Genomic DNA, 72,089 nt, shown 5'->3' with positions numbered 1-72,089 from the left:
TGAATTTAACTTGCTGAGTTATTTCCCTAGATAGAGTCTCCAGTCACAGGCTGGCAGATGCCTCAAAAACTGCCAGAAAAGTTGTACCACTTTATTAGCAGAACTAATGCCACTGAAGAGGATCTGCTGATATGGAAATCATTCAGCTTCATTTGAAATTTCAACAGTGTGTCATTTAAACACTACAGCCCGCAGCACTTCAGAGAATGGCTACCTGCAGCAGCTGTCCTCTCAGATCCAAGGAGGGCAGTAAAACGAACCCCCAGATCACTCTATGCCTCCTTATGGTCACTGTTCATCACATTTTAAGACAAACAGAAACAAGAATGCAAAATGGCTGGATTTGCTTCCAAGGCCAAAAGAAAGCAAAAAACACAGACCAGAATGATGTCTGATAAACTGCTCATCAAAGTCAAAAGGAACAGTGCTAGAAAGATGTCTCAACTTTTAAGGTGTTCTGCTAGATCAGCAATAGCCATGTAGTAGAATAGAATTCCTAAAAGTTTGTGCTTGTCATCTGCATTTTTTTCTGCAACTGAGTTAGATTAGTGGCATCAACTGTATTGGAGCAGAACATAGGAGCTTACCATATCTCATCAGATCAGTAGGTCACCCAGACTGGTAACCTCTCTTCAACAGCAGCTAATGTCAGACACTGCAGAGGAAAGTTTAGAGCTCTCAGAATAATCCTAATTGTGATAGATTGGGGTGTTCCTGACCCCAGCTACTAATCAGTTTATGCCCTGAAGCATGAGGATACACTGTGCTTGTTATTGTTATCCCAGCTAGCACAACTGCAGATGCTCTTATTATTCATTCTGAAACATGCTAAGCCTCCCTCATTCGATCTGCAGATGCTTTATGCTGATACCTTGGGCAGAGAGTGTTTGCATTTCCAAGGGGGCATAGTACAGAGAGAAAGAGAGAGAGATCCAAATCAATGGATGCAGTCTCAGTTTGCAAGGAGCCATAGCTTCAAAGTTTCACTTACAGTAACAAGCACATTCATTTCTTTCTGGATAATAAGGCAGTGGTTTAAACAGACAAGCAAGCAGTCAAAAAATCCCAGACAGTAATGAGGTCTGTGAGGGGTTCTCAATTAAGTGATAATACATGTTTTAAATTGAGCTATTTGCTGCTAGGTTGTAGCATGTTTCATTTCCAGAGTGGCAACAATTCCATCCACTTGATCAGGCCAGCAACCCAAGTAGAATCCCATAGTGGGAAAAATAGTGCATTTGCCTTCATGGGCTCAGTCCCATGTCAGTTACTTGCTTCCATTTTTATTTCTCTGACATCTCTTCATGCAGAGCCTGCTTGTTTGTTTTAATCAGCATGAAAGTGTTAAGGATTCTCTTTATCTTCATCGTTCACACATGCTAGTGCTTTTATTCTTCTGGGCCACCCTTTGGGATGACTCACCAGAACGCCAATACCTACATTTAATCTGAGGAACTCAGGAACTCATTGCCATAGAATATTAGGCCACAAGTTCAGCAGAACTTTAAGAAGTATGGGATGTTTATATGGAAAAGGTGAATTTAAAATAAATAGATTGGAAAGGTATAAGGCAACCTCTATCAGATGGGGTTCCAGAGGGGTTGGTGAGTCCATAATTGCCTGCTTCAGATTTTCTTGCACCTTCTTCTGAAGTATCTGGTAATAACCACTGTCCGAAACAGAATCGTGGATGAGATAGACCACAGGTTTGACCTGATATGACAATACTTCTGCTTCTAGCTATTGACTGTGGCAGTTCTCCACCAGCTGCCCCATTACTTCCTCATTTATTTGGGGATTGGTCCTGCTCTGAGCAGGGGGTTGGACCAGATGACCCCCTGAAGTCCCTTCCAAACCTGATATTCTATGATTCTATTATTCTCATGCTTCCTCCCCATGATTGTTGCTACTAGTAGTAAATGCCCAGGCCAAGCAAGACATATAGGGACATTGTTAGAAGAGTTTTATAAAGTTTATTTCCTGTCTGTCACATTAACTCTGTTAACACCCTTGGTGGAGCTGCCCCACCTGCTTGATACTCTGCTAACTTGTTTGTGAGAGGTTTGGTGAGGTGTTTGTATCTAGCTGGAAAAGGGAAGCCAGGAGTGGCTCCTTTCAATAATGCTGCAGATGAAAAAGTTTTAAATCCGAGCAGCTAAGAAATTAAAGACATTTAAGTCAACTTTTCCATTTCCCTGCCTATACAGGATCGTTTTCTACAGTATATTTTGTTCAATCTCACGTGACCTGAGTGATGGCTGTTCTATCCCTTCTCTTGGGAGGCCTCGACATGTGTCTCTTCAGCTCACCACTCATACCACTTAGGTTTGGTTGCTAATTTTAAAGACATAAGAACATAAGAATGGCCATACTAAGTCAGACCAAAGGTCCATCTAGCCCAATATCCTGTCTTCCAACAGTGGCCAATGCCAGGTGTTTCAAAGGGAATGAACAGAACAAGCAATCATTGAGTGATCCATCCTCTGTCATCCACTGCCAGCTTCTGGCAATCAGAGGCTACGACACCAAAAGCATAAGGCTATGTCTCTGACCATCTTGGCTAACAGTCGTTGATTAATCTAGCCTTCATGAACTTATCTAATTTCTTTTTGAATCCCGTTATGCTTTTGGCCTTCAGAGCATCGCTTGGCAATAAGTTTCACAGGTTGATAGTGTGATGTGTGAAGAAGTACTTTCTTTTATTTATTTTACACCTCCTGCCTATTAATTTTATTGGATGACTCGTGGTTCTTGTGTTGTGCGAAGGAGTAAATAATACTTCCTTATTCACTTTTTCCACACCATTCATGATTTTATACACCTCTATCTTATCTCCCTTCTCCCCTCTTGCCTTGAGTCATCTCTTTTCCATGCTGAAAAGTCTCAGTCTTTTTTATCTTTCCGCATATGGAAGCTGTTCCATACCCCTAATCATTTTTTGTTGAATTTCATCTGCCATTTTGTTGCCCACTCACCCAGTTTTTCCAATTCTAACATATCTTTTTTTGAGATTTGGTGACCAGTACTGCACACAGTATTCAACGTTTGGACCTACCATGACTTTATATCGAGGCATGATATTTTCTGTCTTATTATCTATCTCTTTCCTAGTGGTTCTTAACATGTTTAGCTTTTTTTGACTGTACATTGAGTGGATATTTTCAAAGAACTACCCACAATGACTCCAAGATCTCTTTCTAGAGTTGTAACAGGTAATTTAGATTCCATCATTTTGTATGTATAGTCGGGATTATGTTTTCCAATGTGCAGTAATTAGCATTTAGCAACACTGAATTTCATCTGCCATTTTGTTGCCCAGTAACCCTGTTTTGTGACATCCCTTTGTAGCTCTTCACAGTCAGCTTTGGACTTAACTATCTTGAGAAATTTTAGATCATCTGCAAATTTTGTCATCTCACTGTTTACCCCTTTTTCCAGCTAATTTACGAATATTGAATAGGATTGGTCCCAGTAAAGACCCCTGAGGGCACACCTTTATTTACCTCTCTCCATTCTGAAAACTGACTGTTTATTCTTACCCTTTGTTTCCTATCTTTTAACCAGTTGCTGATCCATGACAGGACCTTCCTTCTTATCCCATGACAGCTTACTTTCGTTAAGAGCCTTTGGTGAGGGACTTTGTCAAAGGCTTTCTGAAAATCTAAGTACACTATATCCACGAGATTACCCTTGTCCACATGCTTGTTGAGCCCCCTCAAATAATTCTAATAGATTGGTGAAACATGATTTCCCTTTACAAAGCCATGTTGACACTTCCCCAACAAATCATGTTCATCTATGTGTCTGATAATTCAGTTCTTTACTATAGTTTCAACCAATTTGACTGGCACCTATGTTGGACTTACTGGTCTGTAATTGCCAGGATCACCTCTGGATCCAGTCATGTGGTACAGACATAGATTTAGGGGATAGGTTACATACAATAGTTAGCAGTTCTGCAATTCCATATTTGAGTTATTTCAGAACTCTTTGGGTGAATACCACCTGGTCTTGGTGACTTATTACTGGTTCACCAGGACCAGATGGTATTTACCCAAGAGTTCTTCATGCCCAGATTTTAAAAAGTAGCCTCTGATCTTGGCTTCCAAGTTAGTGCTGGTGCTCAGCGACTCAAAATGCCACGTCCTATGAGTACGTGTCTGAAGAAAGGGCATCAAAAATGTGAGATTTTTTTGCAAATTTGGCCCTTATTCTTTATTAAAATATTGCAACCACAAACCATAAAGAATAGAGCTGCCCAAACTCTTGAATTATGAATTATTGTAGTCACAAAGGGCAAAAAGCAACTTTACAATATTTCCTGTCATAATAATAGCTGACATGAATAATTCATACCACACAAAGTATAACAAGCAACGGGAACAAGAGAAAATGACCTAGGGGAAAAAAGAAAGAAAGCAATACTAGGAAAAAAGTAAACAAAGAAAAAAAGACAAGATGGGAAAATCTCCTCATATACCCAGGATCACAAATATCTCTGTTGCTCTGCAATAACTCAAAGAGACACGCAGTTTAAGACCAGAAGGGACCACCAAATCATCTAGTCTGAGCTGTATATCACAGGGCACCCAGCACTCATACACTAAACTCAGCAACTAAAATCAGACCAAAGTATTACAGCCCACAGGAAACTTTTATTATGTGTCATAAATAGAGAACAGAGGGGATCAAGGTGCACCAGTGTCTGAGTCCCCCACAATGGCAAGAAAATGATTAAGACACACCCAGATAATGTTGGTAAGTGACCCGCACCCACATGTGGCAGAGAAAGGCGAAAAGCTCCCAAGATCATTGTCAATCTGACCTGGGGGGAAATTCTTGACCAACCCCATATATGGTGATCCGTTAGCTCCTGAGCATGTGAGAAAGACCCAGCCAGCCAAGCGCTTGAGAGAACGAATGATTGGTGCCACCTCAGACTCCCAGCATACCCCGCTCAGTGTCCCATCTCCAGCTGGGGCCATCCCTGAGAGTTCAGATGAAGGATATTTTTTTTAAATTCCCACAATACTTGAGGGATGAGGGGAGAAGTCCCTACCTGATCCCTGCTGGGGCTGGCTGAATCATAGAATCATAAATCTTAGGATGTCAGGGTTGGAACCCTGAAGCATGAGCTTATTGGAACATAAGATATATACCAGAAGTCAAGCCCCAGGGCTGTTGACCCTTGCTCCCTACCACCACAAGTAACCCCATCATACAATTGCCGTAATAAACGTGACCAGCTCTCTCTTAAAAATTTTTAAGTTGCTTGCCCCAACAACTCCTATTGTGTTGCTGTTCTAAAAATCTCACCCCTCTAATGGTTAGAAACCTTCTTCTAATTTCCAGTCTGAATTTGTTCATGACCAGTTTATATCCATTTATTCTTGTGCCAAGATTGTCTTTTAGCTGAAATAGCTCTTCGCCTCCCTGGTGTTTCACTCCCTACTGTATTTATAGAGAGAAATCATATTCCCTCTCACCTGTCTTTTTGCTAGATTAAACAACCCAAGCTCTTCCAGTTTCATCTCCTAAGAGTGACCCTCCATTCTTGTGATCATCCTAGTAGCTTTTCTCAGTACGTTTTCCAGTTTAAATTCATCTTCCCTGACTGTGAGTTGCCTTACACATTAAAGCAGGGGACCATCGCTCCCCCATGCTCCAGGGGCTACCTGAATTGTAGTATTCACACTGTGGGATGACTAGCTGCTGCTGCGAGTCCTCTACTTCCCTGTCGTGCACCAGTCAGCATGGCTGAGCAAGCATGGACAAGGGAGCATAGAGCTAGCTGGCCCAGGTTTCTTCTCTGGAGCAAGAGGAAAGCAGGAAACAAACTGGGATGCAGCGCCCCATTTTGGTCTTTGCTCTGAGGCAATGAAAATATGTGCTGCCCCTTACTCAGAGCCTATGTTAACGCTATCGTCTAGTGCTGAGTGAGAGCCCCATTAGTACTGTGATATAATAGATGTATTTTATTGGAATGGGGCATATCAGTGAGAGTTTCTGGACATCTAGCGTTTATATAGGACAATGCTCTATAACCCATTGACATTGCGCTGCCTTCCTCACCCTTTCCACTCTCCCCAGTTCTGCCACCCTGGATACCCGTTAGTCTGCTTTCAGCTTTTCTGCCATGCGTGTCCCTAGGCAAGGAGCACTTCAACATTCAAAGCTCTCTTTCTTCATCCAAATCTCTCTCTAAGAGCCACTTCTGCCTCAGAAGCTGCAAGAAACAGTCTATAATGTTGATTTGTGCTGCTTTAAACATACTAGGATCAACGTGTTTCCTAATATTTACTAATGGCATTTTATCTGACCCTCGGTGAAATGATTATATATCTCTCTGCCAATACAGACTGCAGGATTGATTACGTTTAGCACCGGGAGCTCTAATAACCTTATGCCAGGCCTGACCTAAAGGTCATCAAAGCTAATAGAAACATTCCTATTGACTTCACTGGCTTTGAATCTGTTCCATAATACCCAGGCCTATTTTGAAGTAAGCAGTACAGCGTCATAGATAGCTGGGGCAATTTCACACCCCGGTAGTATCCAAGGATTTCTGAAAGCACACCTTGATTGTTACAGAGAGGGGCATTTTCTAGAACATTTCACACACTTTAAGAAGGGATAGAAGACTGTGAATAAAATCTCAGTGTTTGAGGGAAAAGCATGAGAGTAATCACCGTAGGGGCTTTTAGAGAAAGTATGAAAGTCATTAGGAAAACACAACACAGAGCAAGCAGCCAGCTGTTCCAATGTTTCCTGTCATAGCAACACATTAGAAAAATACTATCACTGGATCTTCATAAATACATGAATGGCTGGGCAATGTTATGATCATCAATATCTGCTGCTGTGCGAGAGGAGACAATGAGCAAGATTACTGTGAAATTAAAAGAGGGATTCCCTCCTCCCCCATTTCCCAGTGTATTATACTGCAAAATTGGTCATGTGTCTTATGAAGAATTTTTGCCTTCCCTTGAAGCATCAGGTAAGCGTCATTGCTGTAGAAAGATACCAGGCAGCATGGTCTTATGCAGTAAATGTCTGGAAAATTAATTCCATGTGCAGATCAGTAAGCAAGGGTATAGATTCCTCTTCCACTAATAAAGCAGTACAATGCAGATATCCAGGTATACCCATGGGGCCTAAGGGTATGTATGGACATGGGGTCTGTGGGTTGCACAGGGATTTCCCCCCTCAATATTTGTTTATATTGATTATGTAATGCTAATTAGGGTTTCTGGATTGGCAGGTCTATGGAATAAAACCCTCCCTTCATAGAATAAGTCTAGAATAGATAGCCAGCCCTGCAGACCATTGCTGCAGTATCTGAGCACCTTCCCCGTAAAATTGTCTAGCAACAGCAAGATCACTAGTGGAGTCTCTGGCTCTTCTCTCTTCACTGGGTGAAAGAGCTGTTGGAGGTAGGGTATATTTTGTTGAGAGTTTCAAGTCTTTGTGTTTGCAGCTGAGGGAGTTGTTCATTTTCCTGGAGTATTCAGTATTTGACTTCTCTACAGATACTGCCAACAGTGGATAAATTAGCACCACTGATGATGTGGGGGTGGTCTGTTACCCTCTAGCCCAGGGTTTCTCAAACAGGGGTCGCCGCTTCTGTAGGGAAAGCCCTCGACGGGCTGGGCCGGTCTGTTGACTTGCCTCGTCCTCAGGTCCAGCTGATCGCTGCTCCACGCTAACGGGAGTTGCTGGAAGTGGCAGCCAGTAAGGTCCTCGGCCCGGGCAGCTTCCAGTAGCTCCCATTGGCCTGGAGCAGCGATCTGCAGCCAGTGGGAGCCGCAATCGGCTGGACCTGCGGATAGAGCAGGTAAACACACCAGCCCGCCCACCAGAGGCTTTCCCTACTGAAGCGATGACCCCTGTTTGAGAAAACCTGCACAGCCCAAGTCAGCCAACTCACTTCACACAGGGCACTGTATAGCCAGAAGATGGCAAAGTCACAGCCGAGCTAACTTTGGACCAGTGCACTAGAATTAGACTTTGTCACATTATCAGTTTCCTTTGCCACCTATAGGTGAGAGTAGTTGAAATGTCAGCACAATATAAGTCCCAGCTGCACAGGCTCACTATATAATGATGGAAGCCCCATTGTTTGCGCTGGTGCATTGCCTTATAGAAAATGATGTCTAGTGGCTAAAGCAGGGATCCAAGAGACTTTGGTTCTAATTCTGACTGCCACTGACACATTTCCATGACCTTGGGAAAGACACTTAACTGGAGAGTCTCACTTTGTCCATCTATAAGTCGGAGATAACAACACTTACAAAACTGTGCCATGAAAGGAGCTATATAGGAGCAAAGATTATTTATTATAGTTATTATTATAATTCCAAATTGAAACATTCCATGGAAGATAAATGCATAATTGATAACAATGACCTTCACCATAAGCCACAGATGCGTTTCAAGCGGAGCAACTGATCTATAGTTATTGATGACATGCTATTGAATTATTTATCACAGCTTGAATGGGGGAAATGATATTTGCGATACAAAGCTATAGTAATAACGCTACAATGGAAGTTCCTAGAAGAAAAGTGCTGGATTTTATACGAGTTGAGGATGATGAGTCAATATATATTGTACATAACTGGAGGTGGGTGGGAGCAGCCAATTAGGCAAATTATTAGGCCCAGCAATTAAAAAAAACGAGAAAGAGAGAGAGGAGAAAATAGGTACATTAACGAAACCCTTACAACAGATGGCAAAGTGTCCTCAGATCCTCTAGTGGTAGAAAAATAAACTTTCAAGGAATATTTTATATCAGTGTATCACCTAGAATATATTCACTCTGAGGATTCAGAGAGCTATCTAGGAGACATTCAACTAAATTATTTAACAGAGGATGACAGGAAAGAATTAGAGAAAGAAATTTCCCTGTTGAAAAGTTAAAGCAACAATCCACTCTGTATCCGCTGATAAATCTCTGGGTCCAGATGGTTGCCCAATAGAATTTTTAGCAAACATTTGGAGAGATAATAAGCCCTGTAACAGTAGATAATTACTCACTTCTATATGGCTCAGTGCCCCCCTCATCTACATTTGTTTCTATAGCAGTTCTTTTGCCAAAAAAAGAGAGAGAACAGACCCTCCCCCCTTCCTAATTTGCAACATCCTTTCTTTTTGCTCAATGCAGATGTCAAAAACACAGTCACTTCTATCTTGCAATTCATGGGATGATCTTAGTGACATTAGAAAGGATAAAGCTGAATTCAACACAATTAAAGTGGGTTATTAAAATAGTGATTAAAAAAGTAGAACTAAACAAATGATTCAAAGATATGATTGAAAATAGGCTTTTGACTCAGAGAAGAAGCTATGTGAATAAGGACAATCTGAATAACAAAGGCTTGAATATTCAGTGGTATAATTCACTGCAGTTTACAATAGGGAAGCTACTGTGTTTGGGGCTATTATAATGGAATTCTTTCACCTTTTCATAAAGCTTAGCAGGGGAATTAGGTCCACAGCAGCATATCTTTCTTTCAGCCCTTCTGGAATGTAAAGCTATTGTCCTAGATCCTCAGCTGTTGTAACTCAGCAAAGCTTCATATAAACCAATGGATCTGTGCCAGTTTACACCTATGGACAGCCTGGCCCATGATCTGTAAAAAGCCATGATCTGGGCCTGAAATGGACTGACTCAAGGGGTGTACCTGGAGAAATGAATATTGTGGTCAGATCTTGAGCTGGTGCTAAAGGACATAGCTGCAGTAATATTGATGGTGCATTGCACTAGCTGAGGATCTGTTTCTTCGTTTAGGTTTTACATTTTTAAATATATGTACAATGTGTGAAGATGTCGATGCAGCTGAAAGGGTCATCACAGGAGTGCTAAATCAAGGGAAGCTGGGAGGATTGGTTTGTTTGTTTTTCCCCCTTTAGTTGCAAGATACCGGTCTGGAAAAGTGTTAGATAATAGACTTCAGCAGATAGGTGAATGGGCAAGAGCTATATTAGATGCCCAGTGCCTCAGAAGAAGTAAGCCCCACATTACAGCATTAGGACCAGATCCTCAGCTGGAGTAAATTGGCATTGCTTCATTGAAATCAATGGAGCTCTACCCTGATTTACATCAGCTGAGGATCTGACCCCAACATTCCATAACTAACTCCACCATTTGGAAACAAGATGGCCATTGGTCCAGTTCTTAGAGGAGATTGGAGAAATGGAGAGAGAATATTAAAACAAAACAAACTAGGAGGGGTGTAGAAAACAGAGGACTCAGTCTTGTTTGGAAAGGGATGGCAGAAGAAATAATACCCACAGGAGACAAATTGAGAGAAATGAGAATAAAAGGGCTCTCATTTACTAACATGTATTTTGTGTTTAGTCTCTTCTAATGAACCAGCAATAATAGAGGAATTAAAACACCAATTTAAGGAAGACTGGATAGCTCAGGACATGTAATTGTTGAAAGAATCCTTAATCTTCTCACTGCTCAAATCCAGGTAAGTGCGGTGGCCAAAAATTGTAGTTGTTCTGTGCACATGAGTTGGATGTCCAAATCATCTGTTACCTTAGATGGCAGTGTTAGAAAATAGGACATATTTGTGTAAGCAGCATCAGGATGAGCTCTACCCTGACATCTGGTGGTGAATTATGGGAAGTGTGAAAAGAATTTCAGAAAGTGTGGAATCTCTGATATTTGCATGGGCACGCCCAGCATAGCCCAAGGCAGCCTGGAGTGGTTATTTTGACAGCTCTGGGATCCCCAATTTCCTTGTTATTGGGGCAAGATAAATATAGTGTTGCCACCCGATTATGTGAATGAGGAACTACGAGACTGCTTTATCACAGAGATGTCTCAATATAAGTTAAGAGACACTTGCTAGACAAGGGACATGGGTTCCAAAACCCAGTAAAGGGAGAGAGGTTGGGGGCTGGTGTGTGTACCTGATGGTATGGGGCCCTTTTGAGGGCCTGGAATACCAATTGCACATCCTCCTCTCTCCACTGTTAAAGAGTAGAGCTAATTTTGATTCCATTAGGAGTCTATCTAAAGGATGCTGAGCTGAATTCATGTTGAACCAATGGTGCACCAGCACCAGGGCTCCCCTACTATAAGCTAAAATAGCTGACAGTTGAAATCACTAAAGAGCTGGAATTACTGATCTGAGAGCACTGAGTGCTGTGCTAACTAGTGGGGGAGCCAGAAGACCTATTACTAAGGGGCTGGCAGAGCGGAGCAGTTTGCAGCATGTTGGAGCCGCCCATGGAACAGGGAGTGGAGTGGAGTGGTTTGCGGGGATGGCTGAAGTGGCTCACGGAGAGGAAGAGCAGTTGGCCTTGGCCCACGTAAGGTGCCCCTTACCCTCTGTGTGGGCCCCACCACCCTGTGTGGGCCCCCCCCCCATTTCCACTCAGGCTGAGGGGGGGTAAAACTCTGCAAATAAACTTTTAATCTCTGGGGTGGCACTGACCAGAGACTTTTGGGTTGTTGGACTTTGGGGGTGATTGAACTTAAGACCCTAAGGGGAAAAGGACATTGCCAAACGTACTTGGAGGTGGGTTTTTTGCTTATGGTTTGTGTTATAATCCTGTTTGTGATGTTTCTCCAATGTGATGCCGCATTGTTTTCCTTCTTTATTAAAAGGATTTTGCTACACTCAGACTCCGTGCTTGCAAGAGGGGAAGTATTGCCTCCTAGAGGCACCCGGGGGGGGGTGGTATGTAAGTGTCCCAGGTCACTGGGTGGGGGCTTGAGCCGGTTATGCATTGTGTTATTGAAACGAAACCCCTGGATATTGAACCCGGCCCTTGTTGCTGCCAACTCAGAGGGACAGAAGGGTTACATTTGTATGTTCATTTAAGTCTGGCTCTCCCTCTAGGTGTAGCCAGATACCATAACTGGCCTCTCAGTCCCACATTAACCTTTTCATGGCCTCTGATAATGCACACACAATCACAGTCGCAGCCACTTGCAGTCAAAGCTATTATAATAATACACAATGAATGAAAGAAAGGGGATTTTGATAGTAATGAATATAAATCAGAAGCTGGGAATTGTAGAAATTTTATAAGGAAACAAAGGGACACAAGTAGACCTCTATGGCCAGCAGAGTTAAGCACAATAAGAAGAAGGCTTTTAAGGAACAAAAATAATCCTGACAATGGTACGGGTCCATTACTAGATGGAATCTGTAGAATAATAATAATGCAGAAAAGGCAGAGTATTCAACAAATATTTCTGTTCTGGATTTGGGTGGGGAAACAGATCAGGCAGCCTGATCATGATGATGATGATGATGATACTCTTTCTATTCCACTAGTATCTCGGGAGGACATTAAATAGAAGCTACTCAGTTTAGACATTTTCAAATCAGCAGGTCTGGATAGCTTGCATCCAAGAGATTTAAAAGAGCTGTAGAAGAGCTTGCTGGGCCGTTAATGTTGATTTTCAATAAGTCTTGGAACAGTAGGGAAGTTCCAGAAGACTGGAGGAAAGCTAATGATGTGCCAATACTTTAAAAGAGTAAATGGGGTGACCTGAGTAATTACAGGCCTGTCAGCCTGACATTGATCCTGGGCAAGATAATGGAGCCGCCGATACGAGAGTTGATTAATAAAGAACTTAAAAGGGTAATACAATTATTGCCAGTCAAGATAGGAAATAGATCCTAGCAAACTAACTTGATATGTTTTTTTTTAATGAGATTACAGGTTTGGATGATAAAGGTAACAGTGTTGATGTTATATAGTTAGACTTCTGTAAAGCAAGTGACTTGGTACACACAACATTTTGATTAAAAAATTAAACAATGTAAAATTACCGTGACACTCATTAAATGGATTAAAAAGTGGCTAACTGATAGGTCTCAAAATGTAGCTGAAAATGGGGAATCATCATCAACTGGGTGTATTTCTAGTGGGATCCCACATGGTTCTTTTCTTGGCCCTATGCTAGTCAACATTTTTAGGAATGAATGAAAGAAATGGAAGATGATATAAAATCATCACGGATAAAGTTTGCAGATGGCACAAAAGTTGGGGGAGCAGTAAATAATGAAGAGAACAGGTCACTAATAAAGTGATCTAGATTGTTTGTTAAACTGGGTGCCAGTGTCACTATCGCAGCATTTTAATATGGCTAAATGTAAATGGATACATCTAGGAACAAAGAATGCAGGCCATACTTACATGATGGGGGACTCTATCCTGGGAAGCAGTGAAGAAAGATCTGTGGATCATGATGGATAATTAGCTAAACATGAGCTGCCAATGTAACACTGTGGCCAAAAGGGCTAATGCGATCCTGGGGATGCATAATCTTGGATCTCAAGTAGGAGTAGATAAATTATTTTCCCTCTCTATTTGGCACAAGTGCGATCACTACTGGAATGCTGGGTCCAGTTCTGGTGTCCACAATTCAAGAAGGATGTTGATAAATTGGAGCGGGTTCAGAGAAGAGCCACAAGAGTGAGTGAAGTATTCAAAAAGATGCCCCATAGTAACAGACTCAAGGAGATGACTTGATCACAGTTTGTAAGCACTTATATGGGGACAAATATTTAACAGTGGGATCTTCAATATAGCAGAGAAAGATATAACATGATCCAATGGCCAAAAGTTGAAGCTAGACAAATTCAGAATGGAAATAGGGCTTTTTTTTTAATTATTTTTTACCAGTGAGATTAATTAATCATTAGAGCAATTAACCAAGAGTCACAGTAGATTCTCCAGCACTGGCAATTTTTTTTTAAAGTCAAGATTAGATGCTTTTCTAAAAGATCAGCTCTAGGAATTATTTGGGTGAAGTTCTGCAGCCTGTGTTATGCAGGAAGTCAGACTAGATGATCACACTGGTTCCTTCTGGCCATGGAATCTCTAAATCTTATAGCACTTTTTGCAAGATTTGGTGGTATTAGCCCTAAATTCTTGACCAGATTCCAGTTCAGGAAATGTTTCTCTACCTTGATCATTACGGGTATATCTACATTGCAACAAACACCCTCAGCCAGCCTGTGTCAGCTGACTGGGGCTCATGGGGCAAAGGCTTCAAGGCTATAAAATTGCAGTGTAGATGTCTGGGCTCAGACTGGAGCCCAGGTTCTGGGGCCCCGTGAGAGGGAAGGGTCCATATCCCAGGCTCCAGCCAAAGCCCAGACTTCTACCCTGCAATTTCATAGCCCTGCAGCCTGAGTCAGCTGACATGGATGTTTTATTGTAGTGTAGACATATCCTACGTCTACAATACATAGTATCACTCTGCCTACCTACTCTTCTCCTAAAGTTGCACATGGATATCACATCACTACTCTTATTCCACTGTAAATGCTGGGGGGCAGTATACCATCCCCCTACAACAGCAGACATTGGGCTTACCTCCCAACAGCCCTGACGCTTGGTGTTGATACAGGAGGGGGTGCCAGGTGACTCGCCTAGTTGCATCAAGGCTGTTTTCAAGTTTGTCCATCTTACATGTCTAAGGTAGAATAATAGTTGCAGTGAGTGCCCTCCATGAAAATAGACGGAGGCTGTATATACATGCGTGTACTTATATATGTCAAAGTTATTGTTATTTCCACATTACCGTGCTGATCATTTACTCCGAGGTTCCTTCTTTGCTTAACTGCAGAAATATTTCAGCATATATGCCACACAATTTGGCCTTAGGAGAAGCAGGACATTATTGCTGAGGCAAAGTGATGACAGTCTGTGCAGAGCCCAAGGCTACTGCTGGAAGGGTACTGTTAGTGGACAAGTAATAGGTACAGTTGGACTCAGACACAGGAATTGGCATATTTCTCACATAGCACAACAATAAGAATGCCCAGACATCTTGCAGCTTCGTTCCCTAGCCCCAGCTTTTAATTCACAGATTTCATTCAGTTCTTTTCCAAAGCCTGGTTGCTTCTTATTAGTAAAATATTAGCCATAACTGTCTAAGCAACCTTTATTCAGAGAATGTACTGAATGGCTGGAACTTTGCCCAAAACTTTAACTTGAATCTGAACTTTTTGAAGAATGGAAGAGTTCTGTTAAATTTGTCATCACTTCTCCCATGCCTTTCTGCATTTGTGCTCCCTTTCTGGGAACTGAACAAGAACCAAAATATCAAGAGAGAGTCTAGTATTTCCATGCTAATTTGGCAGATCCATGAGTGCAGAACTCTGGTCATTTGAGAGTTCTTTACCACTAATGCTAAGCTTGCCATAGCATCCGTGCTGCTATAGCAGCTGCAACAGTGAAAGCGCAAAGTCACTAGATAGTCTAATTAGCAATCTCCACTCTGCAAGGGTTGATTGGTCCAACTAATTCTGTATGCTATCTGGCATTGTCCAGCACTGGATGCTTTGGAGGAAGACATGCAGTCAATCTAATGCAACTAGTTATGCAATTACAGTAAATACAATAGGTGAAATATCTTCCTGATCCCAGCTGGGGAACAGCTTATGCCCTGAAGCATGAGGATTTATAACCCTTGTCATTTCATCATAGTAAAGGTAAGTATAGATAGTATTACTCACAAATATATATTCTAGAGAGATGACTAATGGGCCAGACTGAATCCAGCTGCTATATGGGTGCATGAATAGCTCTGTCCCACAATGTCTCCCTGCACAGCAGCTAGGCACAGTTGCCAACCCTTCACTCTCTCATTTCCATGTCCGTGTAGCTTCCTGATTCCAGCTGGGACCATAAATGTCAAAATACCATGACGCCAGCTGTTCATATGAGATTTATAACCCAATTTTGTAGACTTGAGAGGTTTTGTTAGGTCAAGTAAACATGAAAACTTGAGGGACATTATCAAATGTACCCCCAGACTCCAGACCCTTAAAAGTTCACTCACCATTAGTTCACCCCCCACCCGAGACCAAACAATTACAATATAGCATGTGTATGACAAGTTGTAACAGGACAAGATGATACAGACTCCAGAACTCATAGCACACCCACACATACCCGTGCTTCATTACATCAAGCCTGATTCTCCAGTACCTGATACCTTGTGGAGGCTTTTAGACATATACAACATGGTTATAAAATGCTTTGCATGACAAAAGATAATCAGGCTTGTTGTCTTGAGATCATTGAAGGACTCTGTAGAATATTTTTCACCAATTTCCCTAAGCATTTTGCAGTTATTTGTGAGTTGACTGTGATCTTAGGTTCACTTATTACAATGCCATTATTGCACTCAAATCTTTCGTGTCTCCTGCCTCCTTTAATGGGGAGAAGAAGGATGCTGTTTGATTGCTTGATTAACCTTCAAAAATGTGTCATTAGGTGAACATTTTCTCATCCACTTATAAAAGCCGGTAAGAGTCAGCCATGGGAGCTTTTCATCATACTTTAAGTCCACTTGTGCCATCATGAAAGGTTATATACAATTGCACAGGGTGCTGAAGAAGGATTTATAATGGAAGCAGACTGTCATCATGACACTTGCAATGAACAAGAAAATAAGTTAGCTCAATCAGAAAATGTTAGGTGTACCACTCTCCGGGAACAACTAACTGGCATTATATTAGCATGGGCATTATGATAATCAGTGGGTAACAAGTCAACAGGAAAGTTACACAGAGGGGGTGATGGCAGTGGTGGGGAAATGGATGTACATTGTCTCACTTAATATAACTGATCATCCAGGTGATATTGGCAAGGAAGGACAGCTTCCCTTTTATCTGCATCATAGCAGAATCATAAACTCATAGAATCATAGAATATCAGGATTGGAAGAGACCTCAGGAGGTCATGTAGTCCAACCCCGTGCTCAAAGCAGGACCAACCCCCAACTAGATCATCCCAGCCAGGGCTTTGTCAAGCAGAGCCGTAAAAACCTCTAAAGAAGGAGATTCCACCACCTCCCTAGGTAACCCATTCCAGTGCATCACCACCCTCCAAGTGAAAAAGTTTTTTCTACTATCCAACCTAAACCTTCTCCACTGCAACTTGAGACCATTACTCTTTGTTCTGTCATCTGGTACTACTGAGAACAGTCTAGATCCATCCGCTTTGGAACCCCCTTTCAGGTAGTTGAAAGCAGCTATCAAATCCCCCCTCATTCTTCTCTTCTGCAGACTAAACAATCCGAGTTCCCTAAGCCTCTCCTCATATGTCATGTGCTCCAGCCCCCTAGTCATTTTTGTTGCCCTCCGATGGACTCTTTCCAATTTTTCCACATGCTTCTTGTAGTGTGGGGCCCAAAACTGGACACAGTGCTCCAGATGAGGCCTCACCAATGCAGAATAGAGGGGAATTATCACGTCCCTTGATCTGCTGGCAATGCCCCTACTTATACAGCCCAAAATGCTGTTAGCCTTCTTGGCAACTAGAGCACACTGTTGACTCATAGCCAGCTTCTCATCCACTGTAACCCCTACGTCCTTTTCTGCGGACCTGCTGCCTAGCCACTCAGTCCCTAGTCTGTAGCAGTGTGTGGGATTCTTCCATCTTAAGTGCAGGACACCTATGCCATGTGCTTTGAAATATGTAATGTTTGCAATCAGAGTGGACAGAAATAAAAGCCACCTCTCATACCCCCAGTCATCTAGCAACTCTTGTAACTGGCATATGCTATGGCTGAATGACCTGGCTTCATTCACAACTAGATCAGTACTAAAACAGTCAGGATGATAGATAGCACCTTATCAATAATTGAAAAGAAAGGCTTAGAGATGTCCCATTATCTGAATAATTAACACTGCACTTGGGCTTTGTAATTTCTTAATAAAACTGACTGATTGATTTGCTTAATTAATTCCTACTTTGACAGGCTTATTGCTTTCTTTGGAGATGGGGTTGGGCAAAAAATGAAAATTATTCAAAACGGGGAAGAAAGATTTAAAATTTTCATAAACTTGTGCCACCCTTCCCTCCTCAGAGAATAGTGGAAACATGTTCAACAGTTAATTCTGCATGACAGATCCTCACAGGACCCCACCTCTTCTTAACCACAAAAAGAGTTTCACAAATGAGAACCAACAAAAAAGTTTTGTCTCTCTTTCCATTTCACTTTTGTTTGTGTCCCATTGCAACTGACCAAACATTATGATAAACTATAAAGTGTCCCCTGACCTCAAAACTAGTAAACTTGATTGAGCCTTAAACGCCTTTGAATAAATCAATCTGAATGGAATCTTTAAAGTCCACTTCAGTTTAACAGCAATAATTACTTTGAAAGTCAGCTGCTGCCACTGCTCTGGTGTCATAAAGGAAAAGCTTCCTCCAGCTGTAGAGTTTACCTTAGGGAAAATTGTTTTATAGATAGTTTGAAATCACCAGACCACCAGCTTGTATTCTCTAGTTTGTTACTTTGTTGGTTGTTACCCTGTGTCCTGGTAAAGATAAAGGCTGAAAGAAGATTTTAACCAGGCTCTAAGTAGTGATGGATCACAGGAGCTTCTAATAAAGTTGCTGATGCACTCTCCCGTGACAGTTTCCCAGAATTCAGTAGTTAAAAAGTGTTCTTAAAATGTAGAAGTCTGTTAGTTATATACTTAGTAGTATATGTAAAGGTGCATGTGTTGTAGTAATCTGTTTATTTTAAAGTTCTAGAAGGAAATCGCCGCCAGTGAGCTTTCCCACTGTCTGCAATTTGGGGGGCGTGTCATAAACAGATAGCTAAGGGTTAATGTCTCTTTCACCTGAAGCACCTGACCAGAGGACCAATCAGGAAACCGGATTTTTTCAACTCTGGGTGGAGGGAAGTTTGTGTCTGAGTCTTTGTCTGCCTGCCTGCTTTCTCTGAGCTTTGGAGAAGCAATTTCTACTTTCTAGTCTTCTGTTTCTAAGTGTAAGGACAAAGAGATCAGATAGTAAGTTATATGGTTTCTTTTCTTTGGTATTTGCATGAATATAAGTGCTGGAGTGCTTTGATTTGTATTCTTTTTGAATAAGGCTGTTTATTCAATATTCTTTTAAGCAATCGACCCTGTATTGTATCATCTTAATACAGAGAGCCCATTTGTATGTATTTTTCTTTCTTTTTATATAAAGCTTTCTTTTAAGACCGGTTGGAGTTTTTCTTTACTTCAGGGAAATTGAGTCTGTACTCACCAGGAAATTGGTGGGAGGAAGAAATCGGGGAGATCTGTGTGTTGGATTTGCTAGCCTGATTTTGCATTCCCTCTGGGGGAATAGGAAAGTACTTTTTGTTTCCAGAATTGGGAACAGAGAGGGGGAATCACTCTGTTTGGATTCACAGAGCTTGTGTCTGTGTATCTCTCCAGGAGCACCTGGAGGGGGGAAGGGAAAAAGGATTATTTCCCTCTGTTTTGAGACTCAAGGGATTTGGGTCTTGGGGTCCCCAGGGAAGGTTTTTCAGGGGGACCAGAGTGCCCCAAAACACTCTAATTTTTTGGGTGGTGGCAGCAGGTACCAGGTCCAAGCTGGTAACTAAGCTTGGAGGTTTTCATGCTAACCCCCATATTTTGGACGCTAAGGTCCAAATCTGGGACTAAGGTTATGATAGGGCCCTGTTATTAATTACAACTTATACAGCACCCCAAGCTGCGCTGTATTTTCATGGCCAAGCAACAGTGCCATGATCCAGATCCAAATTCCCCCAAATCTTAAGGACTTACAGGTTCCAGCTTGTGGTCTGGTTTCAGCCACAAAGTGTGGATCCACGCTTCTCTAAAATGAGTGTGTGGATCTGAGTTAAGGGTTAGATCCATCTCTATTTATAACATGGTTTTATGTTCCATCCACACAAGTGAGACTAAACCCAAAACCTGATTTGACAACAGCAGAGATCATTAACCATTCAGCAACACCCATTGTTAACCCGAGTGAGCCAAACTCCATTGGCCTCAGAGGACTTGCACCAATCTTGCATTCAGCAATTGTTTTGCCTGTGTAAAAGGGTGTGGGCTTTTGGTTTAGAGCTTTATAAGGGAGAGGGTTGCTTTCCTTTTGAATTATAAGAAGATAGAAAGGAACCCTAATGTAATAAAAAGGGAAGAAAGAAGCCAGGAATGATTAACCAGTTAACAAAACAAGGTTCCAGTGTTTCCCCTATGAATAACCAAAAGGGATGGAGTAACACCACAGCAAAAAAAGCAGAAAAATACCGAGCAGATTCAAAACTAAAGTGGCTGGAGCAATAGCAATGAAGCTGGCATGAGAGGGATAAGATGGCCTAGTTCTGTAACATAATCTCCTCATCCTGGTAACTATTTAAAATTTAGCATTACAGTACCATGTAGAGATGCCAACCAAGATGAAAGGCTAAGCAATTTACATACATGTAGTAAGAGATACTCACAGCCCAAGAAAGACAGAGGAAGGAAGTCCTATTATCCCTATTTTGCAGATGGGGAAGAGAGGCATAGAGAACTAAAGTAACTTGCCTCTGGTTTCTGATAATACTTGGACTCAGACCCAACTATTGTGTGCATTAACCACAAGACCATCCTTCCTTTCAACTCATTTCTTTTGGGTTTTTTTTGATTGTATAAAAAGTTGGTAAGAGTCCAATACCGTCATGTTGCATAGGAAAGGTGATTGAGAAAATCTAAAGAACTATCGCCCTATCTGCCTGTGTTCGCATGTCTATAAATTGTTCACTAAAATAATAACAAATCAACTATTATGAAACCTGGATGAACAGCAACCTAGAGAGCAGGCTGGCTTTTGAAGGAATTATAGCATGATAGACCATCTCTTCACTCTAAACCAACTACTAGAGCATGAAAGGGAATATAAGTTCCCTTTGTTCATTGCCTTCGTGGACTACGAGAAGGCATTCGACAGCATAGAGACTAAAGGTGTTCTTGAAGCGCTTTCAGAACAGGGCATCAGTGTGAAATATATCACATTACTAAAGGAAGCAGACTCTGGCTGCAGCACGGACATACCACTGTTTGATACTTCCCTCAGAATCCCCATCAAGAAAGGTGTGAAACAAGGAGATACAGTTTCACCAAAATTATTCACAGCCTGTCTTGAATTGGTTTTCGACAAGCAGACTTGAAAGGTGGGATTAATATCAATGGTGAGTGGCTTAACCATCTCAGGTTTGCAGTTGATATAGTGCTAATAGCTGAAAATACAGCCCAACTTGAGAGAATGCTTAAAGAAATGAACACGAAAAGTAGTCAAGTCGGATTAAAAATGAATCGGTCGAAAATGAAATGCATGAGATCAGATGTTCTGCCAAAAACCCAAATAACTCTTTAAGGAGAGGAGATCCGAGAGGTTGATAAATACATTTATTTGGGACAGGAAGTCAACATGTGCCATGATCAGAAAAGTGAAATGTCACACAGAGAAAAGCTGTATGGTGTGCATTCAATGACATCAAGGATATCCTCCAAGGAAAGATCAGCAAAACAACTTGTGAGAATCTTTTCAACTCGACCGTGCTTCTAGTGATGTTATATGGCAGCGAAACATGGTTGCTGACAAAGATTGAAGAACATCAACTGTCTGTAAGACAGAGGACGATGCAACAAACATTTTTGGGCATTTTGCTCTGCGATCACATCCCCAACAAAATAATTAGGCAGCAGTCTGAAGTGTGAGATGTTGTTGTTTAAAGCAGGCTCAGCAAAATGAGATAGGTGGGACATGTGGCCCGACTCGGTGACAACAGATGGACTGCAGCTATATCCGAGTGGAGTGCAAGAACAGAAACAGCCACATGGTCGACCTCCAAAGAGGTGGGATGATTTCCTATGAGGAGATATGGACAAGCATGGTGAAGAATGGCCAGAGCAACAGAAGATTGGAAGACGTGTTGTGATTGGCTCATTCTCAACTGATGAAGGACCAACAGTCTATGCAGTCTACGCATGAACCAGTGTGATCTAGAAGCTTCAGTTTTCTTCCAGCCCTAAAATCTAAGAAGCAAGTTCTTGTGCTTACCTTTCCTTGATATTTTTGGGAGAACCCTCTTTCCACAGTGATTTGTCCCTGATACTGGTATTTCTTTCCTTAAACATTTCAGGCCTGACTCTCTTATACTGGTATAAATTAGGAGTGACTCCAGAGAAGTCAATGGAGTAATGCTTTTTGTAAAACTGATATAAGAAAAATTAAGGCCTCTGAATAATAATTAATGAGAAGAGAACCTCAAATGTTTAAGAACTTTGGCGTGGATAAGCACCCAGATGTTATAAATAAATAGACTACATGAACAAGCTTCTTGGGAGATAGTCACCACAATTTTTTCAATGGAAGAAGAGGATTGAGATTTCTTATACTTCCTTATGGTCAGACAGGATGTACCTGGATGGTTTTAACACCTCTTCTGATTCTGTGAAGAACCAGGTATTGGAGAGGTAACCGGAAATTAATAGAATCATAGAGGATTAAGGTCATCTAGTCCTACCCCATTGTTCAGAGCAGGACAAAAACAACTAAATCATCCCAGCCAGGGCTTTGCCAAGCCAAGCGTTAAAAACCTCTAAGGATGGAGATTCCACCACATCCCTAGGTAACCCATTCCAGTGCATCACCACCCTCCTAGTCAATAGTTTTTCCTATTATCCAACCTAGACCTCCCCCACTGCAACTTGAGACCATTACTCCTTGTTCTGCCATCTGCCACCACTGAGAACAGCCTAGCTCCAGCCTCTTTGGAACTTCCCTTCAGTTTGTTGAAGGCTGCTATCAAATCCCCCCTCACTCTTCTCTTCTGCAGACTAAACAAACCCAGTTCCCTCAACCTTCCTCATAAGTCATGTGCCCCAGCCCCCTAATCATTTTCATTGACCTCCACTGGACTTTCTCCAATTTTTCCACATCCTTTCTGCAGAGAGGGGCCCGAAACTGGACGTAGTACTCCATATGTGGCCTCACCAGTGCCGAATAGAGAGGAATAATTATTTCCCTTGATCTGCTGGCAATGTTCCTCCTAATGCAGCCCAAGATGCCGTTAGCCTTCTTGGTAACAAGGGCACACTGCTGACTCATATCCAGCTTCTCATCCACTATAATCCCCAGGTCCTTAGCCAGTCAGTCTTAGCCAGTCAGTCTTCAGACTGTAGCAGTGCTTGAGATTCTTCCCTCCTAAGTGTAGGACTCTGCACTTGTCCTTGTGGAACCTCATCAGATTTCTTTTAGTCCAATCCTCCAATTTGTCTAGGTCACTCTGGACCCTATCCCTACCCTCCAGCATATCTACCTCTCCCCACAAGCTTAGATTCATCCGCTATCTTACTGATGGTGCAATCCATCCCATCATCCAGATAGTTAATGAAGATGTTGATAAAAAAAGGCTCCAGGAGAGATCCCTGGGCCACACCACTTGATTCCGGCTACCAACTAGACATCGAGACATTCATCACTACCTGTTGAGCCCGACAATCTGGCCAGGTTTCTATCCACCTTATAGTCCATTCATCCAATTCATACTTTTTAATTTACTGGCAAGAATACTGTGGGAGACTGTATTAAACGCTTTGCTAAAGACAAGGTATATCACATCCACCGCTTTTCCCATATCGACAGAGCCAGTTATCTCATCATTGAAGGCAATCAGGTTGGTAAGGAATGACTTGCCCTTGGTGAATCCACGTTGACTGTTCCTGATCACCTTCCTCTGCTCCAAGTCGTTTGAAATGGATTCCTTGAAGACCTGCTCCATAATTTTTTCAGGGACTGAGGTAAGGCTGACTGGTCGGTAGTTCCCTGGATTCTTCTTCTTCCCTTTTTCAAAGATGAGCACTATATTTGCCTTTTTCCAATCATCCAGGACCTCCACAGGTTGCCACAAGTTTTCAAAGTTAATGGCCAAAGGCTCTGCAATCACATCAGCCAGCTCCCACAGCACCCTCGGATGCATTAGATCTGGCCCCATGGACTTAGGCATGTTCATCTTTTCTAAATAGTCTTTAAGATTAAGATTGATTGGATGGTTAAAGCTGACAAACTTATCTGAACCTTAAAAAAAAGTTTGGATTGATTTTGGTTAGAGTCGTTGTTGCAGGTTAACACAATATTGGCCTTCACTGTATCCAAACCAGTCTGGCCATCCCTAATAACAAGAGACTACATGCTGCAGCCCTTTGTGGGGTAAAACATCCATTAAGATTGATGATAAAATAATATGTACAAGCTGAGATGGACTTTGACTGCAAAGTAGATTAGGATTGTGAAACAAACTCTCCCTATCCTCCAAAATTCGATGGGCGTTTGGATCTGGGGTTTTGATAGAGACACATCATTCCTGACTATTAATTTGATGAAATGCCTGGATAATCTCTTTTTTTTTTTTTAGGACAAAATCTGTGTTCCTCTGCACATATTCAATCAGTTATTCAAACCTTGTGCCTGTGCAGAGTATCTGAATCTCAAATGACACATTAAATTGGATGCACAGTTGAGGGAAATAATTAGCATAAGGAATGGTTTTCCTGAGACTCAGGATGTAGGTTCCTAGGCTCATCATAGAGGAGTCTTTGAAACAACCCAGCCAACTCATTTTCAGCAGTTCTTCAACAACATAATCCACTATCTCTCCACTCAGCATTTCAAACCTAAAAACAACCAACACTTACAATTTTAGCAGCTTTTGTGGCCAGTGTCTGACCTCAGCAGTGTTCACTGCTTGACATGGCTGAGCCCATTATTTCCTTCTGCCTCATTCATTGAGGATGACTGCACCACCAGAAAAGGGATGGGCTTTTTAAGCAAGGCAGATCTCACACAGAAGATGGGGTTTGAAAATTTGCTTCTCGAGCATGTTAAAAAGGGTGCTACGGGGGGATGGGATGGTAACCTAAATAACATAGTTTGAAAAATGCAAGAGTCTCTTTTATTGAGAGCAAATTATTTACAAATATTAGTATTTTTACAAGGAGATAGCTAGATTAGCTTGACAAATGAAACTGTGGATGTTCCCTGTAGCTTTATAAATGTTTTTTAAATCCTGCTATGCTCACAGTCTAAGTGATATCTTGTGTCAATGAGTTCCATAGGTTATCAGTTTATTTTTCAGATAATACTCTCAGAAATATTTACTTATCCTAGTATTCATGGTATTTTTTACTTTCTGTAAACTTTCTTGCAACTAAAAGAAATATTTTATTCACAGACACCAACAAACCAATTAAATGGTTTTAGCTCAAAGGATACTCACAAAGGGTAAAATTCACCCTATTGAAGAAGGCCACCACTGCATCTCCTGTTAGCAGGGGCGGCTCCAGGCACCAGCATACCAAGCGCATGCCTGGGGCGGCAAGCCATGGGGGGCGCTCTGCTGGTTGCCGCGAGGGCGGCAGGCAGGTTGCCTTTGGCGGTATGCCTGCAGAGGGTCTGCTGGTCCTGTGGCTTCGGCGGACCTCCTGCAGGCTTGCCGCCGAATCCGCGGGACCAGGGACCTCCCACAGGCAAGCAGCCGAAGGCAGCCTGCCTGCCGTGTTTGGGACGGCAAAATACCTAGAGCCACCCCTGCACGTTAGCACTATTTTGAGTGGTGCATAGGGCTTATTGTGTAGTCCTCTGCACAAAAATGAATTTTATCCAAATATTTTTTCTTTGCATTCACACAGTCTTTCAAATAACCCCTTATTATAACTGGTTGAAACGTTTATAGTATTAGTTGCTTACTTTTTCTTCCACTCCAGGTAGGGAGAGCACTGGACACTCATGAGACAGAAATCCTTTGTCACCAAATGTTATATTTGGACCCAGTGGAGAAGGGGCTATACACAGACAAAGAGCAAGCTGAGATGCACACAGCTTTCTGGTATGGTAGTAACTTTAGTGTTTTGGCAATAAAACTGAAACCAGCACAAAAGTGAGGTTTGCAATGGGGAAGAACAGTGGGAGTGCAGGGGTTGCACAGACATTTACTGGGAGAGAACATCACAAAAACCAGGATCAAAACATTTAATTTCCTGACTGCTCAGTTTCCTGTAATTGAACATTTCAGATAATCATTTTGATAACAATTTAGAAAAAAAGTGTTATTTTTTCCTGAAGAACTTTTTAAAAAAGTTTTAAAAAATGCATCTGTTTTGAACCTTGCATAATGGAATCAACTTTGACATTTCAATTTTTTTCTGAAACATTTAAAAAAAAATATTTTTTGCCCTGTGGTGCTGCTTATTTTACTAAAACTGTGGAGGGGGAGGGGAAAGCTATTTTAAATTGACTATGTAGGATGTTTATTTGTATCCTACTTTTTATAGTGCTTGGATAGTGAAACTAGGCTGGTTAGTTTCACATTCTGGTCCTCATGAACCAACTGGGAATGCCCGTTGAGTTCCCGCCACAACAGGGGAGAGTTTCCTTTATTTTATTTTTTTATTTTTTTAAAGTTTGCTGAAATAAAATAATCATGGGGAAAAAATAAAATAATTTCATTTGTATTAGTTGTGGTTTGTTTGGTTTGAAACATTTCAGGTTCTAAACGAAGGCTTTAACTACACAAAAATGTTCGATCAGCCCAGCTACGTCACTCAAGGGTCTGAAAAATCTATACCCCCGAGCGACATAGTTAAGCCGACATAAATCCTGATGCAGACAGCACTGGGTCACTGGAAGAATTCTCTCACAGTGGCAGATTAACTACAGCGAGGGACAACCACTCCAGTCGCCGCAATGAGTGTCTATACTGAAGCACTGTAGCCTTTCTAGTGAAAAGACAGCCTACGTTGACAGCATATTTTGAATGCCACAACAATATCAGACATTGAACCAAATTCAACAGAAAATTCAAGAATGCTGGCTTTGTCCTTCATCTTCCAAGGTATTTGGGGTCAGATTTTTCAAAAGTGTTTAGTACTCGCACTGGGGATCTGATTTTCCAAAATTTTAGTTAATCATGTTTGGAGTTGAGACCTCTTGAAAAGTTGGCTGCAGTGTTTGCCAATTGCTATTACATGTTAGCTTAAATCTGATATTGAGTTGTGGGAAGTACATTAGGAAACAAAATAATTTTCATGCTGCCCCACTCCGCCATTGCACACACCAGTACTAATAGTGTTTTTTTGCAGAAGTGTGTGTATGTGTTTGGGGGGTCAGGATGGTGAATAGTTTCTCCGACTCTCAAAGTTCCAAAGTCCTTATTATTCTTTTCAGTGAAGGGGAAAAAAAATCCTTGAAAACTTATAAATAATGAAAATATATAGATTTTTTTTCTTTTGCAATAATTGTTTCCTTGGGGAAATAATGATGCAGTTCAGTGATGCTTGAGATTTTATGGGTACCATGGATGAAACTAATGTTTGCTTAATTGTTTCTGGCGTATAAACGTGAACTGAAAAATGCAAGATCATGGCAGCCATAGAAAAACTGATCCTAGATGAATGAAATCGGGGTTCTTGAGTTCTAACCAAGGGATAAATCCTGCCCCTTCAGAAACTAACCGTGCAGCATGATTTATAGAGTAGCAGTGTATATGCAGCTGAATGAATGGAACTTTAATTTTCCTGCCTTTCACTTATTCATAGGGAGCCAGCAGTATGCATGACATGGCACATATTATGGCTCCTTTCCTCAAGTTCAGCATGCACTCAACCTCAGAGGGCAGCCCTTGTGCTGGCTGGCTGTGAGGGTTGCACATGGGTCTCTTCTTACAAACTATGTCCCACAGGGAAGGTGGTGCATATACCATATCCCCTCCCTAACTCCCATTCTGCAATACTCCTAATAAGAATGTAGAGAGCTTAGTAACCTGCAGTAAAAAGTCCCCTCTCCTCTCAAGCTCTCTTTATATCGACAGTCCTAATAGATTCTCAGAAATACAAGCTGGAAAAGACCTCTGGAATTTTTTCTCTCCACTGTATTTTCTAGTGTTTTTGTCTGGTCTAGTTTTAAAAGTCCCAAGCAATGAAGTTTCCACCATTTCCCTTGGGAGAATATTCCCTAGTCTGATTGATTTGTAGTGAAAACTTCAAAAGGATGACTCTCAAAAGGAACATAGAAACGGCCATACTGGGTCAGACCAATAGTCCATCTAGCCTGATATCCTATCTTCCAACAATGGCCGTTGCCAGATACTGCAAAGGGAACGAACAGAACAGGCAACCATCAAGTGATCCATCCCGTGTCATCCATTCCCAGCCTCTGGCAGTCAGAGGGTTAATGACACCTAGAGAATGGAATTGCATCCCTGACCATCTTGGCTAATAACCATTGATGGTCCTATCCTCCATGAACTTAATTCTTTCTTGAATCCAGTTATATTTTGATCTTCACAACATCATCTGGCAATGAGTTCCACGGGTTGACTGTGTTGTGTGACGAAGCACTTCCTTATGTTTGTATTTACACCTGCTGCCAATTAATTTCACTGGGTGACCCCTGTTTTTTGTGTTATGTGAAGGGGTAATAACACGTCCTTACTCACTTTCTCCTGATCATGCATGCTTTTATAGACCTCTATAATATTCCCTCTTAATTTTCTCTTTTCTAAAATGAACAATCTGAGTCTTTTTAATCTCTCCCCATATGGAGGCTGTTCCATATCCCTCATCATTTGTGTTGCTTTTCTCTGTACCTTTTCCAATTCTAATATATCTTTTCTGAGATGAGGCAACCAAAGCTGAATGCAGTATTGAAGGTGGGGATGTACCATGGATTTATACAGTGGCATTAAAATATTTTCTATATTATTATCTATCCATTTCTAATGGCTTCTAACATCCTGCTAGCTTTTTTAATTATTATTATTTCTGCTGCACATTGAGTAGATGTTTTCAGAGAACTATCCATGATGACTTTAAGATCTCTTTCTTGAGTGGAAACAGCTAAATTAGACCCCATCATTTTGTATGTTCAGTTGGGATTATATTTTTCAGGATACATTACTTGGCATTTATCAACATTGAATTTCATCTGCCATTTTGTTGCTCAATCATCTAGTTTTGTGAGGAACATCTAGTAAGTTCTGAATTCTCCCTTCATCTTTCTCTCCAGCCTTACAGGGGTTGTTTTATTAAACATTTGTACAGGGTCTTGAATCACGTTAACTATAGGGAGGGGTCTGAAAAGTGGAAGTCCCAAAATTCTACAAGGAATTAAGTGGAATCAGTTTTCCCAGTCCATGTAGCAGAGCCAAGACATTCAGCTGACTTGAATAAGCTTTGGACAAGCATGTGAACTGGCAAGATTATCTGAACCAAAGATTTTAAAGTTTGTCTATTGCGAGCAAACCATTGATTCATATCCCAGTTCAAAGCGCAACTATGCTGGGCATTGACTGGAAATTAATAAAGTTTGTTAAGTCGCTAATTGCTCTCTGGCAACACTTAAGATTTTCTGAACCGGTGTTTACTGAAATACAAAGCACTGATGCCAAGTCCCACAGCCTTCGTAACCATCATTTAAAAATTAATTGCACAGACCAAATCTTCTCAATGCTTGAGTATCTGCCAGCTCAGAGTTCTTAAAATTCTTGTATTCATAAATCATTCCAGTCCCCTTCTATGATACATTCCCCATGAAATGCAGACAGTGAAGATGAATTAAATGATTTCTGGGGAATAAAAGTTCCCTAGTCTCAATGCCTATGCTTGTTTAGAATTAAGGGATCATGGAAATTAGAGAAATGAAAGACCGATAGGTCAGGCTGTTTGTCCCTCTACCAGTGCAGGCTTGTTCCCACCAGTGGCCTTTAAACAACATTCTGGGGAAGCTATGGGGTTTACTGACTCCTGGTGTGAGTTAGAGCAGTTTCGGGGCTGCTCTAACATATGCTCTACTCCCCATGTCCCCCTAGTGAAAATAGGTGTAAGGCAGTGTGCTCTAGCTCTAGTTTGTCCCTGCCTTGCTATTCTGCACCCTGGCCTGATGTGTCACTTACACCAGATGCTGGGATCAAAGTAACCACTGAGTCCTGATCCCAGCTCCCCACTGCATGGGGAGATCACCTGCAATGGGGAATTCTTATTTAGCCCCCTTCACTGTGTCAGAACAGAATAAATAGGCCTTAATGCAACTGAGATTTGAACCCACTGTCTCTTCTATTAATCTGGCTCTGGGATGAGTTTCCCCATAAATATTACCATGCCGTACTTCTTGGGAAACCTGGAAAACCTCATCCTGTGCCTGTGAGAAATGCTCTTCATCGCGACTCCATATCTGGTTATATCCCATTTAATGCTTTTTCCTCTTAACTGGTAAACATCCTAGCAGCAGCAGATTGAAGGAAATATCATGTTAAGTTAAGTGATGCTACTGCAGTACTAAAACCCTCCACAGCCCATCAGAGAAGCTGAGAGCCCCATGGGGGACCCTGAGTCTAGGATTATGCAGTGTCCACATATTGATTGTTTTTCCCTAAGTTATTGAACGAGTGTCTCGAGCAAATCATAGAATGCCTATTAATGTTCAGGGACATGGCATGGGCCAGGCTTTAAATTTCTTTAAACACAGGAGAATTCTGAAAACCTAGCACAGTTCTTGTTGACTTTAAGGTTTTTATATGCAGGGAATAGTTCTTTTAAGAAAATCTGTTGCTGTGGTCTGTTTATACTCTAATTTGGCCACGTTCTAATATTTTAACGTGTTAAAAATATATTAAAGAAGTGATTGGGTTAATTATTGTTATTATTATTTTTTCTATTACCACAGCACCTAGGAGCCTCAGTAATGGCTCAGGGTCCCATTGTGCTAGGCGATGCATACACACTGAACTAAAAGTTGGTCTCTGCCCTGCAGTGCTTGCACTCATACAGCCCTTCTCCTCTGGTTGCTCCTTCGAAGTGACCCTCTCCACCTTCTCCACGCTTCAGATCTGACAGGGAAACTCCCACTCTCGTGCGATTTCCAACCCTGCCCAGGGGAAACCCCATCTCTGATTGACTGCCTTACCCATTTCCTCCCACCTTATTGGGAGGAGCAGCCAATTAGGGCTGCTGCAGGAGGCAATCTACGATCTTTCCCACAAACCTTCTCCTTAGGAGCTGGAATAAGATTGGAGTAGAGAGTGGAAGAAAGGGGGCAGCAACACCATTCTCACAGAAGGGGACATGTAGGTAGGAGCAAGAAAATCCCAGGGCTTCTCCTCTGCAGTGCAAAATGGATCAGTGTGCTATCACCTCCTTATCTCAAGAAGGGAGAGTGGGTTTAAGAACACCTGGAGCTGCAGAGGTGCGCTGGGCTTGGGAGAACTAGGTGCAATTCCCTGCTCCACCACAGGTTCCCTGGATGACCATGGGCAGGTCCCTAAGGCCACATCTACACTAGAGAGCTTACAGAGGCACAGCTGTACCAATGGAGCTACACCGCTGTAAGATCTCCGTAGTAGCCACTCTACGCTGATGAGAAAGAGCTCTCTGGTCAACATAATTAAACCATCCCCAATGAGCAGCAGTAGCTATGGTAGCAGGATAGAGTCTCACTCCAACATAGCGCTGTCCAACCTGCTGCTTCTGTCGGTGTAACTTATGTGTCAGGGGTGTGTGCTAGTATAGACATAGCCTTAGTCTCTCTGTGCCTCAGTTCCACTTCTGTCAAATGGGAATAATAGCACTGCCCTACCTCAAAAGGATGTGAAGAAGATAAACACATGAAAGACTGGGAGGTGCTCAGCTGCTCTGATGAGGGAGGTCAGATAAAGGGGAAAGAGGTAGAAATAAGTGTTGTCTAGGTCTACACTGATTGCTAAAATCATGTCCAGCTGAAAGGTTACAAGCAAAACAAAAGCACCTGGGGTTAGCACAGAGGAATCCACAAGCCCTAACGAAATAAAAGGGATAAACCTAATCGTGTCTTCCTGGACATTTCCTGATCCACTTACATATCTGGGGTTTTAAATGAGTAGTTTCTACGTATGATACCGATGATGTTTTCATACTTGGCCCAAGCTTCTTACAGCATAACTGTTGCTCTGTCTGCCGCTCCCCAGGAGAACAACAGACAGACAAAAGAGAAGTCTTTTTTCAAATTTAAAAAGTTCTAGCCACCCCATTGGCTCTTTTGGACAGATGCCCACTCAGCTTTGGGTGGTTTTGCTTATGTATACAAGGCTCTCTAGCACTCCCATCATTGACACCCGGGGTGGTGCAACAGAGGGAGATTTTGCCAGAAAAGTTTAGTGGTGTGTAGCAAGAAAGTAGTTGGATGGCATCACCACTTTCAGATCCAAACATGTAACTCAGTTTTACACCCTAGCTGTCCCTCAGCAACAACAAAAAGTAACCCCTAACACAATTTACCCTCCCTGTCATGGGATAGGAAAACAAAGGGAACCTCCCAGCAACCACCCATCTACATAGCCTCTTGTAAAACACTCATGTGTCAATCAAGTGCTGCTGGGGACATGGGAAGTCAAGGATGTGTGACTTGGCAGCTGACTAAAGAGGAAACTGTTTTGTTTTCAATCACTTTCATGTTAAAATGTAAAGAACTGAAGCTCAGTTCAGTCCTTGAAGGACCTGGTGAGGGAGGACAAGGTGGCTTTCTGCTACCTTTTCATGCTCCACCATCTATTCCTGTGGCCATTCAGCTGCCTGCTTAGCCCCTCACATAGTGTAGAACAGCCTTATGGCTGCTTTAAATTGCACCAGCTACTAACAGGTCCAGATACACCAGCCTAGGATTACTGGAGTCCAATGTCCTGCCTTTAGCTATGTCCTGCTGGTCCAGGAGTTTGTAGGTAAAAGGGAAGAATTTCCATAAAGTTGTTCAACGGAGGTTTTAAGCCTGCATCTCCAGCATTATCAGGGGCCATGCCCTACATATATAGAACCCAACCTTGCAGTCCTTATTCAGGTGACAAGTCATTACTCACATGAATATTCCCATGGATAATAATTGATTGAGTGAATTACGATTTCAGAAGAGGGCCTCCATTTTGTCAAAGGCAAATTTTAGAAGTCGCCAGGACCTGGTGACAAACATCCTAGAATACTCAAGTTGCTGGCTGAGGAGATACCTGAGCCATTAGTGATTATCTTCTAAAAGTCATAGAAGACGGGAGAGATTCCTGAGGAGTGGAAAAGGTCGAATACAGGGCTCATCTCTAAAAAAAGGGAATAAGGACAATGCATGGAATTACAGCAGAGTCAGCTTAACGTCAGTATCCGGAAAGATAATGGAGCAAATAATTAAGCAATTTGCAAACACCTAGAAGATAATAAGATGATAAGTAACAGTCAGCATGGATTTGTCAAGAACTAATTGTGTCAAACCAACCTAACAGCTTTCTTTGACAGGGTAACAAGCCTTGTTGGGGTGGTGGGGAGGAAGCAGTGAATGTGAAAAGTCTTGACATTAGTAAGGCTTTTGGTACTATTGCACATGACCTTCTCATAAACAAACTAAGGAAACACAATCTAGATGGAGCTACTATAAGGTGAGTGCATAACTGATTGGAAAACTGCTTCCACAGAGAACGTATCAGTAGTTCACAGTCAAGCTGGCAGGGCATATAGAGTGGGGTCCTGCAGGGATTGGTCCTGGGTCTGGTTCTGTTCAATATCTTCATAAATTATGTAGATAATGGCATAGAGAATACACTCATAAAGTTTGTAGACAACACCAAGCTGGGAGGGGTTGCAAATTCTTTGGAAGATAGGATTAAAAATAAAAATGATCTGGACAAACTGGAGAAATGATCTGAACCAAATAGGATGAAATTCAATAAGAACAAATGCAAAGTACTTCACTCAGGAAGGAACAATCAACTGCACACATATAAAAATGGGAAATGACTGCCTAGGATGCAGTGCTGTGGCAAGGGATCTGGGGATTACAGGGGATCACAAGCTAAATATGAGTCAACAGTATAACGCTGTTGCAAAAAAAAATGGACATAATTCTGGGACGTATTTGCAGGAGTGTTGTAAGCAAGACATGAGAAGTCATTCTTCTGCTTTACTCTGCACTGATATGGCTTCAACTGGAGTATTGTGTCCAGTTTTCAAGTACAATGAAGGTTGTTACAAAGAAGAAGGGAGAACATTAGTTCCCGTTAAGCTCTGAGGATAGGACAAGAAGCAATGGGCTTAAACTGTCGCAAGGGAGGTTTAGGCTGGACCTTAGGAAAAACTTCCTGACAGGGTAGTTAAGCAATGGAATAAATTGCCTAGGAGGGTTGTGGAATCTCCATCATTATAGGTTTTTAACAGCAGCTTGGACAAATACCTGTCAGTGATGGTCTAGATAATACTTAGCCCTCCTTGAGTTCAGGGGACTGGACTAGAAGACCCCTCCAGGTCCCTTACTGTCCTATGATTCTATGGGTATGTCTACATTACCCACCATATCGGTGGGCAGAGATCGATCCAGTGAGGATCGATTATCACGTCTAGTCTAGATGTGATAAATCGACCCCTGAGTGCTCTCCCATTGACTGCTGTATTCCAGCGCCACGAGAGGTGTAGGCAGAGTCAACGGGAGAGAGGCAGCAGTCGACTCACTGCAGTGAAGACACCACAGTAAGTCGAGCTAAGTATGTCGACTTCAGCTATGTTATTCACGTGGCTGAAGTTGCGTAACTTAAATAGATCCCCCCCCCAGCATAGACCAGGGCTATGATTATTTTTTCCCTAGCTCTGCAGGTCATTTCTCAGTTGTTATCCCTGCTCCTTTTCCTTATGAGGCATATTCTTTCTTTCTTTCTTTCTTTCTTTCTTTCTTTCTTTCTTTCTTTCTTTCTTTCTTTCTTTCTTTCTTTCTTTCTTTCTTCAAATATTTGAACAGGTGGGAAAGGGACAATGAAAATAGTTACAGAGCAGGCTGAATCTGCTATTTTTTTAAAAAGAATAAAAATAAAAACTGCAAGTATGCAGTATAATGCATATTTTATTATTTTCTCCTTACAACGTTGTTAAAAAATACATAACCTCTTGATATATGTACATTTCCTTGAGGAAGGTGCTCTGTAGCTCTGAGGCAGGATAAGTAGCATGTGATGTGGCAGCTGTAAGGTAACAACATGTTTTCCCATAAAAAGCAGAGTAAATGGGCACATAAATTCCATATAAACTGTCAGTGTGTCAGCTATGCTAACACTAGGTAAGCTACTGCCCTGGAGCTTCACTAACTTATGCACCTTCATTTTTCAAACAATACACTTCCTGAATTCACACAGCTCCTGTGTAATCAATGCTCAAACCTGCCTGGCCTCAGTTGGTTCAGCAGCCATTGTTATAGAAGACTTTAAGGTTATAAACGCAGGCAGTTATTTGCCAGGGGATATGTTAACCAGCAACAGAAACCAGGAAGCCTGTGGTACAACTGGGAACTCAACCATGTTCCTCTGCAGTCTAGCCTAGCACTTTATCTATGAGATCACCATCCTCCTAGGCTACGTCTACACTACAGGATAAATTCAAATTAGCTTAAACCGATTTTATAAAACAGATATTATAAAGTCGATTGTGTGCGTCCACACTAGGCACATTAATTCGGTGGTGTGCGTCCATGGTCCGAGGCTAGTGTTGATTTCTGGAGCGGTGCACTGTGGGTAGCTACTGTAAAATAATGAGGCCAATAATGTCGATTTGCGTCCACACTAATCCTAATCCGATATAGTAATATTGATTTTAGCGTTACTCCTCTCATTTTGTAGGAGTACAGAAATCGATTTAAAGAGCCCTTTAAATCAATATAAAGAGCAGTGTAGTGTGGACGGGTACAGCGTTAAATCGATTTAACACTGTTAAAATCGGTTTAACAGCGTAGTGTAGACCAGGCCTTAGACTCTTTTCCTTCACGTCTTTTTTCTAACTTATGCCAATGTTATGTCTCCTCTCCCTTTCTCACCTACCCTCATCCAATCACCTGCTCACCCTCACTAACTAATAACACATAACACCCCCAATCCCCTTAGCATACCACTTCCCCAATATGTGCCATTGAATCTAGCTGAATGTAAGGGAGCCTCTCCAACATCAAACCGAAGTAACACACTTAGAGAATTAGCTTGCCCCGTGCTGATTTCTGTGAGCACCGCTCAAGCCATAAGAACCAGCCTCCAGGAGCCTAGATAATGTAATGGCACAGGAAGCTTCAAAGTATGTGAGATTCATTATTTGGCTTTCACGACTTCAGACATTTGCAATAAATACTAGGAAAAATATCCATGGAACAGAAGAGGAGCACTTATCTTTGGCTCTGAAATCAGGGGACACTTGAGAAAGGGTTAATCTATCGTTTGATAAATGAAGCTTTAGCCAGGGAGATGCTATCCATAATGTGGCTGAAAGAGTAAAGAGTGGTAGAATTCCAAAGGGTTCAGAGTCTGGATAACCATACAGGAGTTTGAATGCTTGCCCACCCTGAGCTTGCTACACTGGGCTATAAACCTTGCGAGAACAGGTTTGCCCACAGTTCTGTGGCAGTTCTTTTCTCTTGCCTGCAGAAGGAAGTGGAGAGATGCACAGAAATGAGGAAAAAATACATTTTACTAAAAATGATTCAGTTCTTTGGAAGCTGAAGTTTGGGGCTTGGTTTAAGTTTTGTGCAGAGCTTTGGGTCAATGCATTTATTTAATGTTGTGCCTCCAGCCAAACCATCTCAAGCTGGGATTCCATCAGAACTCCTGGGCCACTTCAAGCTGTGATCCTGTCAGACCTCATAAACTACACAGGGTTGGACAACCTCATGCTGTGATGCTGTCCGTTCTCATCAAGGTTGGGATGAGTCAGTGCTTGGAATTGAGGCCTCTCAGGAACACCTAGATGCTGCAGGAAATGGTGTTGGTTGTATAGATGCACCATAAATGTGTGTATGTACTCAAGAATCCTTTCTTTTCCCCTGACCTGGTGTAGGCTGTAGTTTCAATTAAAGTCCAAGTATTCTCTGAGATGCACCATCTTCCCCAATGGCCAAAGGCCTTGACAGTGTGGGAGGGACTGGGCCCTCTTTCTGGCATATTCATCATACCACAGGGTGCCACTGATGTGCCACTAATTTGGCACAAGGCACTTTTATTCCAGTGTCCAGTCGGGAAGTTAATCAGGAATAAATATTCCACTTTAAATTCACACCCTACTGTGTTGCAGTGTATAAACCCCACACCGGCAGTGATGAGACTAAGGGGTGCAGGAGAGCCCACTTCGCCCACTTTGTGGCATCTGGATGGGAAAGAGGTCAGTAAGGATGAGACCCTGCTGGGGAGAACCAGAGTGAGTGGTTCCTATGAAGGAAGGACTGCAGGGAAAAAGGGAGAGAAGACCTAGTGGAGAGGTAATTTGGACTTTCCTGTGGTTCCTGAAAACGGACCCACAGAGAGGTCTACAAGAAAGGCTTTATACCCTGGGGCTCTCTCTGAAGGGTAAGGGCAGCAGGGGAGAAGGAATCTCCAAAAGCAGATTGGGGCAAAGAGAGAAATGTCAGGGAAGAAGCCCTGAAGGTTAATGGCTCAGGAGGAGCTGAGCTTTCACGGAGAAAAGCCCTATGAGCCAGTGCTCTCTAACAGAGGGAGGAAGAACTCTGCAGAGCCTGATAGAAGGGTGAAGAGTCAGGGGAGGATTGAACCCAGGAAGAATGGGAAAGTTTGTTCCCTTGAGTTAGGACATTGTTACCCTAAAAGGGTGGAATCTGAGTGTGACCTGGCCAGAGCTCCCTGTCACCACACAGACCAAAAAAGTCTGGATGAGAAGAGTGAGGCAGAGGGCCTGCAACGCTGGGTCTTGCAATGAGGATGGGCTCTGGGATGGTGAGTCTGCTACATCTATTTTAATCTTAATTAACTTTCCTGTGTAGGCAAGCCCACAGAGTTAAACCTCAGGGACAGTGTCTGTGAAACTCCGAGAAGTAGGACCCTGTTGGTTTTAAAGAGAGAGAATGATACAGTTTCTTAGTAAAACAAACATTTAATGCACGCAGCAAGCATTATAAATGATATAAAACATTATAAATAGTATTTGGAACACTATGACTAACTGTTAAGCAAAAGCTATTGGGCAATAAATCTACTGATGTTCCTTATACAGACTTCCTCATTTTGCTTCTGTTACATATATTCATTTAGGAGGTTCTAACAACAGACTTTAATACTCACACATAAACTCATTCCCCTCTGTTCTTCTGTCAGAGAGGGTGTCTCAGTCTTTATAGTGTGACCATATGTATTGTGTGTCATCTAAACTCTTCAGAGCTTGAGAAGAATAGTAGCCATTCGGTCCTTTCTCTAACACTTCAGGACCCCGTTGGCAAAGAATCTGGTATTTCTGCAGCTAGCAGCATTCCAGCCTGTGGGCCAGTAGCTGAGTGTTCTTCTGATGGTCAAATAAAAAAAAGCGTAAAAGATAGTGGGACCTAGCCCCCACACTGTGCATGTGTCTTGGCCCTTGTCGGTCAGCTGCTGAGTCCACAGGGCTGTCTAGCTCTTGTATTGAAATCCTTTCCCCTCCTTGAACTCTGATTGTCTCAGTTCTCAAATGGAGAATGTGTGTGGGACCTGGAAGACTTCTTACCTAGAATAATACATGTTTATACAACTAATGAGCATGTCTAGTCACTGCCATAACCTACTTCTGGATATTTGTGGGCTCTTCTGAGTTACCCTGATCTGCTCTCTGCACATAGCCAGAGACACAGAGTATTTCAAACTAAGATCTATGTGTCCTCCACTTTGCTTCTCTCCTTTTATTTAGAGTAAAAATGAAAAACAGGACTTGAATGCTGCAGTATAAGCATGGGCAATATAGTTTAACTTTACTGTGAGCTCTGGAATTGTCAAGACAAGAAGGAGACAGACTGGCAATGAAATATTTCTGTACATGCTAACTCCTCTCAAACCACTTCCTAGATAAGGAAATACAGGACACTAGACATAGAGCCCCATAACTCTGCCCCAACAGCCTCATCTCTTTACATGGCTCCACTCCTCACAATGGCAGAGTGTCTTCCTTCCCTCCCAGAAAGGTAATGGCACCAGACCCCTTTCGTCTCCCATTTGGAGTAGCAGTAGGGACTCTTCTAAGGTGCAACAGGGGACTACTCCAGAAAGGCAGGGGTGGGAGCAAGGAACCCCAATTCTTACCACAGCAGTTGAGATATAGCTGTTTAAATGGGTGTAGTGGAATTTCCCCTTCCTATAGTGGAGTTGTGTTGGTGGAGCCCTTCAGAGAAGTGAGTCTTGGAGTTAACACCCCATTGTGATGTCTGGGGGAAGCTCTTCTCTTAGAGCTATCGTTTCAGGCTGTCTTTAGACTCAGGCAGTTAGCACTGCATCCGATATGTTCATTTAGTCTTTTCAAGCTTTTCTTTGCCGCCACAAGGGGTGGGAACTAAGTTTCTGTTTGTTTTTAAATGAAAACTTAGATTCTGATGCGATCACATGAACTCGAGAGGTGGGGCCTAAGATTTCTGTCACTTAATTGGGCCTTTCCCTTGGAATATAGAGGTACAGGAGAATGAGGGATAGTGGGCCCTGTGGGTTAGGAATGAAGGAAACATCGGAGTACTGCGCCCAGGAAGTGAAGCTACTGCATTCCACTCATCTCTAGTTATAAATTCAAGGCTGTAAATTTCACCTACTAGCCATTTAGAAACTTCTATTTGAAATGTTAAGCTGAAGTTGAGGTTCTGATGTGTGTGTCAAGATTAGCATGGGTGGGGTGAGGGGAAGGAAGGCAATGTTTTTCTGAAGGGTAAAGCCCTCAGCACAGAGTGTCAATAGAGATGCAGGGAATCTAGCACAAGGTTAGCGTTTTCAGTGGTTGAAGTTAGAGAGATGGCTCTTTGTGAAACTAGCCACAAAGGGAGTGATGTGTCTGCGCCAGAAAGACTGAGTGACCTTTTCAAAGTGTTAGGGATTGTTTGTTTGTATTGAATTAAATGTGTGTGTGTGTATATGGGCTGGCAGATGTTGGGCAGTTTTTGTTAACTTGCTGAATCTGTCCTTGTATGTAGTGTTGCTGCTGTGTCTCGTCCTGCAGCACATGCAGTTTTGTGATTAATGCTTTGTGTGCCATACCTCCGTAAGCACACAGAGTGTGCTGTACCGGGGCTGCCTCAGTGATTAACTACTCCTCTAAAGTCCCTCTCACTCCAGCTGAGATCCAGAATGGCTCAGTGGGCTAATTCTCCCCTTCAGTTACCCCTTCTGAAAGTGCCTGATGGTGGAAAATGAAAGAGTTTGCATTGGCAGCAGGATGATGGGGATATTAACCTGAACTGTCCTAAGATGAAAAGAGCTATTGATAGGACATTCTGGCATCACACGCCAACCCCAGATTGGCACATCAGACCCTGGTCTGTGGAGCAGCTGCAGAAGCAGTGCCATAGGCAGTGCTATTAGTCCAAGCAGAGAGTAGTGCCTGTAAATCAATGGCAGGCCAGAGCTTCAAACAGAGAGCCAGGAGAGAGACAGCAGGGAGGGTCCATATCAGCATTTCTGAGAGAAGTGGCCTCTATCCCAAACTGAGTGGAGGCAGAACCAAAGCAGCTACTGAATGTCTGAGGCAGGAGCTATTCCTCGTTGAACTCTCCAGACCAAGCCAGTTCGTCTTCTAAAGCTCCAGCTTCCTCAGGGTAAAATCAGGACTAAATAAATAAATAGTGAATGTTGTTGGGGGGTGGTACTGATGTTTCTGTGTGGAGTGGCACAGGGCCATCCATAAAGGCTATGACTGGCTAAAGGCACAAGACACACAGCCCTCCAAAACTCCTGCCATGGTCACCACGTTTATTGAGTGGGTGGGACAACGGCTGGAGATTGGCTAGCAAATGGATGGACTTCCATTGGTGGGGAAGGGTGTCACTTCCAAAAGAATCTGAGAAGGGCTCGCAACTTCATTTTCATTGGAAGGAGGGTTGTCAGTCCAAAACCAAGAGAGGAAATTAGCTGGGGTGTGGGGTAGTGTCCACCTGGATTACTCTCTCAGTCAGTCAGTTGGCTCTTGGTAGGCTTTAAAGAAGTGATTGCAGCTGCAGGACTCTCACTTTGGAAGAGTTTTGCTGATCAGGCTGTTAGCATAGAGGAAAAGAGACTTTTCTTTGCCTCCAGGACAGCCATGACACAAGACGTTGCAAATTCTCTATGCTGCAATTGGTCAGTTGGTGTGCCATCCTCCATCCTGTGAATTTAATCTGTTACAGGTCAACTCTACATCTCAGTGCCATCAAGGAGCCACCATATTATAAGTTGAGGACAAATGACTATGATCATTCTCTAACAGATGAACAATAGGATAGGGCACTAGCTGTACAGCCTTCTACTCAAGACAGCTCTCAAATTCCAGTCTCTGTTTGTGGTGGTCTTTGAATGTCTTTCAGCAAAGTACCATCCAGGCCCAAGATCACAGAGCCTAAAGTAGCATAACTGCTTTCCTTCAAAAGAAATGCCACTGAGATGAGAGAGACACCTCCAACTTTGTTTCCCTTAGTGAAACCTTTCAGGTCCCTTAAATATCCTTGCAATGACAGATAGCATCACAAAGACACTGATAATCTGGATTTTGTTCTGACTACCACATATTTTCAGGGCATCAGGCTACTAATTCTTTTTAGGGCAGCATCAAGTTAAATGGGGGATGAAACTTTTGCCCTGTCCCTTGTTTGCTGTATCATTTGATGGGGTTCTAGTCAGAGTTTCAGGAATTATGGAAGTTACAGGGTATTTTTGTTGCTTTATTGTTTTTTTTTCATTTTCACACTGGCTCTGCTTATTATATTTCACAAAAGTCCTTTGGTGCAATGGGAGATCTACAGATGTGTAGGAGTTGTGGTGAAATCCTGGTTCCATTGAAGTCAATGGGAGTTTTGCCAATGACTTCAGTGGGGCCAGGATTTCATCCATGATTCCTAGTTTGAAAAGCTTCCATTTTAAGGCCCTGGTTCTGCACTGAGCTTTGGCTAGAGCATGAGCATTCACTCTAGGCCATGTTTTTTTTCAAAACTGCTGAGGGCCAGGCTTTCGAAAGAGTTCAGCTTCCATTTCGGTACCTAAATAATAGTCAACCTTTCAAAAATACTCAGCACATTGGATGTGTATTAGGTGCTGAGTACTCTTGAGAATTTGGCCATTAATTTTGTGCTTAAGTATGAATTGAGCTCTTATGACAATCTGGCTATAAATGTAACCTCAGGCACTTAATTCCTGCTCTGTGGCATGGAGTATAAGTTTGTTTTGTTTTGTTTTCTTCCTTTTCAAAAAATAAAATAAAAGCCACAATGAGCTAGGACATCAGATTATATGCGAAACCTTTCTCCTCGCTCTAATTAGAAGCACCCCTCAAAATGGCACATAAAATGCAATTCCTAGTACATTATATAATGTGCTATTGCTCAGGTTCTCTACAGTGGTATCTGCAATTGCGGTGTAACTAAAAACTAATAACCTCATTTTTAATTAGTTGGATACATTGTGCTAAGCACAAGCCTCACCATTTTTTCCTCTGAAATCTATATAATTAACTCCTGATTTCTCCTAGCAGATTTTAAAAATGCTTATTGTTATTTTTAAGGACAATTTTCCACAAAATTGCATCCAATAAAAAAAGCCAACAATGTCGAAAGATGATTTTAAACACAGTGTGAGCAATGCTGGTTTTATTTAACCATTTGTTCTGTTGCGTCACCATCAGAATTCTTTACGTTCATTTTTTACGCCAGGAGAAAAGTAGTGTATTTTAAAGGAATCTATGGTATTTCTGTATGAGTGCCCTAAAAATCATTAAACTCTGAGCTTAAAATAAAAAAAGGAGACCACAAATATTATCCATTGGTTCACCTGGTGTCAAAATAGTGTTGAGTGATTATAAAGGGAACACAATCAATTCTGCTATCTTGGCTTTCAGTTCCTTTAAAGCCATAACACATACTAAAGGCTGATATAAAAGGACACCCTAGGAGTAAGTGTTCACTGCATCACAGTGGTGATACCAGAAAACTCTGAGAGAGTATAACCCTTCATCATAAATGTCAGAGAAGGAGTGACATACTGTGCACATTTAAAGAAACTTTTAAGCTATCGGAAATCTGACCCCCAAGCCTACCATAAAAGAATGGGTCACATCACTAACTGATACTGCTTCTTATAAGCAAGTAATATAGCCTGCAGTCATACCACCTCAAGTTGTGATCCCATCAGGTCTCATAAACCAAGCAATCTGGCTGGGTTGTTGCATGGGTAGCAGATCTCTCAGGACAGCCCAAAGGCTCTGTGGAAATGATGTAAGTAATTCAGTAGGTGGCACTGTTCCTTTCAGCTGGTACTGAGCCAATCACACAGTGTTAGAATATGCTGTGCATATGTGAGGTGTAGAGCCAAGGTGCCTGTTTACATGTGCTCACTAAAAACGCTGTGACATGTTTGATAATGGTCAGAGCATTCATCTTAGGGCCTTGTCCAAACTCCATCTCAGGAATTACATTCTACCCACAGACATCCCTCCTACAGTTACACCTGGATATGTTGTTCTTCTTTACTCCCATCCTAACCCTTCCTAACCTGGGTGGATGAACAGGATAGCAGTTGTAATTGCATAATAACTGTATGTGGGGGTCCACTTGTTCAGATAATATCGAGCCCATAAATAGGAATATCACCAAAATCTGAATATCAGCTGCTTTGTCCCCTTATTCTCCTAATAGTCCTCAAGACATACTCCCTCTCCTTCCTGCTATCAGCACAGGATCTGCCCCCGCCCCATCTCGAGTTGTTTTTGCAGATCTAGGGTTGGATGAAAATTTCCAGTCAAAACTGTTTTTCAATGAAAAAGTGGATTTTCCACTTAACAAACTCTTTCATAAAAGCATCTGTTGACGTGGCAAATTTCAGCGATTCATTAAAAAAAAACAAAAAACCACTCAGCTGAAAACTTAAATCTTTGATTTGTAAAGGTAAATGTGGTGCATCATGGGATCTGTAGTTCAGGCTCTGCATACTACCATTCTCCTTCATGGGTGGGATTCCCCAGCTGGACCACATTTCCCAGGATGCTGGCAGCCATGACTTCCATGATGCATCCTGATTTCACCTCTTGCTGAGCCGTCACATACATTATGGGAGATGTAGTCCAGCCAGGGGGCTCAGTCCACAGAAGAGATCTGGGACATGAAGTGCCCACGTTCAGACATAGCACTGTGGTGGCATTTCCTACAGGACATGTTTTATTCAAAATGCAAAGTTTTAAGCCAAATATTTGGAACTTTTTTCCAGCCAAAATTTTTCAACTTTTGATCTTTCTTTGAAAAAGCCAAATGTCCAGAGAAACTCCCCCATTTTCCAACGAGCTCTAATTTGATCTCTAGGGGGGTTCTCATTAGGGCTGCTTTCTACTTTTGCCTCTTTGGAAGTTTGACTGGTGCACCAGCTTCAGAGCATCGCTTCACATGTGAATGCTGAACCATGGTGAATGTCTCTAGGGTATGGCTGACTAGCCATCTTGCCTTCCATTCTGAAGTTCCAGTACTAGGAATCACTCTGTCTAGCTCTTATACACTTTGGCAAAAAGAGATGTCCCAGAGTACACTGGACCACTGATTTTCCCAATACACTTTGGGACATCTCTCTGCCTTACACCGTCAAAGCTCACTATGGAGCAGCACCTGAAGGAACAGTGGGGCCCCATCAGGCTAGGCACTGTTCAAACATATTTTAAACATGGAATATACAAAAGGAGGAAGAGAAAATGGAAGCAGAGAGATATCATGTGATTTATCAAGGTCGCAAGCAGAGAATCTTGAGTCCCAATCCACAGCACAGTTCAGTAGATCAGGCTACCTCCTTAGTTCTTTTTCCCTAATCTCTTTTCCCCCCAATCTCTTTGCCTTTGAAGGAAATGGAGGTGAAAAGTGTATTTCGCTTCTGCCCCACTCCCTGCTGTGTTTTCCCTGTGAAGGCAGAGTATGTATCCTATACTTTTTACAACCTGAACAACTACACTAGGACCCATTTGGACAATAGGCTGTTACAGAAATGGAAGATCTCTATCACATAGATAACAAGATACCAAAGAACAACACAAATGCACAAGGGGAAAAGGCATGCCTGACATTAGGAACTAAAGGATATGTGTCTATTCATATGCCTGCTTTCTTTCTCTTCTCGATTCTTCCTGCGTTTCTTCATTTTCTTCCTTGCTTTTCTCCTTTTGCTCTCTTTATTAGATGGATTTAAAAGTCTGTGTTTTATTTATTCTTTAATCTCCTGGTATGTATTTCTGTAATTAAGAATTATAAATAGTGATACAGTTCCAGGTTATGAAGTTATTTGTTTTTTGGTTTGTTTTTTATTGACTGCTACAGAAGGTTAAGTTCAGCTTCCCATTATCTGATTGTATTTACCAGAACTGTGGGAATTCATTACCCTGTAAAAATGGACCTTGTTACGAGCTGGCATCCCGCAGAACATTTAAATAAAAATAGCGATGAAAACCCCACCAAATGTTATTTATGTCAGTAAGATAAAAATGAAAACTGAGGCTTTAAGGGGTAGGAGACAGGATCCATTTTTTTTCTCTTTGGGTTTTTTTATGTGACAGAATGACACCCTCTTCACTCAGCCGCTCAAGCTGAAGAATGACTGAAGAATCCAGCGAAGGTCAAACGCATTTCCACCCATCTGATGCTCTTTTAAAGCAGACTTAACCCTCCTTGTGTACTCCTGTGCTGCATGGAAGCTAGCCTTGCACCTCCAAATTAGAGGGAACTATGGCGAGAACTTCCCTTTGTGAAGCCTTTTTAGTTAAGGAGAACAGATTCACCCGCAGTGGAACTGTAATTTGCAAATTGGAAAGCATCGCTGCTGTAACGGTCTTCCACGCAGATAGCACCTTCGTTTCATAAAGGACCCTGGAGTGGCTTTCAATCCTTATCAAACTAAGACACTGACAAAATGAGAGAGAAACTAATAGAGGCCCCTGACTGCAATCAGATCAGTCGCATTTGTAGATCGTTTATGCCCTGCATTTTGTGTAGGAATTCACACCAGTGCAATGGGAATCAGACCCACTGTGTGTGGGAATGTGTGTCCTCAGCAAATAAAGAAACTCAGGCCACGGAGTCCTTTCTCTAGACAGGAAGAAGGGGAAGTTAGGACATGTGAGGGGCAGTGCAGTCCCGTGGACAAGAGGCCACATTAGCCTCAGGGAGACATGGGCTCTGCTCTTTCCTCTGCCTCACAGATGTGTGATATTCGGCAAGATAATTTGCCCCTGGTCTTGTCTACATAGCTGATGCTTTGAGGAGCCTCTCTTACCACGTGTTTGTCCCGTGAAAAGCAATTCCCTGGGGGGTAGGTGAGTGTGAATGGAAGTTAGGTGGGGTAAACTCATTTGGCTTGATTTTGAAACTACTTGAATACTGTGGGTTTGAATGCTGGTGTTGAGCATTTTTGGACCCCCTTTACTAAAAGGAGAGACTGAGGCAGGGGAGGAAAGGGGGCGGGGAATTGAGAGTATGGAGTGAAAAAGAAGCAGAGGATAAAAAAAGAGAGAGACTTAGAAAAGGAGAAGGGGAAGAAGGTAGAGAGAAATTCAGATGAAGAAATAATATACTATGTATCTAGAGCTTCTGGTCGGGGTTTGTCTATCCCTAATTTTCTACCTGTGTACCATAGATCAAGGCTTCTCTAAGTAGAAAGTAAAGGAGGAAGGGATAGTAGAAGAGGTGTTTGTTCCTCGTTGTTTACGTTACCACACTGGTGGAGTGGGGGAGAAAAATGGGGAGGATCAAGGTAAGTAACCTCCACAAAGTAGCTGTGATGTTTGCAAAGCTCTCAAACTCCCAGATGTTTTCCCATGCTGTGCTCATAGCTATGACATCAACATTCGAAACCTGCAAAGAATGGGGAGGAAGACTTGCCCAGTGGTTAGGGTATACCTAATTGCAGATTAAATTCTCTGTTCTATCATGGGCTTCCTCTGTGACCCTGGCCTAATTCCTTGGTTACTCTGTGCCATAGTTTCCCACCTGTAGGGCTGACACAATAATGTTCCCTACTGCTTAGGCATGTTGCGTATTAACGACTCTGAGGTGCTCAGATACTATGGTGATACTATTGGTCCATATAAATGCCTAAGAGAGACAGAAGGGTTGCATAGGCTGTGTTTGTTTTAGGCTGAGGCCTGGTTTACACTGGGGGGAGGGTGTGTGTGTGAATCGATCTAAGTTATGCAACTTCAGCTAAGTGAAAAACATAGATGAAGTCAACGGACTTAGATTTACTTACCATAGTGTCTACAAGTCAACTCCGCTCTCCCGTCAACTCCACCTGTGCCTCTTGCCCTGGTGGAGTACCAGAGTCAACGGGAGAGTGCTCGGTGGTCGATTTATCAGTCGCTGCCCATTGATCCAGCGGGTAATGTAGACAAGCCCTGAGTGGGCCACTTTTCAGTTTGAGTTTTAATGTCACAGCTTCCTCACTCTAAAGATGTCTGAGAAGCTCTCTGACCACACCCTGGAATGCCCCTTCCTGTTTACACAGGACTTAGCTATTTTTTGGATGCAGTATAGTTGTAGCCATGTGGGTGCTAGGATATTAGAGAGATCAGGTGATACATTAGAAGATATTTCCTCGCCCACCTTGCCTTAGCTTAGTAGGCCCCAGCACGGTGCTCGTGGGTGCCCTGGCGCCCACCAGGGCACCCATCTGCACCTGCATACTGGCCCATGGACAAGCATCCACCGAAATGCTCCCAAAAAGCGGCAACGTCAAGAGGCGTCGCCGCTGAAATGCCACCGAAAAGCATTATCATCAAGGGGTGTCGCCACTTAAATGCCGCTGATTTTCGGTGGCATTTCAGCGGCAACACCTCTTGACATTGCCGCTTCTCGACAGCATTTCAGCAGATGCTTGTCTGCTGGCCACGGTCCTCGGTGGCTTGTCGTCCAGCGCGCACCAGACGAAAAAGTTTGGGGACCACTGCCTTAGCTGTTCTTTGTGAATGAAAATGCAGTAGTGCTAATTACTGAGACACTGAAGACAAGAACCCTATCCTTACTCCTCATCTCGCAGCTGCCTTCCCTTCTCCTCCTACCTCTCCTGTGTCCCCAGCATCTTAACAGTTAATGCTGGGGGATTCGAAGGATGTTATCCTACGAAGTGGGTATTCACCCACGAAGGCTCATGCTCCAATATGTCTGTTAGTCTACAAGGTGCCATAGGACTCTCTGCTGCTTTTACAGATCCAGACTAACATGGCTACCCATCTGATACTTAACAGTTAACATCGCCGTTCATGTTGGCTGCCTGACTCCACTTAACCCTCAGCCTGCACAGAGTTGCTCCACTCCCTCCCTCAACCACCTCTGACTTCTGTTGTTGCTGTTCCCAGGCACAAGGGAAGAGGCAGTTGGATTTTGAAAGGGTGAAGTGATGAATGGGTAGAAGGGGAAAGGTGGGGGAGGCAGTAGGGACTCGCTGCAGACTGTGATGTGGCCTCACTTTGTCTTGGCTCATTTGCCTCCCAGCACAGTCAAATATCTGACTGGGCAAATACGAGTCATACAATAAATAGCTAATTCAAAAACTAGAAACCTCCTGTCCCTTTCCGGCCCACATTCTGAATCTATGAACAACGGGAGGCCATTGCGTCTCCATCTGAATGGTTTTGCTGATGATACTTACGCAGCCTTTCCAGATTTTAAACTGCCTTAATCACCTCTTGCAAGAAAGCAAGGCTTTGTCTACAGTGGAAATTTACTTCAGATTATTATAATGTATTTGTGTTATGGTGGCACATATGGTGGCCCCAACAGAGATCAGGGCCCCATTGTTCCAGGCTCTATAGACACAGAGTAAGAGATGGTCTGTGCCCCAAAGAGCTTACAGTCTAAATATGCAAAGGGTGACAAGAGAAACAGGAGCACAGAATGGTGGAGTGATTTGACCAAAGTTACATAGTAGGTCAGTGTCACAGGCAAGCATGGAATTTAGGTCTCCCAATTCCTAGTACACAGATTCCCATCCCCTAGAACTCTCTGCCTTGTCTTCCGCAGCTGGTGGCCAGCCAATAGCAATTCTGCACTGGCACAAATTTCTAGGTAGACTCAAGGCAAGATGTGATTTCAAGCAGGGGTAAGCTCCATGGTGCAAATCAAGTCTCTTCCTGTGTATACAAGAGGATTTCATGAGTGGTGCTACAGTAACACTGGCCAGTGGTAGCTGAAATCAGGGAAAATCCCTAACATGACAAGACCTTAGCCTTTATTCCCTACCTGACTCACAGAGGCATTATGATTGTAAGGAGTACTGAGACAGGAATATTTAACACTTACAACACTTCCTCCTGACCTGCAAGAAGAGAAATCCTTCCTCCCACCTGCACTAGCTCAATGTTATTCAGTGGTGTTCAGTCCTCGAGCAGGGAATTTCCTGGGCAAGGGGAATTGTAATGTTCTAGAGCAATGTTCATATTACATTTCAAAGCACTGTACAAATGTGAGTGAGCATTATTATACCCATGTTACAAATGGCAAAACTGAGGCACGGAGTGGTGAGGAAGTCTTGCTCAAGTTCACACTGTGAGTCAGTTGCAGAGCCAGGAACAGAGTCCTCAGTTCCTACTCTGATGCTCTCCACAGTTGATCATGATACTTCATTTGAGAGTCTCAGGTGATAGATGCAAAGTATTGCTCTTTGCATTGTGCTTTGCACAGATTTGTCTATTATTTGATGGCTACAATGGGATAAAAGTGCTTGGGGCTGGACAAAGCTGCTGGATCGACAGCCCTGGATAGTGACATCCTCAGTTTACTGACAGAGGAGTGACACTGAAAACTTTCCTGTACACCCGGTTACGTTCCTCCCCACTGACCTGCCGCAACACTGTCTGTGGGTGAAAGGTTAGGTCATTCTTTGGGTTCTTTCAGGAGATTGCCAACAAAGGCACAGGTAGCAGTAAGCATAATGGTTCATTTCTATGATGTCTATTAGCAACTAGACTGAGATCCACTTACTCATTTCATATCGGGGACTACTAATAGTGATCATAAAAATATAGGCTGGAAGGGACCTGGAAGTCAAATCCAGCCCCCTGTGCTGAGGCAGGAGCAAGTAAACCTAAGCCAACCCTGACAGATGTTTGTCCAACCTGCTCTTAACAACCTCTAATTATGAGGATTCCACAACCTGCCTTGGAAGCCTATTCCGGAGCTTAACTACCCTGAGAGTTAGTTTTTCCAAATATCAATCCTAAATCTCTCTTGCTGCAGATTAAGCCCATTTTGTCTTGTCCTACCTTTATTGAACATGGCTAAGAATAGATCGCCATCCTCTTTATAACAGCCCTTAACATACTTGAAGACAGTTATCAGGTCCCCCGCTTAGTCATCATTTCTCAAGACAAAACATGTCCAGTATTTTTAACCTTTCCTCATAGGTCAGATTTTCTAACCCTTTTATCATTAATAACAAAACCTAGCTCCTCTAGACCATTTTCATCAGCAGATCACAGAGTGCTTTATAAAGGAGGCCAGTAAATGTCATTACCCCATTTTGAATATGGGGAAACTGAGGCACAGAGCAGTGAGGTGACTTGCCCAAGGTCATCCAGTAGGTAAGTGGTGAGACTAGAATCCAGGTCTCTTAAATGCCAATCTAAGGCTGTATCAACTAGGTCAAACTGCTTCCTTGAGTGAAATCACTGTGGTAACAAGAACTCCAGATTGCTGCTTGACTTGTCTTTAGTCTTGAAATCCCCTACATAGAGGTTGCCTCATGTGATTCCTACCAACCTTTGTAGCTGTGTCTGAAATGCTGTGGAAAATCCATCCACCTTCTCTGCTGTTTTTTACATTTCTACCAATGCAGCTGTAGTCCTTAAGCAATGTTTACACTACTGCGGTAAGTCGTCCTATGCTACACAACTCCGGCTATGTAGATAACGTAGCTGGAGTCGACGTACCTTAGGTCGAGTTACCGCAGGGTCTGCACTGCCGGGGATCGATGGGAGACTCTTTCATCGATTTACCTTACTCATCTGATCGGTGGTAGAGTCCAGGGGTCGACTAGCGAGTGATCTGCTGTCAATTTAAGGTCTTCACTAGACCCGCTAAATCGACCAGCAGTGGATGGATCTCAGAGCATTGCTCCCAGCTGTAGTGTAGACACAGCCTCAGTGAAGATACTACCTATGCTGATGGGAGAGCTTCTTCCTTTGGTGTAGGTGCTTCACTCCCCTGAGATGCGGTAGCTAGGGTGACGGGAGACACCCTCCCATTGACATAGCACTGTCTACGCCAGGGGGTAGGCTGGTATAACTGCTTTGCTCAACGGTATGGATTTTCCACATCCCTGAGTGATATAGTTATACTGTCATAAGTCTGTAGAGTAGACAAAGCCTTAGTAAAGTCCAGTGATTAAGTTGCTAATCTACAATTCCAGTGCTCAGTCTTCCACACACTTTCCATGTGGCCTTGGGTGTGTCCCTTAGTCTAGCTGTGCCTCAGTTCTCCATCTGTAAAGTGGGATGATAACATTGCCCTATCTCATGGATTGTTGAGAGGATAAATACAATAAAGACTGTGAGGCACTCAAATACTCTGGTGATGGGGGCTGTAAAAGTGCCTAAGAGAGGAATATTTGTATTGCAGAGTGTTGTGAGGCCCCATCGTACCAGGCCCATATGTATAGAAAGGCAATTCTTGCCCCAAGGGTCTTGCAATATGAGCATATGAGAGACAAGGGAAGATACCACAAACACATTGAAAAGCACATTGTAACACTGATACAATTAAGATTAGTGTGGACAATTCTGATTATCACTAACCTTTCGCCTCAGTAGCCATGAACATGATACTTCATCTTCCAGACAAAAATAAAATAAATGGAAAAAAATGCGGTGACTGAACGACAATGCTGAAACCCAGGGGTAAATGTTTGCCTTGAACAGGGCTACAATCCACATGAGAGCAACTAATAAAATGAGTCCCCCAGCCCTTATTCATATCATCTGTGTGAGAGAGATGTTTTTTAATGCCTGGACTGATGAGGAGTTTAGGAGTTTTCTGATTTTACAGGACAGAATAAGCTTTCCAAAAGTTCTTTTGTGTATAAAGTCAGCCAAAGAAGAGAACATGTTTCTCTCTCTCTCCCCCAAAGATGGAGCTGTTGCAAAAGGAGAAAACAGACTGTTCAAACACGCACACATCTACAAAGTTCCGCATTGTGCAGCAAGACTTTGAGGCGTCTCTGAAAACATAAGTGCTTTCTTTCTGTAAGGAGAAATAAAAATCCTTATTATTATAGCAGCTGCGTTATTGCAAAATTCTACCAAAACACAGCGACCGATATTAAGTGCCTAACCTTCCTTAATTGTCTATTTCATGGGCTTTAGATTTCTGGATTGCTAAAATAACCATCTGAAGACAAGACTTGGATTCGTTTTGTTTTATTAGTATTATTATTTCTTTACAATAATAACACTTTGCACTAATACAGCACCATTCTTCTGAGGATCCAAATGATAAGGGCTGGATTGTTGTCATTGTTCCACTCTACTCCATGGGAAAGAAGGAGCGAATATTCACTGGGGAGCAGAGTGTTGGGAAGGGGGCTTCTTCCCCCTATGGGGGCTGGGATTTGAAGGATAAGGAATTGGAGACTCCAGCAACTGTATAGCCCATCTGACCCTTCAGGCTGCTTCGCTTTTACATCCTCCTCCACTAGCAGTCACTGGAACTACTTACCAAGGGCTGCAGTGGATTTTCCATCACTAGAAATTGTCAAGGCAAGATTGCATTTGTTTTTATAAGATATGCTCTAGTTCAACCATAGCTACTGGACATAAATCAGAAATTAGTACAGGAAAATCCTGCGGTGTGTGTTGTACAGGAGGTCAGGCTAGATGATGACAATGGTCCCCTCTGATCTTAAAATCAATGAATCTATGAATAGATGTATGAATTGTCTGGTAGACCTTGTGCTGCTCACTCATGGATGTGGACTGGACTCATCAGGAGTTAACATTGCTCAAAGCAGCATTAACTTCCAACTCAACTTCTGTGCAGAAATGCACCAGGATAGGAAAGGACAATGCCATGGAGAGTAGCTGGTCTCCTGCCCATCCTCCTCCTCCTGCCTAGCCCTGAAAACGTAACAGAGGGAAAAAACCTCAGAGACATCAGTGGAGGAGCTTTCATGGGATGCTAGAGAGAGGGAAGGACAATGTGGAGTTTGCACTTTCCCTCTCCCATGCTCTCTGGGGTCATTCTGCCTGAGTAAGAGCTGTTCCATTCATGTAAACAGAAGGGTTAATCAGGGCCTGATTAGACAAGCTATTCAGATTCTCATTTTATACATGGAGAGACTGAGACCCAGTGAGATTAAGGCCTCTTTGTGAGTGGGGTACTTGTGACTGAGAAGTCAGTGGAGTTAGTTGAATGAGTGAGTGTGCATCCGCATGTGAGTAATGAGGGCACCGCAATCTGGTCCTACTGGACTCACACAGCGAGTTAGTGGCAGGTCAGGAAGAGACTCCAGGAGTATTGGCTCCCAGCCCTTCTCACTAGACCACCCTTCCTCTGTTAATAGCTTGACCTTCCCAATCTCATACGCCAGGAGAGTAGCTCTGTGTGTTGTCTCATGCCTCTAATGCAAAAGAGAGCAAAACTGATCTGAGGGATAGAAGGAGAGAATGCAAACAACTCTGCTTATTTTTTTATTTTTAAAGTGCCTATTTGATCTGGCATGTGGGTCTCCCCCTCAGTGCTGTTATTATTCTCATTTTAGACTCTTTCTGTGTTTTCTGGAGCCAGCGGGAAAGAAGTAACATGGCGATGTTTTATACCGCTGAGACAAAGAGGCATTGATCCCTTTCACCAATGGAAAAGATTTCTAATAATTTCCAGATATGTCGTAAATTGTGGGGCTGCTATCTTTAATTAAACCATGCACAGGACGGAAAGCAATTATTATTATTATTTTTTAAGTGTAGATTCCTTTTTGTTCTAATGGTCTCTGATATCAGATCAGCTGTCCAGGAAGTTGTGAGCATGTTAGGTGTGTGCAGATTTTGTCTCGTGTTTGTTATTCATGACATTTAAATATGGGGTTTGCATCTGATCTTTTAAAAATATGTGCCTGTCAGAGGTACGTGACCTCTGTGGCTAAGGATAGCTGGAAAGGAAAATCCTATGTGCTTTCTACATGCAGCCGCTTGTCTTAAGTCAAAAGGAAAACAACCAACACAAAGAGATATTCAGAAAGCAGCTTCTCAGGTCTAACCATCTTGCAGCCCTGGCCAAACAGATCTGTCTCATTCATTCCAGGATCCATTTCATAATTCCTCCTTGTTTCTTTAAATTCTCTATGGACTGGCCTCACCCTCTTTGTGTTGTGATGGAGGTAGGAGCACAGAGAGGGACATGAGTGGTTATGACAGGGGTCAGTGTTTCATGGCTTTGTCCAGACTAGGTGTTCTAGATGCATTTCCAGTGGGTTCCATTGAGCCATGATTACTTTACTATGTCCTGAGTCCAAACACATTCCCAGTCTTTTGTAGGGCATCCTACAAGTCATGCCACATAGCCCAAGCTGATGCCTAGGTAGACCCCATTGAAACGTTTCAGCTCAGTCGTGGTACTGTAATGTGGGTGGAGGTCAATGTTGTTTTACAACACACAAGTTGGATGACTCCTTCCGGAGCTATCCACAGTGCCTTATACACTGCAAAAGTGGCCTCTCTGGCCATGCAGCTAACCTCCACAGTCCAGTGGCTGACCCAGCCAGAAGCAACCTCCCCTCCAAATGTAAATTTCTCATCCGCATGGGCCTCAGTTATGAGATGCTTTAATCTATGGTGACCAAGTTCTTTAGGCAAACTTCTTCCTGATTCATCTGTGCATTGGGTATCTGTCTGTGTAACAACCTATAGATAAAATTCCTGGTGATGAGAGCTCCCAGTTGCCTTCCAGATGGCCAGCAGTGAACATTATGGCGCTGATTGCTACCAAGGCAGGATAAACCCCAGGCTTCTGCAAACGAGAAAGCTTCTTACCATGCTGGGAATTATACCAGAAAACCAATGGCAATGGTGGTGGGCATGGGGTTGAAAGTGACCTACAGGAAGGCTGTCATAAACAGATAAGTAAGAGTTAATAGAACAGAAGTACTTCATATCTCTTTTGCCTATAAAGGGTTAACAAGATCAGTGAGCCTGGCTGTCACCTGACCAGAGGACCAATCAGGAGATAGGATACTTTCAAATCTTGAGGGAGGGAAGTTTGTGTGTGTGCTGTTAGTGTTTGGTTGTTGTTCTCTCTGGGTTCTGAGAGCGACCAGACATGCAACCAGGTTTCTCTCCAATCTCTCTGATACAGGCTTTTATGTGCTCAGAATAGTAAGTACTAGGTAGATAAGGTGAGTTAGGCTTATGTTTGTTTTCTTTATTTGCAAATGTGTAGTTGGCTGGAAGGAGTTCAAATTTGTATTTTGCTGAAAGGATTTTAATTTGTACTTGTATACTTAGGCTGGGAGGGTATTCCCAGTGTCTATAGTTAAAAGACCCTGTACCTATTCCATTTTAAATTTACAAAGATAATTTTTACTGTTTTTTCCTTTCTTTAATTAAAAGCCTTTCTTGTTTAAGAACCTGATTGTTTTTTTATTCTGGTGTGAGATCCCAGGGGACAGGGTCTGGATTCACCAGGGAATTGGTGGGGAGAAAGGAAGGAGGGAGGAGAGAAAGGTTAATTTCTCTCTGTGTTAGGATTACTTTCTCTCTCAGGGAGAGGGAGAGAGGAGGAGGGAAGGTGAATTTTCCTCTCTGTTTTTAAGATTCAAGGAGTTTGAATCACAGTAATCCTCCAGGGTAACCCAGGGAGGGGAAGCCTGGGAGAGGCAACAGTGAGGGAAAGGGTTTACTTTCCTTGTGTTAAGATCCAGAGGGACTGGGTCTTGGGGGTCCTCAGGCAAGGTTTTGGGGGGACCAGAGTGTACCAGGCACTGGAATTCCTGGTTGGTGGCAGCGCTACAAGTACTGAGCTGGTAATTGAACTTAGAGGAATTCATGCTGGTACCCCATCTTTTGGACGCTAAGGTTCAGAGTGGGGAATTATACCATGACAAAGGCTAAGGACAGTTACATGTTGTACCAGTTATATTAGACCAGTAAAAACCAGCAGGATCTTATTAAGGGGACAAGACAAAGATGCCACATTTATTATGATAACAATTTATGACTAATAACTAATATCTTAATTCTTATACACACACATTATACCTAATACCTATATACACACACACATACACACATTCACACCCACATTCATCAGGTGTTCTGCAGCTGCTGCATAGTTACCAGTCCTGAAGATACCTTAGGTTCATGGCTTGATTTTGCAGCTTGGGTTAGTAGCTTGTGGCAGCTAACTGGCCAGGAAAGCTGGGCACAAGGCTGAGCTGGATCTCTGTTGGGCAGGCACCGATGTTCTTCCATGTTGGCAGCAGAATGTTACCCAGAGTCTCTCATCTCACCCTTCTTTTTTATAGGCTTTTAGTTTGGATTCAAGGTCTATAGGTCTTGCTGTGTCATGCTGCCTCTGGGTTTAGATTGATCACCCATCAATTGCAGGCGTGACTTTCAGCCTTGAACCTGGCTTTGATCTTCCTTCTGTTGTTCTGTTGTCCTTTTCTTTTTAGGGTGGATGCTTCTTACTTTGTTTAGGGCTGTTGTCTAGGTCTTCAGCCGTTGGTATTTGAACTTTATCTCATCAGGACAGGCTGGGGCTGGAGGTTGATTCCATCATTCATACGTACCTCATTCACACATCTAAACTAAACTAATAAGCTTACAGCAGGGTTTGCAAAAATGAAGGTTGGAGGAAGCTTTTACAAAATGGAGTGAGTGTTTTAAAATGGGGTTTGAATTACAATATGGAACAGAAGTTACAGTGTAGGCAAGTGTAGTGAATGATGAACAGAAGTTACATTAATAAAGTGAACAATTAAAAACAATTTCATTTATCAGTTCTACATACAGTGAGTCTGGGAGATCATCCATTTGATGTCCATTTTATGAGTAAATAAATCTGTTTACAAGCGAGAAACTGGAACTGATGCAGTAGTCAGCACTACTTCGAGGTGGAGTGAGATCTGCTGTTATTGTGCCTTACCACATGCACCCCACCTTCATGCCTTTCAGCGTGCCAAGGCCCACATGATTTGTGACAGAGACCCAAAATGAGGAGCTCAACAAATATTCATGCCGTAACATTAAAATGCTGGTGTCGAGGACTCAGCTTCATGAGTCTTTATTTCAAATGTACAAAGTTTTAAACAGCAGAAAAGAGGAAATGGCAAGTTTAAGAGGAACGTAGGCAGTGTGGAGACTAAAATGATTGACATCTCTCAAAACGCTTGAAAGCTGTGCTTACCTCACAGACCTTGTCTCTCTTTCTCACTCCCTTACACTTCCTCTCCTCATCTAACCCTGGTCTCCCTCTCTCCCTCCAGGCAACCTTGCCCCTCTGAGGGAGCCTTCTCTATGGCTCCTGCTTTGTGAACTTTCTGTGCCTCGTAAGACTTTCCATTTCATTTTAAATCTCATCTGAAAACATAATGGCCTCTCGCACGCCCTCCACTAGCCCTGTACCTTTTTATTTATTTATTTATTTTAATTCTGTCTTTGCTCTGCTTCTACAAATGATTTAACTCTGTAAATCAGGTTGGGTGGATCTGCATGAAGAATGCTGTCCAAAATACACTTGCATTGCGTAGTATTCAACAAATAGCTCCACTGCTATTCTCTGCAGCAGCCTCCACGCTGCAGAAGCCCAAGGAGTTTTTAAAGAGTTCTGCAATGGAACATTGGCACAGCTGGTCTTAGCATTTTGAGGCATCTCTGTGGAACAAGCTTCTCTGTCACCACCGCTACACCACTGGACACAGGTCTGGCCTGATGGATTTGGGTGATCATTATCAAAATGATTACATGCTAATATCAGCTGAGAGCAGGATCATTCATTCAGTCTTCTCCATCACCTAAAACTCCTGTTGCAGAAGCAGAAGCCAGCGGTTTTTTGCTGAGGTCTGTGCATAATTTTCAATCTTTTGGAAAATCTTGCAAGGGACAGTTCTTCAAATAAGCCACTACTCTGGAGGCTAAAAGAATCACAAACTACTGAAGGGTTGGCATGGTGATGAATTTTAGCACTTAAGTAGTGCTCCACAGCCGTTAACTCCTTCATTATCGTAACACCCCTATGAAGGAGTGTAACCGCGTGCGACTCACCCCCGCGGCACCTCCTGCAGGTCGTCCTTGGGAATTAGCTCTTCAACCCAGCTCGGAGCACCCTCTGCAGGCCGGTGATCCGCCTTGTTTCCTGCTACAGGCCCCGTGTCCCTCCCTGGACCCTGGTGTCCCTTTTATGTGGGGTTCTGCCCCCTGGCAGCAACCCCTCTTCCTTAGGGGTTTCCCCTCCCTGGGAACCCCCCCACCCTCTATCCCCACTTTGCCTCAGTGTAGGCTACTGCCAGTCATTGTCTAGCCCCACACCCTGGGGCAGACTGCAGTATCAGCCGCTCATCATTAGCAAAGGGGTTTGGACCTGCTGCCTTGGCCTACCCCTGGGTTGCACTCTACAACCCCAGTACCTCCTGACCTAATTCTAGGCCACAGCCTGGGCTTTATAGGCAGGAGCTCCCCAACTCCTCTGCCTTTTCCCAGCCCTGCTCCACGCTAGGTACCTTGTCAGTTCTATGCAGCCAGGCCCTTCTCCCTCTACAGGCAGAGGAAGACTGTCAGTCCTTGGCTTCCCTGGCCTTCTTATTAGGCCCTGTCACTCAGTTTGGGGCGTGGCCCCCAGCTGCAGCCACTTCCCCAATCAGCCCAGCCTAAAAGGGCTGCTTTCTCCAGCCCCAGCCCTTATCCAGGGCTCTTTTTAACCCCTTCAGGGCAGGAGCAGAGACCCACTCTGCTACAAGGAGGTAAATGTTATTGTTTCTGCTTTACCAATTAAGCACTAAGGCAGAAAGGTTAAATGACTTGACCAAGGTCATTGGGGACTCAGTGTCAGAGCAGAGGTTAGCATGTAGGAGTTTCTTTTTTCCAATCCATACCCCGTTCACTAGACAGTGCTGGTTTTCATGATCTCAGATTGTTCCTCCTGTGGCACAGGGTCAGCTTTTAGTTATTTATGGTTGTGCTGAGAAACTACAGTACAAGTGTAGTGTAAGTGCAAAATTGCCAAGATAGTTCACTTTTCTGAAACTATATGAATAGATGTTAACTCAGATATCTCTCCAATGATTCTCTCTCTCTCTCTCATTTTCATTTTCTCTTTCTTACAGTAGTTTCCTATGAATCTTATTCAGCAGTATAATTAAATAAAGCAAGCAAAGATTACAATTCATGTCCATTGCAATCTTTGAAAGGAAGGCTAATTTAATAGTGAGGAGTCAAGTGAGGAGTGAACCTTCATAGGTTTACAGTTCAGATTCATTTTAGATAGTCTCACAAAAATGTTTATGTGGAATCTACCTGGGCTAACCGAACCTCTTGAGTATGTAAAATTAGGCTGGAAATAGCTCAAGGACATTTTTCTCTTGCAAAAATCCTAGGACTACATCCTGTTCCCCAAATCAGCAAAATCAGCAATAATTCAGAAATCCAGGCAGGAGAATAGTGCAATATTTCTATACCGCAGTGACCCATGAGTTTGGGACCGGGTCATGTTTTAGGTGCATGTTTGAACGGGGACAGTTCTAATTTTATCCGAACTCACACCACTGTCTCTATTCTCAAATGAACAATAAGAAAGACACAAAGAAATCTTTCCAATATCCCCCCCAAATCAGAAGCAACACATGGACAAATAAATAAAACATGCAGGCAACGCAAATGGTAGGTTCTGGGCAATAGAAAACACACAAACTAGCGGTGTTGTTCTGAGATTTACTCATCCATATTTCACAGGTGCCCTATTGCTTTATGCATACCATTAAGGGAGAGAGAGGCAGCCTCTAACCATCAACACCTATCATTAAATCATTACAGAAACTCTGTTAAGAAGTTTGGAACAGTTGTCAGATCTGCTAAGCTGTGGGTTCTCAAACTGGGGGTCGGGACCCCTCAGGGGATCATGAGATTATTATGTGGGGGGTCACGAGCTGCCAGCCTCCATCCCAAACCCCACTTCACCTCCAGCATTTATAATAATGTTAAATATTAAAAAAAAGTGTTTTTAATTTATAAGGGGTGGGTCACACTCAGAGGCTTTCTGTGTGAAAGGGGTCAAGAGCTGTATACAGAATTCAGTGTTAACACTTAAAAGAAAGTAAGGTTATCCAGCCACCACATCAAGGACAGCCTTAGGATGGGGACAGACAAGAGAGTTTTCCTGAGCTGCTGGGAAACATAAAGCAAAGCAAAGCTAAGTGACAAACATTTGGTGCAAAGCAGCCATATATAGGGATGAGCTACCTGAACCAGTGCAAACTAGTCCCTGGAACTATTAATGTGAAAGAAAAGCAGCTTTTTAAAAGCTATCAGGTGCAGTGATTTATTCTGTTCTGTTAGATGAGATCTCAAGAACAGCCCCATATACTCGACCTGTCCCAGACCTGAACTTGCAGTGCTGAGAAAAAACAATGGGTAAAAAAATGTGAGTGGAATGTATTGAAAGAAGGAGGGCTCTGAAGCAACTGTAGATTTAAACCCCTCATAAGTATCCTGATCCAGAATCCACTGTGGTCAATAATGTGACTCCTCTCAGCTGTTGTAGCCTTTGGATCAGGCCCAGATTGCAGCAAAGCCTCTCTTGTTTTTCACTTTGCTAATCCCCAAGCCCTATCCTTCTCAGAAAGCACCTCTCATGCTCCCCTCAAGTCTCAGTAAAGAGTTATGAATACTGTGCTGAGGTGAGATCTCATATTAGGAAATAAGGAATTGCTAAGCTCGCTCAAGAGCATAAGAACAGCCATACTGGGTCAGATCAGTGGTACATCTAGCCCTGTGTCCTGTCTTCTGACAGTGGCCAATGTCAAGTGCTTCAGAGGAAATGATCTGAACAGATAATCATCAAGTGATCCATCCTCATCAACATGGGATATTTTTCTTCAAGATGTGCTCTATGAATTTTTGCCGGTGAAGTTCTCTGGCCTGTGCTATGCAGGAGGACAGACTAGATGACCACTTTGGTCCCTTCTGGGCTTGGCATCTATGAATCTAGAAAACCTGTGGTTAGTCTACCCCAATGTCCTGTTTCCAACAGTGGCCAGTACCAGTTACCCCGTCATAGGCAGGTGTGGGATAATCTGCCCCCTGAGGAAGTCTCCTAACCCCTATTACTAAAATCTTATTTGCTGTTTCCCAATAAGCCACACTGCAGATTTACTACACCAGTATGCTGTGGCAGAGCATTCAAAATATCTGAAATGAGGCTTTCGTTAGCTAAACTACGTGAAAGCTGCAGCATCTCAGATCTTGCCATATTTTGTTTTGCCCACTTGCTAATTTGCCAGATGTGGTGGGTTTCCTTTGTACGAGGGCACATTTGTGAGTCTGGTCTGTTTGTTGGGCACAGGGCCCTGAGGGTAGACTTGTTATGAGTAACTGCAAGAGTTGTTGGAACTGTTCTTATGATCAGGGCGATTCTAAGCCTATGTTGAGGGTGTATAAAAGTTAAAACATTCTGGGGGGAAATCATAACAGTAATTGTAAGAAAAGTGAAGGGGAGAAGTAGTAAATTGGGCTCTCATATGATCTGAAATGTCAGATGTTTTAGGGATTCCAAAGAAACTTCTAAAATGTATAGTTGGCAATCTAATGACACAAAAACCATACACAATAGCATGGAAAAGAAAGAAATGAATTACCCATGAAAGAATTCATAACAGATCTCACTGGTGCAGGCTCAGATGTAATGTAATTTATATCTGGAAGATAAAATGGAGCAGTTGGGTAAGATTTAAAGTCCTTTCTCAAGTAGTTTTACAGAGAAGCAGCCCTAAGAATATTAGGAGCCTTTAATAAACCACTGAACTGGGCTAACCCTTGATTACTATGAAGCAAACCAAACAGTGATAATGCGCACTGAGCTATTTGTTAGCTGATGTTAGCTTGGGGGATAGCACTGATGTTGTTGTTGTTAATTATCATCATTTGTATCATGGCAGGACCTCGGGGTCCAATCAGGGATCAGGACCTTATTTTGCTGGGTATTGTACAAACATATAACCATGGGTATAAATGTAATAGTTTTCTTACTAGCGGGATAGATTCTGCCTGGTATCTACCATCCCACACCAGTGGTGAGGAAATTCACCACTCTGGCAGAGCTCTGGGAGGGACCGTGCCTTACTTATTAACAAATCCTGGGCTGGGTGGAGGAAGGGGAGAAAGGTTGGAGAGAATGAGATGGCTTGTATTCATGCTTCCTGCTGTACAGTGTCCCTTTGGGTGACAAATACTTGATCTACATTGTTGTAGGCAATTGGTGTGCACCTTTCCCCAGGAGGAACAGATGTTTTGGCAGGATATTTCCACCTTCTGAAAGTGACGTGAGGCTGGCACACCACGCTGGATGGTGTCTCTGTTTGGAAGTGGGTATTTGAGCTGGAAATGATAAATGTATGTATTTCTGTGAGAGTGCTTAAAAAAAGAGAGAAGATTTTTGCAAGAGGGAAAAGAAAGCAAGACAGAGACTGGGACAGTGGGGAAAGAGCGAAGATGAAACCTGTTTTTTCCAATAGTCAGTGTTTCGCATACATCCCAGTGTGTATTGGATACATTTCCAAGCTGCACTTGATGGAGAGAATGAATATTTCATTTAACCAGCTGCATTCCATTATGGAGCACGTCCTGAATCTTCTTCTAGGATCCAAGCTGTACTGCTTTTGGCTTATGTATTATAGAAGCATCATTCCAAAGAGCTGCACAGGGGACTGATTCTCCCATTGCAGGATGCCAGCAACTCCCACTGACTCCAGTAGAAGCTACTGTTACCTGTAGTTGGAAGATTTCTCCCCTGGGCATCATCATGGGTAAGTGCCCCTATGACTTAAGTGACATGGGAGCATTCTCCAGTTATACTGAATCAGTGGCAACACAACACTGTGAGATTATCCCTAGGGTGGAGATCAAGTGACTAAGCCAGTGCTGCTCTGAAGTTGCACCGGGCAGAAACAGTTAGAATGCCTCCTGGGGTGGGAAGGACACTGTATGAAATGCTGGTGAAAGTGCAGCACATTCCTCCATCCCCCACCTGTCCCGTATCCGCAGCCTGCTATCCGACACATGGGGTTTAGCTTCGTTCATGGAGCTCCACTGGGCGACACATTGTCTCTCTAGGGATCAGGGAGTCCTAATGTCAATGTTCTGCTTCATTCTTTGTCCTGTGCCATCTTCCCACCAGAATCCTTCCCAGACCATAAGTGTAAGATGACCCAGAATTTAGATTTGCTTCATTTGTCAGGAGCTCTGAATCCTTCATAAAGGCCTGCCTCTTCTCTGGATTAAGTCTGTTCCTATCAGGTTGATTGAAATCAGCAGCTGATCTTGTTATCTATATGTTTAATTCAATGGCAACTTTCTTTAACGAGTGATCAAATTACCCAGTGGCACCTGCCCAATGTGATCAAAACGAATCTAAAAGGGTAGGAGTTTGCGTTACAAGTTGGTTTCAGAGGCTTTGGTCAAATCAGAGAGAGAATCATTTTTTCTACCTATATCCTTTTCTATCCAACTTCACTCTAATTTCTGAGCACCTCACAAGTTAAATTAAATGGACTGAATTGATTGAAGGGCTCTGCTCTTTCATAATGAAGAAATTATGTGGCCCTGAACTGCACCAACCTGTCATCAACTTCAGTGAAAGCTTGGCTCAGTTACGGACCCCACAGAGTTTGACCCTTCAGTAGAATCCAAGTTGCTCTTCTTTGTCTGTGCAGCGCTAACGGGACTAAAACTGCTTCTGTTTGTAAAGGAAAAAAGATGATCAGATGTGACACACAAGGAGCAGACACCTTGTGTAAGAATAGGTGCTAGTTTATAAAGGCAAGATTTTGGACCAACCACATTGCGAGGGGACAAGATGGTCACCTACTTCAATGTCTCTGGAACAAAGCAAGTAAAATACCCACAGTGTTTAACAGATGCACAAGTGTAGCTTGGGTGATGAATGTATTTTGGACACAGAATTGTCATCTTGTGTCTTATATGTTTTTATCTGCTCTGGTGCTGTACACTTAAGGTTTGTTAATAAAGCATTTGCTCTGCAGTGTGGGCAACTCTCAAATTTAGTACTTCTGGCCTTATATTAACTATCTCACCTCCTACACACACACACACATTCTGCTTTCTAAATGTGCTATAGTATAATTACAAAGCCAAAGAGGTACATATAGATGAAGGGAAAGAAGTAGCTTATGGCAGGTCTTCAAAACAGCCGTGGGGTTCTGCATGTTTATTATTACAGACCTGTATATTGGCAATAGACTAACCCACTATGCATGGAAAGTGAATCTGGAGCATCCTTGTCAGTTATCTTAGGATATGGGAAGATAGTTGCAGTAGGAAAAAAGGCTGAGACATATCTTGTATCAGAGGCCTGGTATGAGGCAGGAATCTGGCAAAAACAGGGCTGATATTGCAAAATACACATTCCTAAAAAGTTCTAGTTACAGAGTACGCATGCAAACACATCCCAATATCAAGGGTGGTACAAGAACATTCCCCAAATAACAGGAACACGCTGACAGCTCCTTAAAGATAAGATCAGGATAATAGTACATAATAGAAATATTTTAATCAAACCAACATGTACAAGGTATGAATAGTAACTAGCCACGTCAGAGGGGCAGTACTAACTTGTTTGTACTGGGGCATAAAGGTGTATCTCAGAGGGAGTATCTTTGTCTAGCCTAGTGAGGAAAGAAAAATTCTGCCGTTCACTGAGCTGGTCCATTGTTATAGGCATACATGTATAAGTGGTCTGGTAAAGTTTGCGGGGCGTGCTTCATCGACAATAAACCTGACTGGATGCATTCATCCCTTAACGGATATTGTGGTGATTGGGTGGTTCACTCAAGGTCTGCTGTACCAACTATCTGAGCAGGGCTGAGGCGGCATACAGAGGGAACACACACGCACAAACATCTATCAACATCTAACTACAATAGTAACTCAGCCCATGCACCTAATTTTACACCTTATCCTATAGGCAGCTGCTCCAGCACCATATGTGCCCTCCTCCTTCTATTTGTCATCCAGTGCCTCAGAACAAAATGACCCACCTGAATGAATCAGCACATCCACTTTCTGCAAATGAATCTAATCATATGATTATCTTTAAGGCCCTGATCCGAGTTCCATTAAAGTCAATGCAAACCGGTTCATGTACTTCAATCAGCAATGGATTGGGCCCTAGCTCAAGGTGGTCTGAAGAGGTCAGTGGCTGTATTTCTTCTGGTTGCTTGCAGCAAAATAGTGGAGATAGACTTTTAAATCATGGTGTCTGTCCCACTTGTTTTCTTCCCTTTAATCTGAGAAATCAGTGTCTTTTGTAAACCTCAAACTTTCATTGACATTCACTTGAAAAGCCCACATATTTCTGCTACTACAAACACCACAGAATATCAACAATAAGAAGAAAAGACGAAGCACCTTTTGTGCTAAGATATTACAATTAAAGTGTTGTGCATGTAAGCCTTGGACTGTAGTCTGCACCAGCCTAGAAAACAACATCGCTCACTGACAAATGACTATGCAGCACTTGTGAGTTTATCTCAATGAAACAATAATACTGCTATAGATCACCGTTATAAGGTGCAAAATATTGTTCCCTGCCCTTGTGTAACATGATGTTTAAGGACCTAGCAACCTAAATCACTGCTGATGCCATAGGCCTGGTCTACACTACGCTGTTAAACCGATTTTAACAGCGATAAATTGATTTAACGCTGCACCCGTCCACACTACACTGCTCTTTATATTGATTTAAAGGGCTCTTTACATCGATTTCTGTAATCCTACAAAACGAGTGGAGTAACGCTAAAATCGATATTACTATATCGGATTAGGGTTAGTGTGGACGCAAATTGAAGTTATTGGCCTCATTATTTTACAGTAGCTACCCACAGTGCACCGCTCCAGAAATCGACGCTAGCCTTGAACCATGGACACATACCACCAAATTAATGTGCCTAGTGTGGACGCACACAATCAACTTTATAATATCTGTTTTATAAAATCGGTTTAAGCTAATTCGAATTTATCCTGTAGTGTAGACGTAGCCATACACACACGCACAAAATCTGAATGAATCTATCATAAGAAAAGTTCAGATTCTAGTAGCACATCAAGCTCCCAAAGTTATATTTTGCTCATGTTATATTTTGCATGTGTGAACTGCTGTATATACAGTGTATGTATTTATACACAAGCACGCAAAGTGTCATCACATCAAGAGAGAGATACAAACTTAAATGGATCATTTTTGATGATAGCACAGATTGTCTCTCCTCCTCAGCATGGCTCTCCTCCTCAGCATGGCTAAAGATAACTCACGTTACAGTCTGAAAGGGATATCCCTCGCTGTGGGTTTACTCACCCCAGCAGGTTTGTTTTATGGTGAATGTGGAGCTACATCACGGATACACAGTGACAGAATGAAGTAAAGCAATTAAAAATAATCTCTCTTTGAGATACATTGCAACACAAGGGAGTGAGGGAATGGACTCAACTTTCTGCAGAGAAACAGAGGGGCGTGTGTGTGTGTGTGCATTCCCAACACCCAGTGCCCTACAATTTCCAGCCCAACTTACTGAAGAGGCAAGAGATGGCAGTGTTGACACATTTGTGGCAGGCAGCTACTCCCTGACCAAACTTGAAGATTAGGATTCTCCTTCACATTTATGATTTTCTTTTTGTTTCTTCCTCTTGAAAACATTTTTTACTTCCCACCCCCAGCCTCACATTCCTCCCTTTCCTAAAAAATAAAAATCTTTAAAAAGTAAACAGGTGGGTTATACATCAGGAGAAATTTGCTGGTGTGTCAGAATGAAGACTCCAAAACAAATACAGGCATGGGAAGATAAGAAAGAAAAAAAAAGCATGATAAATTACTCGTTACTAAATGGAATTGTTTCAATCAGAAGCATAAAAAAAAAAGAATGAACTTGCTGTTTTCCTTGATTCTAGCTTTTTTGCAAGAAGATCAAAGAGATTTATGACCTGTGTCTCTTGGAGTCTGATGCCAGAAAAGAACATGTTCTCATTAATAGTCATTTTCTCGTCAAAACAGGACTTTTATGCAGACAATGTGCAGAGCTTTTGTAAAGCTGATTGTTGACAACATTTTCAATAAGTTTTGGTGCAATGCATGGCACATGGATCACAAAAATAAAAGGGTAACTGATAAGCTAATAACTTTTATGCATCAGCAAGGAAAAATCAACTTTCTGAAAACTGAGAATCAGCAGTGAAATATGGTGGGGGAACAACAATGCACAAGTGGTCACTGGTTTGCAAGGAGTGAATCTCAATATTTTCAGAGGGTCATTTGCATTGGGAAAAGCATGTTGAAGTTTAGATGCTTCTTTGAACTTTATTAAAACCTCTGGCATCTGGAAATCTTGAGAGGACAAGGTTTTCTCATGAGATTTCCTGTACTTCCAGGTTTCAGATGAGTCAAAGGCCATGGCTACGCTAGAGAGTTGCAGCGCTGGTGAGGGGGTTACAGTGCTGCAACTTAGGATGTGGCCACACTTGCAAAGCACGGCCAGCGCTGCAACTCCCTGGTTGCAGCGCTGGCTGTATACCCGGTCGAACCTCGGGTGTAGGGATTCCAGCGCTGGTGATCCAGTGCTGGTCAGCAAGTGTGGACGCCCACCAGCACTTTTATTGACCTCCGGGGTATAAAGAGGAATCCCAGAATTCCTGTCCACAACAAACCGGAAGAAAGGGAGAGCTCGGAGTTCAGCCAAACTGCTTATTTAAAAAACAAACACAGCTCCTGTTTGCTGAGCGAGCGGAGGCAGGCAGGGGAATTACTTTGGAATGTTCACAGCTGTTTGCTTGAAGAGAGAAACAGCACGCTCACACGGCAGAGGGGGAGGGGGAAGTCCGTGTTGAGCAGTTGCTTATCTGGTCTGACGGGTATTTAGCAGTACATAATTTGCATTTAGTGAATGAGAGAGGAGTGGGGGAAGGGAGTTAGAACTTTTAAAATGATTGAAGGTAGGCACTGTGTATCTTCCAGTCCTTAGAACTTGCAAGGTAGGGAGCTGAGAACAGTGTCAACTCCAAAAATCCATTCTGTCTGTCTCCTCCACGCTCCCTGTCACATTCCACCCCACCCTCCTCTTTTGAAAAGCACGTTGCAGCCACTTGAATGCTGGGACAGCTGCCCACAATGCACCACTCCCAACAGCGCTGCAAGTGCTGCAAATGTGGCCACACTGCAGCGCAGGCCCTACACAGCTGTACGAACACAGCTGTAACTACCAGCGCTGCAAAACTGTAAGTGTAGACATGGCCAAAAGCAAGACCAGCAAGGGACAAACTAACTTACTGCAAAATTAGGTAACATATGGAGTGTTTATGCTTTCCTCTATAGTGGTGAGGCTACAAAGACAAGGTACTGGAATGGATGGACTTTGTTAGCTTTGGTATAACAGTTCTTGCTATGACACTAGCCACTCTCAGTTAACTTCAGTAACCCTGGACCTGCTTAAGCCGGAGCTGAATCTGGTCCAGAATCTTCAAAATGTGAAGGGCTTCAGGAGCTAGTCCAGTAACTTTCTGACTTGTATTATCCAGGCTATAAAGTCACTGGTTGGTACATTCATAGAATCATAGAATAACATGGTTGCAGGGACCTCATGAGGTCATCTAGTCCAACCCCCTGCTCAAACTTCAATAAACTAAACCCCAAGAAGCTTGATGGGGTGGAGGGTGGTGTTAGCACTTGAGCTGAACTGCACCTTTCCTGGGGTGTGAACCCCACCCTGGCACTGAAAGGTTAAAAAGGAGCATGGAGCAGTGTTAAACAGGTCAATTAGCATGTCCATATGGAGAGAGCTCAGTCAGGGAGCAACAAGGTTGGGAATTCCTGTTCTCTGAGAACACTATGAACATTATCAGAACAAAGCTAGAGATCAGGAGAGAGGAGAATTGGGACAAGCCACACAAGAGGAGTTAGCTGCAGGGGTGGGTCTCAAACTAGGAGAAGACTCCAGGAAGGCAGGCCTGGGGTGTCAGGGCAGACTGGTGAAGAACACAAGCTCAAGCCCAGGGAGGGCAGAAGTGGTCTGAGTTTGTACTGTTGGTCTGGGATTTGTTGGAGAACTCCATGGGGAATCCTGCGAGCCACAGCCCTGAAGGAATGGTGAAGCCTGAGAGGAATGCAAGTACACAGTGAATCCCCAAAGGGGCTGGTGGGAAAAGCCTGAGGATAAGAAGCAGCTGAGTAGGAGGAAGCAGAGGGACTGAATAAACAGACCTTGCTTGCTTACTACTGGATCCCTGGGCTGAAACTCAGAGAAGAGAGAGGGACTGAGATTCCCCTACCAGCCACTGGAAAAGGAGGTTCAAAGACCCCAGAAACCAAGAGTGAAGGACTAGAGAGTTGGGACCCAGGCAAAAGAGTGGCTTGATGCCACAGGACTACTAGTTTACACTTTTGGTCATCTCTGAAAGATTTTAAAGTGACTGGGCAGGAGGGCGGAGGCATAAAAAGAAGCAGACCACCGCAGGGCTAGAGCGGTTGTTGGCAGGGGTCCAGATGAGGATAGCCTACTATGTCATACCCAACCAGGAGAAGTCACACCATTGGCAAGTCCGCTCTGATGCGGCATCTTGCTGAAGTATCGCATATCACCAGGGGCAGAATCTCAGCTTAGAGGCACAGTAGAGAAAAAAATAGCTGGTGGGGAGGGAAAGTAAAGGTAGCTTTAAGTCAGATCTGTGCTACCCAGATTCTGGTGGCTGAAAAGGTTGATACAGCCCTTCCTCTAAGTTAGAGAAGGTCAGGTGCCCATGGGTTGCACTCCAGCCCAAAATTCCTGTAGCACTCAGTGCTAAGATCATGTCACTTCCAGCTCCCACCTCCCCATCTCTTCCCTGGCATGCTCCCCGTCCTTGGGCCTCTGAGGGGCAAGGCATTATGGGGCTATCTACATATTACTCTATACTGCTACTGTGCTAGGGAGATTTTCCAGTTGCTGCTTCTCAGAAGTCTCTCTATCTGCCGTCAGAACAGTGTCTAGGGCACAGGATCAGCACCACAGTTCTCCTACTGGTTTGGAAATCTGGTAGTGGTGCCAGGCGAGAAACGTGTGTTCAGATTTGCTATGTCTCTGAGTTCTCAGACCAAGAAAAGGGTTGAATGTAGGCACAGGGGAGGGAGCTCTAAGGGGCTCTCCTTAGCAGACCTGGAAGAAAATGTTTGTACAAATAGTTTATTTGCTGAAAAAGGCGGTGTCAGGGCAACCAAAACTATTCAGGGATTTGGGTGGATTTTGGCAAATAGTTTTAGCAAAAAACAAAAAAAATGGTTGGGGACTTCGGGGGAGGGGGAATCAAAGTGTTTTGAAAATGTTGAAACTTTTCAACTTTCCACTACAAAATGATGATTCCTTTTGAAATGTACCTAATTATTTCAAGTTAAATGAAATGTTTTGTTCAACCTGAAATATTGTTTCAGCAAGAAAAACTAAAAAAATGTTTCTTTGGATGGACTCTGACTGATTTTTTAATTTTTTTTGTTGTGTGTGTTTATTTTGGCCACCAAACAAAGAAACAAAACAAAACAAAACTATCAGTTATTCACCCAGCTCTACGCCTTGGATGGACAGATGGAGGCAGTGATGTACAGTAAGTTGCACAAAGCTGAAGTATGGGAAAATGGAGCTAGCCTCAGGAAGTCTTCAGGAAGATTCTGAGACTGGAAGACAAGGGGACACTCCACTGTACATTTGAATAAAGAAAATTTGACAGGTGTTAAAATTAAATGCCTTCCTCCGTACGTTGTCAAGTATGTCCTCAGCCCACGCACTTCAGCACCACAGAAAGGTTTTGGCTGACAAAAATTTGAAGGGCATTAATAGGTGCAGCCTGAGAAAGGCTCCTGATTTCAAAATTGTTCCAAATATAACAGGTTCATCATAATGACTCCAAGTCTTCAATGTTTTTCCACATCATCAAAAGCTCCTTCTTTCTTCACTTTCTAATTTCATCAGACTTATCAACGGGCACACGTGGCACCAGTAAATAACAGCCTGCAGAGTGTTGAATAACAAGCAAAGATGGTTCCAGAGATGTAATAAACTATTGGAAGAATCAGCCAAGTCATGTGTTGTGTAAACACAAGGGGGAAGTTCTGCATAAGCTGACAAATACCAATTGCCAGTGAGCATTTTTCAGTGCACTGCAGTAAAATCCTTCCTGTTTAATGTCTATGCACCAAGACCCACCAACCGGTGCCTTGTCTGTGTGATCGCAACACATCACAAACGGGGTAATAAAGTACACAGCTTTCTGTGATTTTGGAAATGCTGTAATCACCTTAAAATGCATTGTCTGGAGATGCCTTAGTGAAACAGAATTTACACACTATTATAAAAATGGTCAGGCTCCTTGTACCTGAATATTATAGATGTGGATGTAACATCTCAACAGCCAATCAGCTCCCATGTTAGCTTTTAAATCAAATTGTCAATATAGAACCAAAAGACAACGGATCACTACATCTAACTTCCTGTTCTCCCCAAATTAATGCCCAGTACTGTTTTCAAATCAGGGTGATTGCTTCCTGCAATAGGCTGTTGCCCAGGATCAAATGCCCTGCACCTTACAGAATTCACACTATCTATTTCAAATGTGAAACATGGATGTCAAAGATTATGGTTACACTTTATATTTGCACATTTTTATAAATTATTTGCAAAGGGTTAATAGGGGAGCTGGTTGAAATATTTTTGCCAAGATTTTATCTGTTGAAAAATGCTGTTTTGTCAATACCATCCTCTTTCAAAGAAACAGGACAGCCAGTGACACACACTTTTGTTCTGTGGCCCAGAGCTTAGGGCACTGGCTTCCAATGTGGAAGACCCAGATTCAGAGCTTATCTTCGCTATAGGGAGATCAACGCTGCTGCAATCAATTCTTATCTAGTGAGGAAGCCGCTAAATTGACGGCAGAGGGCTCTCTGGTCAAACCCAGTATTCCAGCCGTCTGAGAAGAGTAAGGTAAGTCGACTAGAAAGCATCTCCCATCAATGCAGCACAGTGAAGACACCATGGTAAATCGACCTAAGCTACATTGATTTCAGCTATTTACGTAGCTGAAGTAGCATAACTTAGGTCAACTTATTCCAATAGT

The sequence above is a fragment of the Gopherus flavomarginatus genome, chromosome 3 (assembly GCF_025201925.1).
Source record: "Gopherus flavomarginatus isolate rGopFla2 chromosome 3, rGopFla2.mat.asm, whole genome shotgun sequence".
Taxonomy (NCBI): Eukaryota; Metazoa; Chordata; order Testudines; family Testudinidae; genus Gopherus; species Gopherus flavomarginatus.
This window is presented reverse-complemented; position numbering follows the sequence as displayed.